Genomic DNA, 72,089 nt, shown 5'->3' on the forward strand with positions numbered 1-72,089 from the left:
TCCACCGCCAAGTGTGAATACATATCCACTTGTTGCTAATGACTCATTAGTATCGGAGATCCAATTTGCATCGCAATATCCTTCTAGTACAGCAGGATTCCCACTGTAACATAGACTATAAGTCATTGTTCCCTTTAGATACCGTAATAATCTATTAATGGCAGTCCAATGCTGTAATCCGGGATTGTGAGTATATTGACTCAACTTCCCAACTGCTAAAGCAATATCCGGTCTAGTACAGTTCATCAAGTACAAAATTGAACCGATAATTTGTGAGTAACGTTTCTGGTTAACCGGATCTCCCAAATTCTTTTTAAGATGACAAGCTGTTTCAAATGGTGTCTTGACTGCTTTCTTATCCCAGTAATTATACTTCTTGAGCAAGTTCTCAACATAGTGTGCTTGAGATAATATTATCTCCTCATTCTTTCGGATAATCTTGATTCCAAGAATAACATCCGCTTCACCCATGTCTTTTGTGTCAAATTTTGACATTAAAAGTTTCTTAGTTTGTTGCACTATGTCCAAGTTTGTTCCCATTATGAGCATGTCATCTACATATACCAAGATAAACACACCTTTACCTTGATGGAACCTATTGTATAAACATCTTTCCACATCGTTTACTAGAAAGCCACTAGCTAGAAGTACCATATCTAACTTTTAATGCCACTATTTGGGCGCTTGTTTCAAACCATATAATGATTTTTTGAGCTTGCATACCTTCTGCTCTTGGCCAGGTACTACACAACCTTCAGGTTGTCTTATATAGATTTCTTCCTCTAAGTCACCATTTAGGAAAGTTGTCTTTACATCCATTTGATGGATAACCAACTTGTAAATGGATGCAAGAGCTATCATTATCCTTACAAGCAGTGATCCTTGCTACTAAAGCAAAAGTGTCAAAGTAATCAATGTTTTGTTTCTGTTTAAAGCCTTTAACTACTAGTGTTGCCTTATACTTATCAAGTGATCCATCCGCCTTTAATTTCTTACGGAATATCCACTTAGTGTCTAAGATTTTAGAACCTCGAGGGAGTTCAACCAACTCCCAAGTGTGATTGGAAATGATTGAGTCCAACTCACTTTTGATGGCTTCTTTCCAGAAAACAGCATCTGTTGATGTCACTACTTCCCTATACGAAAAAGGATCCTTATCTATTAGATAAGCCAGCCATGTTGGATTATCATCTATTGAATAGACTATCCAATCATTTCCAAAGTGTTTAGAAGTCCTTTGTCTTTTACCTCTACGAAGGTTGCTCAAACCTTCACCACTTGATAAGCGATCATCATTTTCTATTTGATCACTAGCAACTTCTATTGCCAATTCCTTTCTTTGACCAAACACAGACTCACCACTAACTCCCTTTTCTTGTATCGAAGGCAACTTAAAAGGTAAGATATTCTCAAAAAATTCTGCATCTCGAGATTCTGTTATGTCCCCTTCTTCACATATGCCATCTAAGGTTTTAAGGACCATAAATCTATATGATGAACTATGTTTTGCATACCCAATAAATACGCAATCGAAAGTCTTTGGTCCTACTTTCCTTTTCTTTGGTTCAGGTATTGCTACCTTAGCCAAACAGCCCCAGATCCTTAAATATTTAAGATTGGGTTTTCTATTAAACCATAGTTCATAGGGAATCATACCAGTACTTTTGTGAGGTATACGATTTAGAATGAAACAAGCTGTTAGCATAGCTTCCCCCCACATATCAAAAGCCAAACCAAAACTAATAAGTAATGAATTCATCATTTCCTTTAAAGTTCTGTTTTTTCTTTCAGCTATTCCATTGGATTCTGGTTGATATGGCGTTGTTGTCTCATGTATTATTCCATTACTCTCAAGAAAACTAGACAGATTAAAATACTCTAAACCTCTGTCGGTTCTAAGTCTTTTAATCCTCTTACCTAGTTGGTTCTCAACTTCTGTTTTGTATGAAATAAAAGCATTAGATGCTTCATCCTTAGAGTGAATTAAATATACCATAGTATACCGTGGAAAATCATCAATGAAAGTCACCATATATATTTTTTTTCCACCTCTAGACTCAGAAGATTTAAAATCACATAGATCACTGTGTATCAAACCAAGTAATTCACTTTGTCTATTTACTGACTTATGAGGCTTCTTTGTAAATTTAGCCTCAACGCATGTCTGACACTTATTTAAAGAAGGTTTAAGATTTCCTTCAATTAAGCCAATCTTACACATTTTCTTAATGTAAGGAGTACTACAATGACCTAATCTAGCATGCCATAAGTCATACAACTCAACAAAGTAAACAAAATCAGCCTTATCATTTATTGAATCATGAATACTGAGTACAAATAGCCCCTCATTCAAATATCCCTTGCCCACAAATACATTATTTTTAGTAATAATTAATTTATCAGAATCAAAAGACAATTTCATACCCGCCTTGTTCAGAAGAGGCCCTGACACCAAATTCCTCCTAATTTATGGCACATGAAGCACGTTGTCCAACACCAAAGTCTTCCCAGATGTAAGCTTCAAAGTCACTTGGGGCCCTTGCCAACTACAAAAGAGGAATCCGAATTTCCCATGAAGACCTTATCTCCAGAAATAACTGGAGTGTACTTTGAGAACATGTTCTGATCATTGCAGATATGTCTCATTGTCCCAGTATCGATGACCCAGTTTCTTGGTTTTTCAACTGAATTAGTTTATGTGATCATCGTTGTAAAGATGTCTTCCTCAATGAGATTAATCTTGGTTTTTTCAACCTTCCTCTTAATGCGACAGTCCTTCTTGTAGTGACCCGGTTTACCACATGTAAAGCAACTCCTATTCTTCTTCTTGAAGTCTTTATCCTTCCTCACTTGAAGACCTCTCTTGAAGTTTGACTGCTTTCCGGTTTCCACAAGATTTTCCTTGACTTTCTGAACTCCACTGCCCTTTTCTTTCTTGTCCCTTGCTCTATTCCTCTCTTGAATTTTTATTCGAACAACAACCTGCTCAAAAGTCCACTCCTTCCTCTTGTGTTTCATATTCAACTTAAAAATATTCCAAGAGTTAGGAAGCTTCTCAATTAGAGAGTGAGTAACAAAAGCATCCGGCAGAATCATCCTTTCCTTGACTAACTTGCCAATCAGAACCTAATATTGGTCAATCTGTGGAGAAATTTTCTCATCATCGTTCATTATGAAATTTAGGAAATTTGCCACCACATATTTACCACTGCCTGCATCCTCCAATGTGTATTTCTTCGAGAGAGCATCCCAAATCATATAGGCATACTCAAACGTACAATACACATTATACAGGTTCAGAGAAAGAGCATTCAGAATCCGGTTCTTACACTGATAATCAGCTTGAACCCATGCCATTCTCTTTGCCTCAAGTTCTAGGTTCTCTGTTTGTGCCGGCTTTGGCTCTGTCAAAGCAAAAACGACCCCTATTTGGGTCAAGGCGAACAGCATCATCTGTTTCCACCTTTTAAAATTCTGACCAACGAATTGGTCTATCTTGTCAAATTCTGACATAATCCGCATGTGGTCTATAGAAGACCTCAATACATGTACTGGTGGGATGACTTTCGTAGGAACAGAATCATTGGTTTGCAGGACTGGGATGACATCTTGTGTGTTTGGAACAACACTATTAGGAGGATTTTTGCCAGAGGCCATTGAATCAACAGCGGGTGTCTCCTTGTCACTGGCCATGTCTTATACTGTTTCAAATACCTTAAGATTGTTAGAACCAGAAGACTAGAGGCACAGTATAGACTGACCAGTAACAGAATCAAGGAGAAACGAATATATCAAATATATCTTATGTCAGAATCACTTACCCGAATGTAGTAGAATGAGCGAAAGGAAAACCAGCAGGAACTTTCACAGGGTGAGTTGAGGTGTACGAACCGTAATTTTCCTTAAGGTATTTGAACGCCCCCTTTATGCTGCTGGGTTTGACCTTGACGTTCTTACCTCCAAGATACAACTCCTAGATCCGAAGGCAGCAGTCCAACAGAGTCTACTTGCAAAGGAGATCCGAAGGTAATACACAGCACAAAATGAAGAAAACAAAAAATGGAATTTTCTAACACTAGATTTTCGAATTTCTGTTTTTCACCAAAAACAGAATGGATCCTTTGTTCAAAGCTTAACCTCTATTTACAAGCTCGTATGGACACCTTCTAACCTCTATTTACAAGCTCGTATGGACACCTTCAAAGAGCTACATATGTACGTAAGGTCACCTGCAGAGAGTTGTAATTGTATGATCAGTCACCTCCCTCTTGCAAAACCCAAAACTGGGTTTTCTAGATCCATAACCCAAGTCCCATCATAGATTATAGTGCCCCATGGCTTGATTAGACTAGGGTCTACGGACCACTACCGCAACCACACCCGACTCGGTCCAGCTCGTTGCATGTGCGTGATCCACACGTAGCTCTCTACTAGCATACACCCCACTTAGGAGCTATATATGTATATATAATCATATAATCATTAGCTCCATCCGATGTGGGACTAAACACATATGGTAATCTAAATCACCTAATATACATCCAGAAGAGTCCTATAGAGTAAGAATAAACAAGAGTCCTAAAACAAAACTAGGGAGATAGAGTTTTAATGATTTTGAAACTTATATAAATAGTATATTATATTATATTATTATTTTCTTTTAAAAACAAAATCCAACAATAAATGGTCTTAATAAACGCCGACAAAAAACAAATTGAGAGCTGGATCATGGATGTATTATATATTTATATCATTCTTATATTGCCGACGTCATTTCTTCTATAAAAAAAATCCATGTTGAAATGAGTAGCTGGAAGTATTATATTTTTATATTATCTTCATATAAAAAAATCCATGTTGTTCCTCTTCCCTACTAAGAATCTCAAATGTTAAAAGGTAATAAAACTGAAACAGAGAAATTGGATCTCCTACATTGTCAATTCATGGCGTTTGCAAAGGAATTGTTGGGTTCTTCTTTGGTGGAGAAGCCATCTTTCGTTTCTGCTTCCGGGTTTTCGTTCAATCATCATCAGTTCAAGAGAAGACAGCTTTCCAGAATTGGCACTTTGCGGCCTATGCCAACCGCAAGATTGGGTTTGGAAATGTTGCCATGTTCGCATTGGTCTTATTCCTCAAATCAAAAGCATTATCTGCAACCGTGTCGTCCACAAGGGCAACAAAAGGGTAACTCATTCACTCACTCTTCACTGTTAATGAGTAATTTTTATGCAATGAACGGCCATTATTAATGGCTATTTTGCAGTCTCGGCTCGCTGAACCACATAATCTTTATGTGCTGTTGTATGATAGTTTGTTGGTGACTTCCATTCACTTTTCTGCATCGTTATAGAGGTTTCATTTTCTACTGGGAAAACATGTCGAGTTGATAGGGAAAAGATGCTTTGCTTCCTTGTCTTCCTTGTCCAGGAAACTGGAAATGTGAAGGGAGCTAGCTCTTGCTGTTGAGGGAGTGTCCTGATGGACCACTGATACATAGGGCTAATTTTTTATTTTATGTTCTTCATATTGTGTTACTCATGCAACGATTTGAAGTACCCAAGTGTTACTGTCATGCTAGAACATTCAACTCTACTTATTGAGTTTTAGCTTAGTTTTCGGATGATGTATGCATTTTCTGCAAGAATTTTTGTGTATCATGATTCTTAACACACTTCATATGGCAAACTAAGCTTTAAGAAAACTGAACAATTTCAAACACAACACCTAACCTACTTTCTAATGGTCAAATCATCAAAGAAGAAAAGACTAGTCTACTGTCTATATAATCAACTAAGCATTTAGTAGTGTAATCCAGTTAGCCAAGATTTAGGGGTTGGTTTCGGTGGCTAGCTATAGTGTTTCTGTATAATGAAGTGGGTTTGGGTAGTTGTTGTAGATGATCACTGTACTGTCGATCTAAGGAATACCAAAATATATTTTCTGTTCTCCAGTTTTGCTGGCTTTGTCATTTCCCAAGACCAAAAGCCCTCAATCAAGTTAATAGCATTAGTCATTGAGCCATACAATTTGTTACATAGTCGAAAAATAATAGCACTTAATATTTTCCCAAACTTGTAATTTAAGTGGTATATAGATAACTTTAGATCAAACTATCTATGGTTTTGCTGCTACCTGGAAATAACCATTTTTTCTTTTTGTAAAACGTTGACTTCACCAAAATTAGGTTCAGTATAGTCTGCGCAAAAACTCATTCAAGTTATTTTCAATAAATTCCATGTCAAGCAAAGCTTTCAACATTATTTTCCAGGACTTTCAGCCTTAGCTGATGATGATCAACAGAGTGTGGAAAAGCTGCACATTGAAGATGGTAATACTTACCAGAACGGCCTTTCGAAGTTGTTGGATACATTTATACAGTTCAGTCGTCCTTATGCTTCTATTGGTAGCGTAAGTTTTTTATAACATGCACTCTAAATATGACAAAGTTGACATTTTTTTAAAAAGTGATTATTCTCAGAGCATCAAATGTGTTTTTTCGTGTTTTTTACTGATCAGCTTGTGGGGACAATAACCGCGTCGCTTTTTCCAGTAGAAGCTATTGCTGATCTTTCTCCCAAATTCTTTATGGGAATTTTCCAGGTAAGCATTAAGGTTGGAAATGGTCAATAAATTCTAACTTTTTTCCAAAATTTTCTGGGAGAGTAACATTCAAGGTTGAGAAATTTTGACATATATATATCTTTTATATTCGCATTTTACTGATATATTTTTTCTTAGTTCAGGCTGTAGTTGCAGGTTTGTTGATGAAGACATATGTTAGTGGCATAAACCACTTGTATGATGTTGAAATTGACAAGGTATATCTGAGTCTGGTTTTTTGGTTACATGCTGAGTAAATTTAATGATAGAATCTTTTTTTTTTTTCCTTTTCAGTTTAAGGACATTATAGTTATGATTAACATGATTAATTGCTTTAATCTCTATTTTCAGTGCTTGCTTCTTAGTATTTTTTGTATGTGCTCAGATTAACAAGAAACATTTTCCACTGGCTTCTGGAGCTTATTCAATTGAAACTGGGTGGGCCGTCACTATCACATCTGCCTTGCTGGTATAAATATTATATCCTGTCACTTGTTTCAAATACATGCATAAAGCTTTGACTCAGTATTGAAGGTAAAATGCGTACTGCATAAGTAGAGTCTTGGGGCATAATTATCCTACGCAACCTTACTTCAGCAATTTTTGCTGAGAGGCTGTTTCAATGCCTTGACCTCAGGCTACAATTGTGGTCCACCAACCATCGCAACAGCCTACCCCTAAAAGAAAAATACTTCCATATGTAATGAAAAAAGTGATTTGCTAATCTCCTTCTTAAAAGATGATTAATGGAAATTCTAAAGAGAGGGACAAAATAATATTATAAAGCTTTGTTCACCCAAAAGCTTGAATTGCTTTATAGATCATTGTATGTTTCTTTCTTTCTAATTGTTTTTCTTTTTTTGAGTATGACTAAAGCTTTCCATTTACCACTAAAAGTTGTCATTGTTTTTCTTTTAAATATTTGTTTTGCAGAGCTTTTGTATCGGATCATTGGCTCACTCTCCACCACTTTTGTATGGGTTACTCATAACTTTCGTATTTGGAACTGTAAATTCCGTTAATGTAAGTTCTTTGAAACCATATTCTTTCTTTTTCCAATTTCTGTATTATAGTAAAGAGAAAAAGGCCTAAACATTTCCAAAAAGAAAAAGAAAATGCAGTAAGAAACTAAAGAAAGAAGGAAACAGATGTTTCCCCCCATAAAAGAAGGAAATAGATAGAAAGGTTTTGTTTAGATGAAAAGATTTCAATTGAGGGAGAAAATACCATGGGAAAGTAGTTTTTTTAAATTAATATTCTAAAAAGAACTGAAATGATCCAATGATGCAATATCTGTTTTGGAAATATATTGGTTTCTTTGTGGGCTGGGGAGTGCAAATAATTAGATCCAAGGCATGCATGTGGAGAACCACACCTCAAAACATGAATAAATGACATGTATCTAAAAATTTTCATGGAAGTTCTAGTGCATTGAATAAATGTTTGGGATATACCTATGAAAAAAATATGTCATCATTTCCCCCCAAATTTAACAATCCCAGACATTCCAAATAGTATATTCCATTAGATATGATGAAGTCACATATATAAGTGAAAGCTCCTACTAGTATGAAACATGGTTCTTTGACATGCTTTACTCAAATCCCACTCTTTGCCTTGGACAAATAGGACTCAGGAAATCAAAATTTTTGGACATTTATTGAAATAGAGAAGGATCTATTTCTAACATTCCTCTCTAACAAAGTTATTGGTTTAGTTTTATTAACATGTAAGAGTATAGTCTATTTTTTTATTAGTATGTCATATAGTTTCAGATTAATTCTTGTGAAGCATACAACATTTGCATTGAATTAGAGGGACTTTGAATTTTTTGAGGGTTTTTATCTGCATACATTAGGACTAATATGAGATTAGAAGTGCCTCGTATAAATACAAAGTAAGGTTTTCTTTTGATTATTTCTTGGGTCTAGAGTGAGGGAAGGGTATTACTATGATAAAGTGTCCCCCTATTGATGTAAATATTTCCAGGTGTTTTCCAGGGCCTAGGGTTGATCCCTCAAACCTTAGGCACCTAATTTGATCCAGGGGTATTTTAGTTTTTTCGCCCAAATTTGTGACAATTAGGTCTTGGTCCCGTTGAGTCTAGGGTATTGTTTGGACCTTAGATGTATTTTCACTTTATTTTTTTATTAGTAATTTGCAAGTTATTTAAAAGTCCTAGGTGAGATTCCAAGTTATGTTGGGATCCTCTAATTTGAGTCCCCATTTTTTTGGATGAATACTTTGAGTTTTTTTAATTCTCCTTATTTTTAAGATTCCATATCTACTCTTAGAATTTAGATTGGTGTCCACTAGAGTTTGTTATGGAGTTTTCTTGTTTGAGTCAAGTCTCAATTAGTAGTTGAGTTAGAATTGGTTAATCTAATTGGTTTTCCAACTTAGAGTACTTTTTTATTTATTAACTCAAGGCTGTAAATGTTTACCACCCCCCCCCCCCCCCAAAAAAAAAAAAAATGAAGTTATAAATAAAGCCTTCAAACCATGTAACCACAAGTTGAATTGAATACAAATATGAGTTTGAAGAAAATCTAAGTTGTGGTCTTCATGGGAGGGCCGTGGCTGAATTAGTGTGCTATTTTCTTCAATTTCAGCAAGTGTTCTTCCATTCCAGTGATCATGCAACAATACCAACAATCCTTTTTCTCATACAATTAAGTATTGCACCCCCAGCCCCATCCTTAGCTTGCACTCTTCTTCTCCTTTTTCATACCCTTCTTTTCTATTTTCTTGAATTTTCAGATTCCTCTAGAGACCCAAATTTCAAGGTCAGATCTACACCAATCTAACCATTAGATCTGCCCCTAACTTTAGGAGCCTCATCCCCCCAACCCTGGTAACCTTAGATCCGAATTTAACCTAGTTCTAACCATCTGATTTCAAGATAAATAATTAATTTATCGAATTTTCATAGTTCCTAAGACTTTGAAAACAAGAACCTTAATATCTTTCAATTTAGCCATCCAAGCGTCACCAAACTTGGGGAATCGTCTTCCTATATTTAACCTAGATTCCCTCGATGTTTTGGCCTAGCACCCATCTCAAGAAATTTATCCTATATTTCCCATGGGCTGGGTTTTCATATCTTTTGACGATCAACATTAACCTAATATTTCCCTTAGGAAATATTTTATTCACAACCCTTTTCACAAAGGAACCCCATACCCCTAAATTCCAAATATCCCAACCAAACCTAACCCTAGAACTCTAGAACCAACCCATTCCCTTCAACTGTAGGGTATTCTAAAGCCCTAATTGATTGCTAATTCTTTTGAAGAGGATCGTGAAGTAAACTTACATCTAGGGCAGCATCCTTACAAGGTAAGCCCTATAATTTCAGTTTACATCAATTATTATCAAAACTAGAGGAATCAATAGTAGTCGGAGTTAGTATGAATCAACAATAGTCTACACCATGGATAGTTCAGCAGTCAACTATGTAAACAATTCCAAGATCTGTAACAATTAGCTAGAGAGAAGAAGCAGAGAACTTGAGTGAGAAGAAGAGAATGATTGGAGAAAAGGCTGGGCAATAGAAATAATATCTTCTACCGAACCAGCAAACATATATTTATAATAAACTGAAATAAGACTAGAGAAGAAAACTCAAACTCAAATATAATTCTCAATGCTTCCCTAAATAAACTTAAAGAGTAGTAAATTCACTTAGACTAGGACCCTAATATCCATAGTCCAATAAGGAAACCACTAACATCACTGACCCAACCCAAACCAATAAGGAAATCATGATAGGGGGACTTCCCCTATCATGCTAGATCATATTATCTCACTCTTACATATTGTCTCATTATCCTTAACACTCCCCTTAAAGTCGTAGATAGTAACTGAAGAAATCTCACCGACTCTTTTCTCTTCTTCTTCTTCTAAAATCTCAAGATCTACCAACTCTTTTATCTTATTCTTCTGCTAAAATTTTTCATGATCCACCGATTTCTCTCCTTCTGCTAAAATATTTCTTTTTCTTCTTCAAAATTTTTAATCAAGAAAACACCAACCAAGAAGATGACCAAGAACAACCGTCAAAGCAAATTCAAATCTTATAACAAGATCACTACAAAAAAATCTCTGATTTAAACGGTTGAACAGAGAAAAGGAGTGAGATCAAGCAAAGAACATCTCAAAAACTAGAGATCTTCCAATTTTGCTCCAAAATCTTGCAGCGAACTAACCTACAAAAGCGTGCTCGATTGGGTTGGTAGAGTAACGCCTCTGATGTCAAGTTAGTGAAGCACACAGCTTTGGATGAAAAAAGCAAGTTGTAGTTCTCAATGCTAGAGGGAATAACTTAAGAATGCATACCTGATAATGATGATGATGTGAGTATTTACAGCTTAAGAAGTTACCTCAACCATATGGTTATAGAGTCCGACTTGAAACTTTAGAAGTGCTCCACACTTTTCAGAGATTCACTAAGTATCTCTTGCACTTAGGTCGTTGAGTCCAAACAGGACTCTTCCGAACTCATCAGAGTCCTTAACAATGAGGTCTAAGTATTTCCTATTCTACTATGAATCTCTCTGAAGGCTTAGGAAGTAAGTTGAACCCTACAGGGGTTCCTTGCTTAACAAGTAAGTCAAGTCTTGGTTCGTCAGTGATTCGACTAGGACTTGGTTGGTGCCGATTTGGACCTAGTCAATATTTACTCACCCAGTTCCATGAAACTTATCCACATTACCCAACAAGCCCAAATCAGAGACACAAATCACATAAGAACTCCTCAAAAATCTCAAAAGAAGCACAATGAAGCATATATTGCTTAGTGCCACTGCAAATCTCCAAATCATATATTATAGGATTTTTTTCTCTTCTTCCCCCTCTCTCTCTCTCTCTCTCTCTCTCTCTCTCTCTCTCTCTCTCTCTCTCTCTCTCTCTCCTCCCCCTCCCCCCCCCCCCAAATAGAGAGGTCGACTTCCTTCTTATTCTTTTTTCCCCACTCGCTACTACTTCTATTCTGTGTCCTTGTGATAGCTAAAACCAAAACCTCTAAATGAAACTCAGAAATTTGAAAACAAACTACTGAAAGTTCTTATGTTAAATCTTTATGGGAACCCTAGTTCAACGAATAGTTTATCATCTTCATTAAACTAGGGTTTTGTTCTTCAAACTAGAAACTTAAGCGACTCTCAAACCGGCAATATGGCTCTAATAGCTCTAATACCATGTAAACAATCCCTAGATCTGTAACAATTAGTAGGTAGAGAGAGGAAGAAGTATAGAACTTGAGCGAGAAGAAGAGAATTATTGGAGAAAAGGATGGGTGGTAGAAATTGTATCTTCTACCGAACTAGTAAGCACATATCTATAATAAATTGAAATAAGATTACAAAAGGAAACTCAAACTCAAATATAACTCTTTACACTTTCCTAAATAAACCTAAAGAATAGGAAACTCACTTAGACTAGGACACTAATAACCATAGTCAAATAAGGAAACCACTAGCATTATAGACCCAACCAAACCAATAAGGAAACCACAATAGGGGGACTCCCCCTATCGTACTACATCATATTATCTCACTCTTACATATTATCTCATTATCTCTAACAAACTACAAAGAAGGATTAGGAGCTGAGAATTACTATGAGAAAGACTATTTTGATTCCAGACTCTACTTCAATGTTATATCAAAGCTCCTTGTAGAAGAAACCAAAGAAAAGGACTTGAGGAGAAATTGCATCTTCTACACCAGAGTCAAATTAAGTGAACATACAACTTTGGTAATTGTTGATAGTGGTAGTAGTATCAATCTAGTGTTTGATGAGGCATCCCCAACCTTATAAAGTGTCCCTTCTCAATAGTGACAGACTAAAAGTATCTCAAAGGTGTCTAGCTCCTTTTAGTCTACATGGTTATTCTGAGGAGTTTGGTATGATGCAGGCTAATGTTCATGGTGGATTTTCCCATCCGATACAACCATAGCAGGGCTCATGGCAGGGATTGTTGTTGTTGTGTGATTGCAGCACCCGAGAAGCACCCACGGTCTGACATTTCACCACAAGGACCGATCTTTTCTCACTCATATGATAATGAAGGGACTAAAGGCTAGAGATCTCAACCTGGACTAGAAAAGCTATTGATCTTACTTTTTTATTTTTGTAAACTCAATTTATCTCTAGGCAGAATCCACGTGATTTTTTAATCATGAGGTTGTTTGAAATTAGGGAGACCCTGGTTGTACGACAATGATGTATCTATCACAGGGAGAGAAAATACATGTAAGTTCATACACAAAGGGAGAAAATTTGTACTCTTTCCCTTGAAGATACAAGGTGAAATTAGGAAGAAATGTCTTTAGTAGAAAGATCCTAGTAGTGAAACACAACACTTGGTGGTTTAAGAATCTGAAGGACCTAGTCAAGAAAGCAACCAAGGCCTAACTCCACCAAAGGAATTTGAAGGACCCAATTAGGAAAACCAAAGCCCCACCACAATCACCAAGGCAAAAATTCCACCACTAGAAGTTGAATCCTCTCCACTAATCCATAAGTTCCTACCAAAGATAGTGCCAAAGGGGATTGGTGTCACATCCACCCAGCCGGTATCCAACCACCCGAGGGAGTGATCCACAACCCAACAAATCAGGTTTCAAATAATCACAAACCATTCCACACAATAAACCAATCATGAGCAATTAATCAATGTTATATATATATATATATATATATAAAAAAATATATATATATATATATATATATATATATATATATATATATATATATATATATATATATATATATATATATATATAATTAAGAAATAAATCAAGTAACAAGGATCTCAAAAGGATCTCGAAACCAAATCAGAGTACAGAAGTGATGTCAAAACTAAACTAAACAATCTGGAAAGAGAAGTATAATAAAAAAAACTCCTAAGTCCTCTAATGTTTCGCCTTCTTCTGCAATCATTTGCACACCTACAACTTAGGGTCGTAATCCAGCTAGTCCCAATGGCGAACAGGGTGTATCCTATCATTGTTGATCGAAGCTGTGATAGTACTCCATACTGGCATTGAGATCGTGCCATGAGTCGCTGCCAGCTCCCATTGCTTCATCAACTGTATAATCAACAGGAAATATCTTTGAACTGGAGCTTAGGATCTCTTCTTCACCTTTATAGACATCTAAAACAAGAAATTTCCCCGGAGGGTGAGCTCAAAAGAACTCAACAAGTAGTTCACATGTATATAACCAATATCACAGTTAAAATCAATGTATCATATGGTGTGCAACATGATATGAAGTAAAACAATGCTACTATACTCTAATGGATGCTAGTCTCTATATGGTAGACACGCATTAAGATAGGACACCAACTTCCTCTAGGTAGGTCTCCTCACTCTAATTTCTCATGGGTTGGTTATCGGTCTTGAGATCCAGGGTAAGGGGTCAAGGCATCCCTCTCAGACTATCACCATGGCAAGGGTTTAGGTCACCACTCTCTCACCACACCATTGGCATGAGAACTGGCGCATGTCAAGTTTATAAGCAAGTCAACTACTCAGTCACTATACCTCACCTCATGCATCTTGGTTCAATAACCTCCCCTACTAGAGTCATTGTATCCTATGGCTCCAACCAACTAGGACTACGCCTCCTCTTAACCCTAATATTCATCCACATATAATGGGCGGGAAGCTCTCATGTCCTCTCACGGGTTGGTTACCGATCTTGAGCGCCCATGAGCCTAAGCTTATTATATGCAACCCTACCAATAAATGACCCCCACAATATGGTTGTGTCCTATCACAGATTGGTTACTGGTCTTGAGCGCCCACCACCCCACATTGCTGCCACGGGTCACTCGGCATCAATACCCACGCCGATAGGGTGTGATATGATAGGGTACCTAACCAAACTCCTTTAGACTTCCTAGTAATGGCAAACAGTAACTGTGAAAAGTGTTGGGGGAATCAAAGGACAATGTCTCATACCCCCTCCACTAATGTCCTAAGCCAGAAGCACCCAAATAGGCATTCCCCAATTTACAATCACAAAACACAACTTTTCACAAAAAGAAAAAGGTTCAAAGCAACGTTCATAATTTGAAAATTCAATTCAAGTCCACAAAGCTTCAAGTTTAATCCATTCATCAATATCCTATATAATAAATTTATATTCGGTAATTTTAGTATATGAACATCATTCCTAAACCTTAGAACAACAACATGTATATCAATATGCAAGTTCCACATAAAATAAAAAAAAAGCGACAATGATTATGTGCAAGTGAACATCCTCACCTTGCTATTGATTTGTAACTTGAAAAAGTAGGTCAAAGAGTATGTTCACGCTTCCTAAAAAGTCCTATTAACGTGTTGGTTCAAGGTCAGAAATAACCCTAGAGGTCTGATATCGAAAAAAGAAACAAAAGACCGACACTGCAGGGAGTGGTTAGTCAAAGTGGGCAGTCAACTAGGGCAATCAACCACCCTATGAGTATGGACATAATTAACTCGGATCGATAGAAGGTTTCCATGTTGGGTTCTAAACTACTCCGAAATTACTTAGAAAATTCTGAAATAATACTACAACATGTTTAAACGTGATTTAAGCATCAATCGATGCAGAAGAAACGAAAACCTAATGAATCCTAGATTAGTTCTTCTTTGAAATCGATCCGGAAAATTCACAGATAAGCTTGAGGTAATGAGGATTCACTCTAGAATAAAGAAGATAGAAGAATTAGGTTGATAGAGCAACTAGAAGCCTTCAACTAGGTCTGTGCAGTAGGAGCAATCAAACATAGAAGAGAATTAGAAAAAAGAATATGAGTATTAACCTTTAAGAAAATAAATCGTTGTTTGGAAACTTTTTCGGAAGACTTCTACACAGTCCTTCACCTTTGCAAAGAGTTCTCTAACAAGCTTTGACATTCTTTGACGACTTTAGATCATAGTGACACGTTTTATTACAAACACACCTTAAATAGGGCTTCAAAAACTAAAATTTCAAAACTGCCCTTCTTTCACGAAACCAGGCTGGTCGCCCAGCCAACCACTGGAACTTTTGTTCCGGAAGCATAATCAAGGCCCAAAAGACCATGGCTCTACCTTAACTCCTACTTTATACTCCAAGAGGGTCTTACCTGATTTTCGGGGCCTTCTACACGTGTCATCAAGGAATACTTGATCCATCTAACAACTCTATCAACGTCAAGTTAGATCTCCTTCCAAACTCTAACAGAACTCCGAACTCAGTATCATCTCCATCCACTTCCATTGGTTCGGACTCCAATCCAATGGTCTCTACCTGAATGGCCCATAGTTGCCTTTTCTACCTACACTTCAGGGTTCGGGAACTATAATATGGATTTTCAAGTTAAGATCATGGGGGATTTCACAATTGGTAAGAATACCAAGCTAAGATAGAGGAAGATTGAAAGTTGACTCAAGTCTTTGATGAAAAGGTTATAACAGGTGAAGAATGTGCTTTAACGGATTACAGGGATGAGGGTAAAGCAATAACACCAGTTGGAGATGTGCCCGAATCTGTACCTCCCATATTAGAAGTTCACCTTCCTCAAAATTTTGAAGTGGCACCCATCTAGGAGTAGGACAATGGTCAAGGAAGGGGTGCAATCCTACTAGTTTGAAGGAGGGGCTATATGTGAGGGTTGATGAAGTTTCAAGGGGAGGTGGGTGGGTTGTTATAGCAGGGATGTCAGGGGAGGCCTCCAGATCGGCTAAGGAAGGGAGGGGAGGGCTGGAATGGGGAAAGAGGGGTCGTACTTGTTTGGAGATGGTTAATGCTGCTGAAGGTTGAAGAATTAATGCTTGAATTGAAGAAGAAAAGCACACACAACCGTTGTGGCCTTGCCATGAAGCCTTGACTTGACTTGCCTTTGGACTCACATTTTATTCATCAATTTCAATTGAATGATTACAGAGCTTAAAGGCTTTATTTATATCCTTAAATAAAGAAAGAAAAAAGGACTCTAAGTTGGAAAACCAATTAGAACTCTAACTAACTCAATTGCTACTTGACTAAGACTTTAACTCAAATAAGAAAACTCCATAACTAACTTTAAAGACTACAATCCGAATCCTAAACTCTCACCTAGACAAGGACTCTTAAATATCTCGCAAATCTAATTAGAAAAATAAGATAAAAATAGATCTAGGGTCCAGACAACAAATTGGACTCAATGGGACCCAGACCTAAGACACTTGAATTTTGCCAGAATGACCAAAATACCCCTGGTTTGAATATAGGCATCCTAGGGTTTGAGGAAGCAACCCTTGGCCGAAGCTATAGATTTGGAAGGACTAGCATTTAGAATATTAAGAGAAGCAGGAAACCGAAGAGGAAAATCAAGACTTCATTGACTGCCATACCTATTTACTGGAACTAGGAAAAACTGAATATCGATAATAGAGAAGAAGAAAACTGAAAGGTGAGCACAAGATTGGGTTGCACTTGATGGAGAGGAGGAAAGAAAAGAAACAAAATAAAACTGAATTATAGTACAGATTGCTCAGTTCCAGTCGGAATAATAGAACATCAAGAATTATCACAGTTCTTTTCATTCGTCATATCCGAGGAATTTCTTTGATGGTCATGTTTTCGTATATAAGAGAGAAGTAGTGTTTTACAAGCAAACTTCAGATTGATTTTAAACTTTTGACAGTGTCTGAAATAGATTTAGTTTATAGATTCTACGTACCTTGCTGCTACTAACATGTCTGGCTTCAACGGGATAAGATAATTAAATGTATAAATTAAAATTAATATACATAAATATCCCTGTAAACATTGCACATAATTGCATCAGGATTTTTCGAGTTGATTAGAAAATAAACTCTTTCCTTCTTATTTATCTAACTTATTGTTTTCTTTCTTTTTCTTTAAGTAGCTTCCTTTTCTCAGATGGAAAAAACATCCCTTACTTTCAGCAGTCAGCCTTATGTTTTTGAGCATGCCGACCATTTATATCCCAATCTTCATACATTCTCAGGTACATTTTTAGCCACTGTCAATTATTTCTTAAATTTTGATCATGTCCATGGTGGCCGGAGTAACTAATTAAAATGATAATTATTAACAAATCCACAGAGATACTTGCTTGGAAGGCCAGTTGTAATTACAACGCCAGTGCTACTTGCAACTGTCATAGCATGTATACACTCTATTGCTTTCTTTATTTTCAAGGTAAGTTGCTATCATACTATGAATGAATATGGGAGAAATTTATTTGATTATATTGTGCCTTGTCATTTTAACTTTTCATACATAAAAATTAAACCATAGCATATGGTTGAATCCATTTTATTGATTAATGAAAAGAAAGAAAGCCTATATATGCAGCCATGCAGGTTTAGATCTTCTCCTTTGTTCAGTTTACTACATACATAAATGTCCTCCCTCTTAAGAAATCCAAGACAAATTCCAGGACTTAACATCATTGCTCTCTGGTCCTTCCAGGGTCAAAACCAGTCTTTCCTTTCATATAGAAATTGCCTTATTCCAATATTCACTGCATTATTATTATAAAGATTTTTTATTCTTTATTCATTGTCATTTTGTGGCATTTGACAGGATATACCAGATACAGAAGGGGATAAAGTAAATGGCATACGAACTTTCAGCACTGAGTATGGAAGAGAAAAAGTAAGTGGAAAATCCTGCTTGCTTTCCAAGGATACTCATTTGGCCGGAGAACCTTTTGCATAATTAATGTCCATATGGTTATGTTGCACATTAAGAGATTATTGCTCTGAGAAAGTTGCTTTATCCGTAGCCCCAGTGGGGAAGTTACAGTTACAAACTTAGGTATAAACCAACTCAGACTAGGAAGAGAACACAAATCTGAATGGAAAATAAAATTGGAAAGATAAGAAAACAAAACCATAATTAAAATAGGAGTTTTAAGAGTAGTAGTCCTATTAGAAAAACCTATTGATCTAGCACTAGATTGGGAGGGATATTTCCCTCTCACAACACTCCCCTTCACGTTGGAGTATTGATATCACATGACTTTGAAGGTTGGAGGCTTTATTTATAGCCTCAAAAACAAACAAAATAAGACTTAGACTGGGAGTCCTAATTGACTTCAAGTTGACTCTCTAATTCTAATTGTGACTCTGACTTGACGAATTAACATAACAACTTCTCACATAAACGAGGACTCTATCATACCTTATTCTAGAGAGATCCAATTTGGATTCTAAGAGTAGATTTGAAACTAGGAGATTCCAACACAATTTAGGAATCTCACCTAGACAAGGACTCTTCAATAAAACACAAAATGATGATCCAATTAAGAAAATAAAAATCCTTGATGGACCTAGAGATCGAAGATCCTGACAACTAACTAGACTTGACTTGATGGACCTTGAATTAGGAAACCACGAAATTTGCAAATTGACCAAAATACCTTTGAATCAAATTAGGGGCCGTGGGATTTGGGGAAGTAACTCTAGGCCCTATGGAACCCGGCCCTGAAAACAATTTACATCAGGGGGACTTATGGATATCAGAATTCAATGAACCTTGGATCGAGTTTAGGTTGTGTCGGGGGAAGATGTTCTCAAATTAGGGATGGATTTGGCTGCTTGGCTAACAAGTTAGAGATAGATTTCTTGAATTTTAAGTCAAGACCTAATGGATTATAGGGGTGGGATGGTTGGAATTTAGGGATGTATCCTCCAAGTTTGGATTGATTAGAGGTTAAATTGGAAGGTATGGAGTTTCTTGTTTTGGGGGTTTTAGGGGTCCAAAATATTCAAGAAAATGAAAATAAAAGCGGAAAGGGGGATGGGGGATGGGTTGTAGGTCTGAAGAGTACCATGGAGGGGCCTTGTGGATGCTTGTAGAGGATCTGGAATGGCTTCTTGAAGGCTGAATCTATGCTGCAATATGATTTGGCTTGACTTTTCCAAGAAAGATTTGTTTAATTACCAAGGTTGACACTAACTAACCCATGTTTTAGGTCCATTAAGTTGGCATATTACATTGGTAAACATTGGACTGAAGGCCTAATACCTATATAAGCCAACCCAGGCCTATTCCTCTCAATGAGCCCTAAACCATCTCCATCTATAGCCATGACCCCATTCTCCAAGATTCACCTTCAACTTTAGATGGCAAAGTTACGTTTGTGCACCCTCAGACAGGCTTATGAACAACAGTATAGGATCCTGTGGAATCTGACTCTTTTCTCCCATATATAAACTTTCTGAATTAACACTATTAATGAAGGCAAATGGATACTGCATGCACTCTTTACATCCTACAGTTACTTGACAACGTTTGAAGTGGGGGGCAATAGTAATTTTGGTAAATATAGGGCTCCATGTGTAAGTTAGCTACAGTAAAGGGGACAACAGCAATTTTTCATTATATTTAGTATTATTATCATTTTTATTGTTAAATATATATATGCATTTAGTATACCTTTATCTACTTTAAGAAAAAATCCATTATTACTGCCTCAAATTTCAATTAGCCTACACCATCTCATCCTCATCCTCAGTGGTGTTTAAATTCGTGCCAAGTCTTTGCCTTATTAAAAATGGATAAACACTAATTTTCAAAAATTATAGATATAAAAAGTACAAAAGAAAAGAACAACATGGTGGAGAGAAAACATAACTAGATACAATATCAACTTTACACAACTGTATTTATCAAAGATTTTTTTTAATTATCTATTTTATTATTTTGTATTTTTTTTTCATATTATTTTTCTCATGTTTGTTCTGGGGAAGTAACTTTTCCCCTTGTAGTGAATATGACAATAAAATATCAACCTAACTTGTTTGCCATTTGTTTGAACAGGCATTTTCGGTTGGCATCAATGTTCTTCTAGTAGAATATGCGATTGGTATTATAGTAGGAGCTTTTTCTGCTTCTAATTTATTCAGCAAGTTTGTCATGGTAAGTAACTTTCTCCTATGTAACACAATATGTTTGTGATCTGTTTTATAATGTAACATGTGTGTTTAAAAGAAGCATTCATTCATTCAAATTATTTTGTAATCCAATGTGACATTTTGTTGTATATAGGTAGCGGGACATTGTTTCCTTGCTTTAGCTCTATGGTTTCATTCTAGATCTGTTGATATAACAAACAACTCAGCAGCATTCTCTCTTTACATATTCGTTTGGCAGGTAAGTCGCATTGATCCCTTGAGACCATTCTTGATTGTTTAAACTTGCATAGTAGTACACCACTAGAGTTGTATCAACATCAAATTGATTCGAAAGTAATCTTTTAGAATATTAATAGGCATATTAACCTACGAAACAACATAATAAATAGTGGATAAACAAATTATGCTCCAAATAGAAGAAAAAAAATTAGTGCTTAGTTATTCTATGATGCAATAATATTTACTCATGTTCAGATGATCACTGAAGCTTTCTATTTTGCAGTTATTTTATCTTGAGAATGTCGTCTTGTTACTTTATCGTTGAGAAAAATATCATATACAATGAGGTACGTCAAGTTCAATGGAGAAGTTTGGATGCCCTAGTTTGGAGTTATTTGATTCAAATTGAAGGAATTAAAAGAGCCAGGGAATGGATGCAGCACAAGGATCTATTTAGTTGGCTCATTTATTTATGATAAGATTAGGTTTTGTTTTATTATTTTAGTGTATTTAACTTTTCTAATGCAATAATAAAAGTACTTCTGTGAACTCTTTATAAACGGATTTCACCCGCTCATGCTCTGACAACAATTTTCTTGCACAGCCTTGTCACTTCAACAGTTTTTGTTGAGAGGCTGTTATGATGGTTTGACGTCGACCTAAAACTGTGGGAAAAGAAAATTTCTTGCCAAGCACAACTGATGCTATCAAATAGGATAATAAGTAGATCAAGGCGAAATACACTAAAGAATCCATATTTATAAATCATTACATATTGATAAATTTCAAAGAGAATTTTAAGGTCTAGGATTTTTAGCCAAGTAAGACTAATTTCTTGAACTTCTTGAAGTCTAGTTTTGTAAGTGATAATTGAAGAAAGAATCCTACTTGGGTGCATACGGTGCCCAATGTTTTTGTGTGCAGATATGAAGGCATGTGATATGACCATTATTCTCTACAAGGTGAAATATATTGACTCCGGATATATGGGTAGAAAATTGTGCTTCCTTCACATTCCTCCACCGCACATTTACGAGGAAAGTCTATCTATGAATAGGTAGACTAGAGGTAGACCCCTCTCATAAACAAATGGTGAAGGGATGTGAGGAGAATATAATCTTCTACTCTCGTGGATAAAGTATTTCAATTCAAATATGTCAAGATACGAGGAAAGCATGACAATGGGCTGTTTGGGCACACGTATTTTGCACTTTACACGTTTGCTTGTTTCAAGCGAGATTTGAATTAGTCATGAATTTACTGAATAAGTAACTTTTTTATCAATGGCTACCCCGATTCGATTTCAACTTTCTGTTGGACTTTCTTGAATCCTGATTGCACAAAGTGGTGGGGGTGAATATAATTTTAACAAAAGGTGACAATGTAACGCTCCTAATAGTGCCAATACCTAATTTTCTGTGCTATTTCATATACCTATTTTCTAACATTGATGTCCTTGTATCTTATGCATTGGTGATCTCCTATTAAAAGCAAATGGCTACTACTATTATTCCAAATGAGTGACATCTCTCTATTATTGGTCCTTTATATAATCCAAATCACAGTAGAAACATGTAGGGTAGGACTTCCAAATGCTTCTCCTTTCCATTTGATAGGTAATTGCAGTTCATAATGGCAGGTTAGCTGAGGACAATACTAGGACTTATCAAAGATTCAGGTTTCATGACTGGCGTGAATTATGTATATAATGCCATTATCTACTTAATAAAAATAAATAAAAGAGTGATTTTAGATATGGGAGCTATACTTGATTATGCTTGATTTTGTCTATACAGAACTTCAGCATCAGAGCTTACTATTAAAAGTTTTCTTTTAGTAGAATGGTTAATAACTTGACTTATCAGTGGAATGGTCGTGGGTTCGATCCTTACCTGCGGCATATGTAATACCTCCATTCCCAATTTTCCTATATATAAAGGGCGTCGTTGTACCCGAGGAAGAAGAAGAAGAAGAAGAAAAAAAAAAGGGCTTTATTTGCCTCAATGTGGCCATGGTAGTGGTGGGAGGTACTTAGACTTGGGACTTAAGTGATACTCACTTGGGCTGGAAGTTGGAAGCCAAGTAGAAAAAATGAGATTGTGGTTAGTTTTTCATTGTTAGGATCGGAGGCATCAAAATAGCAACTCGGCAAAAATAATTGGGGTACCGTTGCTTAGGAAAAAAATTTCCCCTTCTTTGGCACTTTTGCCTAAAGACGGTAAAAACTTGTATACGTGATGCGTTCAAAATCGGCTCAACCCTTAGATCTCCTCGTGATGACCTACAAAACGAAAGCATCAGATGTGGCCCGACCGCGGGGGTCGGGAGTCCACCTCCGAAGGCCAAGTCAGTTGATGAACTTAATCACAAATGGCTCTGGCTAGAAGCACGAGCTAAGGAATGAAGAACTGGGAAAGGTGATCTAGATCGTAAACCGCTGATAGTTTAAGTCTATCAGTATGTATCTAAACCTGAGTCTCAAATTGTGTGTTTTCGATCCCCCTCACCTCGTATGGTAGTGAGGTTTATATAGAGTGTACCTTCGAATCTCCTTCGTTGGATGCACTTGAGCCTTCTTCGGGTAGTCGTTTGGATCTTAACAAATAGATCCGTTGAGCAACAAACTTCTACTAGTTTGGACTAGTAGAGGACTCCTGAGATAACTCTTTAGGTTATGCGATGATTATCCCTTCGATAATGATTAGCCGCAGCCGTCAATTCGAGTCTGCCATCATTAGGGTAATTACCCTAATCCATAAGTAGGATTAGGGCGTGCTTGTAGCTGAATCAGTTTTCTTCTTCAGCAAGCCATCTTCTGGATCCGGTTCGCTCGAGAGCTAGTCGGTTCCCTCTGCCTAGACTGGGGTCGAGGGTCGAACCAGGTATGAACCCGGTTTGATCATAATTTCTCTGTATCACAACGAAAATCTCAAAACAAATGAGATTTTTATTTTATTTTATTTCTATATCGCGCACCCCCTCCAAAATTAAAACCTTACAAAGACCCCAACACCATTAGTAATTGTACACACGAGACTGTAAAAATTAAAATTGAATTTTCAATATGATTATATTACTACCACCCCCCCCCCAAAAAAAAAAAAAAACTGAGAATGGTAAAATGACCATGATGCTCACTGCTATAATTTTTATTTTCAAAGTTGAAACACACCAATACCCACCCTCTATCCCTCGGATCTTGCTTTGGTGCTACTATTGACGTGGTGCAGCCTATGCTACCCACAGTTGAATGGATAACATGTAGGACAAGTTAAATACTCAGTGCCCAATATAACCTTGTGTAAGACTTAAATGACTTTAATTTGCTTTTGTTTGCCAAACCAGCCGGACCGTCGGTTTGTCGTTGGCTTGATGAATCAAACAAACCAAATAAAACCCTAAATTTGAAAATAAAAAACCCCTCATCTCCATTTCATCTTCATTCGTGAGTGGGAAGAGAGACCTCCGAGATAAATGAAGATGAAATGGAGATGAGGGTTTTCAATTTTCAAATAAAAGGTTTTATTTGCTTTGCTTGGTTCAAAAAAAAAAACTTACAATCTTGTGGGTTTGGCAGAGAAAACCGAATAAAAGTCATTTAAGTGACTTTACTTGAACATGGTTATATTGTGCGGTGAGGATTTAACTTGTCCTATGTGGTGGTGCCCATGCAACCATGGATAGCACAGGTTGCACCATGTCAGCTGCGGCAACCAAGCAAGATCCTCATCCCTCAATGCACTTGCAGTCACTCTTGCCAAAACACTCGACAGCACCTGCTATAAGAGTGATGGTGATGGCCAATTGCTAACAGTGAAGGAACACAAATATTGACATGATCATCTGTTAGGGTTCTGATTTTTTCTGCAATTGCTCAATGAAAAGTAAGATGCTTCAGTGTTTTCCGTCAACTGAAGGTGGAGAGGACCTATACCAATACAACTAGGAGTGTAGAAATCCTCTGGGGAAGAGTCCTTATCCTCCCTTGTACTAAAAACAGTTGCAACGAATGAATTAGATTTGCGATTGGATTTCAATTACTAGCATACTGTGATTTCTTTTTCATTCAACTACAGCCTTTTTTAAAAATCCTATTAGTGTGATGTATCTGGCTTCATTATGGCATTCAGCTAATATCCTGAATGGGTAGATTCCCAAATTTAAATTCTCTTGAACCATAAGCATTTAGATATTCTTGTCCAAAACCCAACTAGCTCTGTTGCTGCAGGTTCTTTCAAATTTCTTTTCCAGTAGTTCTTCATACGAATCAACAAGATTTTGAAGCCTCGAAACAAATTCAATCTAAGAGTGAAGCAAAAGTTGCCAAAGACAAAGGCAATTGCACTTACAAACGATTTTTTATTTTCTCCAATAACACCATTATTAGGATTAACTGAGAAACGTGAAGGCAATGATTTGAACATACCATCTGCAGGACCTGGCGGTAGACTGGTAGGGAGTTTACAATTGGTTAACCGGTCATTCAAAGTGTTAAATGTGAATGGTTCATTGCAAGGTTTTGATTTTGAAGGCCCCATGTTTTCAATGGAAAAGAGGGGTGTAAAAGAAAACGGAAAAAGAATCACAGTATTTGAGCTGGAACTTCTAGGCGCGTTACAACGTCGCTTTCCCTAAGACGTAATTCGCCCTCACATCAAGGTGCTATGAGGTACTGCGAATCGTCTCCCAGGATACAAAGAAGCCCAACTTCGAGTTGAATCTCTCAAGTTTTGCTAAGCACTCGCAAAACTTAAGAATAGAGAAGACTTAGGGATTTTCTCTTTTATTCTGCTGTTGTAAAGCTAGAAGGATTTATAGGCATTGAGGTGTCTCTACTGAATAGTTCATGACTCTGTTCGTATGGGTACACCTCTTTGTAGGGATACCAATGTTGACGTTCAGATATGAGCCGTCGGATCGTTCGGCCGCACGATCTAACGGTCCATATTGAACCATCAAAACTATATTTATGGATATAATTCCATCGCCCTAGATCTACCGTTGATCAAAACACACGGTTCAGATCTGATCTCGCTCGAAGCGTGCTAAGTGCGTGCGCCACAAACGCCCACAGCCCACACTGCGCATGCGGGCTCGGACGGTATATCGTCCTCACTCATTCACTGCACACACACTGGCGTGTCTCATTATTAGAAATTAAAGTTAATAGGTGGTACCTATTAATTAATCTGAATTCCGACACCTCGGTTTCCAATGTAGGACTATATAATAATACACTTTCCTAAAATAAATTAAGGAAAGTTTTCCACACTTACAAATCCAATAAAATGAAACATATATTATTATATTAAAAATAATACAACAAGGGGTCATGTAAAAAGTTCTTTTATTTTTGTTTTTAAAGACAAATAAAAGAAATTCTAAGTATGCATATAATACCTAGAGTCTATAGACTAGTGAAAGATTAGGACAGTCTTTCAATTTTTTTTTACATTATTTTAAGATTTTGAGCAAATTGGCCTGGTACTCCAAAACTGAGGCTTTAAAGCACTGATACCTCATTTTTTGTTTGAAAAACACATAAGTCCTATTTTGTTAGAATTGTTAGTTATATTGTCGCAAAGACTATTATATCCTTCCAAGAAATCTTATTCTCATTTACCTCCAAAAAAAAAAAAAGGGACATTCTTCCGCCTATGAAGATTATTTGATGAATGCATTGTTGTTGGATTTTTTTTTATTTTTTATTTTCCTTCAAATTTTGGTAAGGACATATTTGGAATTAAAGAAAAATAAATAGTGGGTTAACTGTTTTACTAACATAATGAACTTATGTGTTAATGAATTGGGTGTGTGTGTTTTTCAAACAAAAAGTGGGATGTTAGTGCCTTAAAGCCTCCATTTTGGAGTGCCAGTTAAATTTCCTCTAAGATTTTATGAAATCTTTTATTTTATTAGAATTATATATTTTTCCATTCTTTTCCATCGTCTCCCTTCCCACTTTCCATATTTATTATTTATTTTTATATTTATGTTAGAAAACAAGCTTTAAATAATCAAAACAGTAATTGAACTTGAACAGAGAAAAGAGAGAAGAAGAAGAAGAAAAAGAAGAGAAAAGACATGAAGAACCAGTAGAAGAAGCCTATGATTCTTGTTTCAGCCTAGAACCACAAAGCCCTTTTATTTATAGTTTCTAATGAATCTAATACAACTTGAGAGACAAGTAATTGTCTTCTAGAAAGAAAAAAACAAAAAATTACAGTTTTAATAACTTCCTAGTTCCTAAAACAGAAATTCTGAAAATAAAAACTACCACCAAAATAAAAACTATGAGTTCTAAAACTATCACCAACAGACTCAAAGAGTTCATGCTAAGTTGGGTTGCCCCTAATCAGGTTAGTTTTGTTCCAGGGAGACACATCCAGGAGAATATAATTATTGCTCAAGAGTTGTTTCACACCATGAGAAAGAAGTGTAGTAAGCAAGGCTTCATGGCCATTAAGAGAGACCTGGAGAAAGCCTATGATAGATTGAGGTGGGATTTTATTCGAGAATCTCTTTGTGGAGCTGGGATACCTAACAACCTTGTTGAGGTGATTATGTTGTGCATCTCGATGGCAAGCATGAGGGTTTTGTGGAGCGGGGAGGCGACAAATTTGTTCAAGCCTGCTCGTGATCTTCGGCAAGGTGACCCTCTTTCACCTTATATTTTTGTTCTTTGCATGGAGAGATTGACGCATTGCATTCAAGATGTTGTTACTGAGGGAAAGTGGAAGCCTATTAAAATTGGGCGTAAAGGTGTGGGAGTCTCCCACCTTATGTTTGCGGACGATGTGGTTTTGTTTGCAGAGGCTTCTCTAACCCAAGTGGAAGTGATTATGGAGTGCCTTAATAAGTTTTGTTGTGCTTCAGGGAGTAAAGTTAGTGTTGAGAAGACCAGCATTCATTGCTCTAGGAATGTTGATGATCATTTAGCCAAGGCCATCTCTAAGAAGAGTGGCTTCATTTTGACTAATGATATTGGGCGTTATTTGGGTGTTCCCATTTGCAGTGGTATACCAAAGAAGGGAGATTATAATTATATTGTCTCTAAGGTGAAAGACCAATTAGCAGGGTGGAAGGTGAGTTCTCTGTCACTTGCAGGGAGAGTTACTTTGGCTAGATCTATACTCATGACAATCCCCTACTACACTATGCAATCTACTCCTATCCCTAAGGGTGTTTTGTCAGAGATTGAGAAGTCGATACGTGCTTTTGTTTGGGGTGACACAGAGAATACAAAATGAATGCATCTAGTCAAGTGGGAGAGTTTATGTCGGCCTCAAGCACAAGGAGGTTTGGGTTTTCGTTCCCTTTCTCTAGTCAATGATGCTTTCTTAATGAAATTAGTGTGGGGTGTTCTTCAACAAAATTCCTTTTGGGCAGCGCTTCTTAAGGAGAAATATGGCTCTAGTCGGCGAAAGGCTAATTTCTCGGCTTCGTGCATTGATTCCCCTCTTTGGAAGGCATTATGCAGGGTTGCTCCCAGAGTGTTAGAGAACTGTCGCATTATTTTGGGTGATGGTCAGACCATTCAATTTTGGCAGGATGCTTGGTTGATTCCAGGGGTTACCTTGGGTTCCCTTGTAAATGGTAACCTTAACCCAAGCATGAGGAAAGAGACGGTGAGTCAATATGTTGATGGAAATGGCGAGTGGAGAAGAGATCGCATCATGAATCTCCTCCCAAGAGATGTTTTGGAAAAATTTGATGATTGTAGACCTCCCTTTTTTGGGGGAGGTAGAGATGTCTTTCTATGGAGCCAGACGAATGTGGGAATCTTCTCTGTTAGCTCGGCGTATGACATCTTGGTGGATGGTGGTAGGGTGAATCAAGGCCTTTTCCTTGATGAGAATTTTTGGAAGACGGCATGGGGCTTGAGGGTTCCCTATCGTATTCGCTCCTTCATTTGGTTGGCAGTAAATAATAGATTATTGAATAACCATCGCAAGATGAGAATGAAACTAATGAAGCATGACTATTTTAGCTTTTGTATGAGCAGACCTGAAGATTGTCTTCATGTTTTGCGAGATTGCACCTTTGCTAAAGGGGTATGGATGTGTTTGGTGGCTAAGGAAAAGCATACTATGTTCTTTGAGTGTGGGCTGGAAGAATGGTTCTCCATTCATCTTTGTAGTTCCATGTCCAAATCAATGGGTAGGTTCGCTTGTGCTACCTATTCTCTTTGGAATTGGAGAAATAGTGATATACATGAAGAGGAGTTCGTTCGACCAAGTGCTGGGTTGAAGTTGATCGAGGACTACGTGAGAACGGTGGTTGCTGCTTGGTCAATGTGCTCATCAATGCTGCCAAACAAGAAGAATTCAAAAGTTTTGGATATGTGAAAAGCCCCTATAGGTGACCGGATAAAGTGCAATGTGGATGCTTCTCTTAATAGAAAGAAGAATTATATGCAGGTGGGGGGTGTTTTACGGGATCAAGAGGGGCTGTTCAAGGGAGGTTTTGCAAGGAAGTTTCCTTTGTGTTTAGTCCTTGAAGCAGAATTAATAGCGATCATCGAAGGCCTTAGATTGGCTTGGAGTTTGGGGTTTTGTTAGATTCAGATCGAATCTGATTCTAAGGAAGCTGTTGCTCTCCTCGACCCTTGTAGGCATGCACAAGGGAGTATTGTTCACCTCATTGAGGAAATAAAACCCTTTCAGGCGTTAATGGAAGGGTGAGGTTTGTTCATCTTGGTAGAGAAGCAAACAAAGCTGCTGATTGGATGTCTAGGGTGCAACTTTGTCCCTTAGACCCATGGGCTTTCTTCCCAGATCCTCCAGCTGGGTTAGAAGGAATTCTTATGGTGGATAGAGAGTCTTGTTTAAGTTAAGTTTTCTGTTTGTTCCTTTGGATTGTTTAACCCCGTCTTTGTACCGAAAAAAAAAAAAAAAAAAAAAAAAAAAAAAACATATTTTATGAACAGTAAAATAATTCAACATTTTTTTCTCTAAAAAAGGATGATAATAGGATTCGGAAACTAGTAATCGGTAACTGGATAAAATTCCAAAAACTGGTAATCGGTAATCGAAAATTGGAAATAAAAAAATGGCAATCACCAATCAATAATCGGGTAGTTTATCGGATTTGATTTATTATCGAATATCCAATAAAGTTCTGGATTTGAATTCAGATGCATTCACTAAATTTATGCCAGATTCGGATTTATATTCGGATAACAATTTTACTAATGGGATTTGGACTGTATCTAAGCCGAATCTCATCGATTTACGGGTGTACTTAAATGTGCAGATGGTACTTAAATAGGCACTACAATATATAAATACTACCACATCAAATGCACCACTGAGGCACGAAACCCAGCAACACATGTCCGGTTCGACCAATTAACAAGTTTATAAATTCTTGAAAAGTGTCGATGCACATGGATTCCAAAGAATTAAATTCTAAGTTCAAACAAAGAAACATAAAAAATTGAAATATAAGACAAAAATAAAGCCCATGAAGATCTCTCTCCGGTCCCCTTTCATGGTGAGATGTCAAACTCAGACAAACCCTTCCGTTGTTATTTTATTCCCCCTCAAATTTTCTTCTCCATTCCCGCTTCTTCTCTCTTTTCTTTTTGTTTCTCTTTATTTCTTTACATGCTCTCTCTTCTTCTCCATTAGCTCTGTTTCCATTGGAAGAAGTACAAGAAAACACAGAATCAAACCACATCTTACCTCAATGTTGACAAATAGGATAAGTAGATCAAGGTGAAAAACAATAAAGAATCCATACTTATAAATCATTACGTATTGATAAATTTCAAAGAGAATTTTCAGGTCTAGGATTTTTAGCCAAGTAAGACTAATTTCTTGAACTTGGAGTCTAGTTTTGTAAGTGATAATGAAGAAAGAATCCTACTTGGGTGCATGTGGTGCCCAATGTTTTTGTGTGCTGATATGAAGGCATGTGATATGACCATTATTCTCTACAAGGTGAAAATATATTGACTCCGAATATATGGGTAGAAAATTGTGCTCCCTTCACATTCCTCCGGCCACCACACATTTACGAGGAAAGTCTATTTATGAATAGGTAGACTAGAGGTAGACCCCTCTGACCACTCAACTAACCCTGCATTGGCAATATGCAGACTATGCTTGATTATGCTTGAGTTTGTCTTACAGATCTTCTACATCTAGGGCTTATAGTTAGAGGTTTTCTTTGCCTCATGAGCAACCAACAGCGTGGCCATGGTAGTGGTGGAAGGTACTTAGAGTTGGGACTTAAGTGATACTCACTTGGGCTGGAAGCCAAGTAGAAAAATGAGATTCATGGTCAATTTTTCGTTCCTAGGATTGGAGGCATCAAAATAGCAACTCGGCAAAAATAATTGGGGTACCGTTGCTTAAGAAAAAATTTCTCCTTCTTTGGCACTTCTGCCTAAAGACCGTAAAAACTTGTATAAGAATATCTCAAAACAAATGAATTTATTTTTTTTTAATTTCTACATTGCGCACCCCCTCCAAAATTAAAACCTTACAAAGACCCCCCCCTTCATGCTTAACACCATTAGTAATTGTACACATGAGACTGTAAAAATTAAAATTGAACTTTCAATATGATTAACTACCTGGCCCCCCCTCCCAAAAAAAAAGAACAGTAAAATGACTTTGATGCTCACTGCTATAATTTTTATTTTCAAAGTTGAAGCACACCAATACCCACCCTCCATCCCTCGGATCTTGCTTGGGTGCTACTACTGACATGGTGCAGCCTATGCTACCCACAGTTGGATGGACAACACACCCAATATAACCTTGTGTAAGTAAAGTCACTTAAATGACTAATTTGCTTTTGTTTGCCAGACCAGCCGGACCGTCGGTTTGATGAACCAAACAAACCAAATGAAACCCTAAATTTGAAAATTAAAAACCCCTCATCTTCATTACATCTTCATTCGTGAATGGGAAGAGAGACCTTCGAGACGAATGAAGATGAAATGGAGATGAGGGTTTTCAATTTTCAAATGTAGGTTTTTATTTGGTTTGCTTGGTTCAAAATAAACCAAAAATCTTGTGGGTTTAGCAGAGAAAACCGAATTAAAGTAATTTAAGTGACTTTACTTGCACATTGTTATATTGTGCGGTGAGGATTTAAGTTGACCTATGTGGCACCCATCCAACCATGGGTAGCACAGGTTGCACCATGTCAGCTGCGGCAACCAAGCAAGATCCTCGTCCTGTCATCTCTCAATGCACTCTGCAGCCACTCTTGCCAAAACACTCGACAGCACCTTCTATAAGAGCGATGGCCGGTGATGGCCAATTGCTAACAGTGAAGGAATATAAATATTGACATGATCATCTTTTAGGGTTCTGGGTTTTCCTGCAATTGCTCAATGAAAAGTAGAAGCTTTAGTGTTTTCCATCAACTGAAGGTGGAGAGGACCTATGCCAATACAACTAGGAGTGTAGAACTGCTCTGGGGAAGAGCCCTTATCCTCCCTTGCACTAAAAACAGTTGGATTTCAATTACCAACCAACTGTGATTTCTTTTTCATACAACTACAGCCCTTTTAAAAAATCCTATAAGTGTGATATATCTGGGTTTCATTATGGCATTTAGCTAATATCTTGAATGCGGAGATGCCCAAATTTAAATTCTCTTGAACCATAAGCATTTAGATATTCTTGTCCAAAACCCAACTAGCTCTGTTGCTGCAGGTTCCTTCAAATTTCTTTTCCAATAGTTCTTCATACGGATCAACAAGATTTTGAAGCCTCGAAACAAATTCGATCTAAGAGTGAAGCAAAAGTTGCCAAAGACAAAGGCAATTGCACTTACAAACGATTTTTTATTTTCTCCAATAACACCATTATTAGGATTAACTGAGAAACGTGAAGGCAATGATTTGAACATACCATCTGCAGGACTTGGTGGTAGACTGGTAGGGAGTTTACAATTGGTTAACCGGTCATTCAAAGTGTTAAATGTGAATGGTTCATTGCAAGGTTTTGATTTTGAAGGCCCCATGTTTTCAATGGAAAAGAGGGGTTTATGTAAAAAGTTCTTTTTATTTTTGTTTTTAAAGACAAATAAAAGAAATTCTAGGTATACATATAATTCCTAGAGTCTATAGACTAGTGAAAGATTAGGATAGTCTTTCAATTTTTTTTTTTTACATTATTTTAAGATTTTGAGCAAATTGCACTGGCACTCCAAAATTAAGGCTTTAAAGCACTGATACCTCATTTTTTGTTTGAAAACACATAAGTCCTATTTTGTTAGAATTGTTAGTTATATTGTCGCAAAGACTATTATATCCTTCCAAGATATCTTATTCCCATTAACCTCCAAAAAAAAAAAAGGGACATTCTTCCGCCTAAGAAGATTATTTGATGAATACATTGTTGTTGGATTTTTTTTATTTTTTATTTTCCTTCAAATTTTGGTAAGGACATATTTGGAATTAAAGAAAAATAAATAGTGGATTAACTATTTTACTAACAGAATGAACTTATGTGTTAATGAATTGGGGTGTGTGTGTTTTTCAAACAAAAAGTGGGATGTTAGTGCCTTAAAGCCTCCATTTTGGAGTCAGTTAAATTTCCTCTAAGATTTTATGAAACCTTTTATTTTATTAGAATTATATATCTTTCTATTCTTTTCCATCTCTCCCTTCCCACTTTCCATATTTATTATTTATTTTTATATTTATGTTAGAAAACAAGCTTTAAATAATCAAAACAGTAGTTGAACTTAAACAAAGAAAAGAGAGAAGAAGAAGAAGAGGAGAAATAAAGAACCAGTAGAAGAAGCCTATGATTCTTGCTTCAGCCTAGAACCACAAAGCCCTTTTATTTATAGTTTCTAATGAATCTAATACAACTTGAGAGACAAGTAATTATCCTCTAGAAAAATGAAACAAAAAATTACAGGTTTAAGGCGCGTTTGATAACATTCTGAAAGAACGTTTCTGGCGTTCTTTTAGTCTTTAAGAACAGAAGAACGGATTAAAGTGTTTGATAAAACGATTCGTTCTTCTGTTCTTAAAGAACGAACCGGCATTAAAATTGGTCTTAAGAACACTCTACAGAACATGTAAAACTTGTTTTTCTAAAAGAACAAAAACAAAACTCAGCAAGCGTTCCCGATAAAACCCCAACTGTGTTCACGTAGGGTTCAAAATACAGCTTCTCTATAGCTCTCGAAGAGGTTCAAAGGTCTACAAACCGGCGTCGCCTCCACGGTAGCTTTAGTCTCCTCTAGTTTTTCCTCTCCTCTAGTTCTTTTTCTCCTTAATGCTTGCTATGGATTTGGTTGTAGGTAGAGTCGATATAGGGTTTTAACGAAACCCTGGAAGGCTTGGACGCGGAGAACACCACTCGTACTTTGTCTCTATTCCAGTAAGCGATTACTTCCCTTGAGAAGTTGATTTCACTGTAAAAAAAAATTCTCTATGATTCCTACTCGTGTTAATGAGAAACATCTGCTAGCTGTCAATTTATATGATTATGCATCTGAATATGAGGTTGAATGCTGTAAATTTGTCTACATTTTATGGAGTTTGATTGGGTTTTGAAAAAAATATGATTCTCCTTATATTTGACAATTCTTGTAGTGTAATTGATTTTGCACTTCATTCAGACAATTCTTATAAGTATTATACTTCCTTAGATCTCCTCTTCTCTCTCCTCCTCTTCTCGGCAGCTTTCTTGCTGCCTTTATTTTAACTTTTTAAAACTTTTTCTTCCCTATCTTTAGGTTGGCAATGAGGCGAGGACGCTGCTTCCTTTCCTCTTTCATTCCCCTCAGTTTTCTTTGTTTTATTATTATTTTCTTCCTCTAGTACTCCCCTCCCTTGCTGTGCAATTTCTAGTTTCTTTTTTCTTTCTGTTGACAACTTAGATTCAAAGCGGTGTTTGATGACCCAAAATGAAAAAAACTGAAATATGATCAATTGCATCGTCTTCGTCATTTGATTCAAGATGTTGATTTAGTTCTCTGAGGGGCGCCCCCCCCCCCCACCCAATTGTAAAGGTAAAATAATGGGTATAAATGTCATCCCTAGTTAAAAAATAACTCCTCAATCCCTATTTATGCTCCCCTCTCTTATCTCTCACATCTTCAAAGCGGTGTTTGATGACCCAAAATGAAAAAAACTGAAATATGATCAATTGCATCGTCTTCGTCATTTGATTCAAGATGTTGATTTAGTTCTCTGTAGGGGCGCCCCCCCCCCCCCACCCAATTGTAAAGGTAAAATAATGGGTATAAATGTCATCCCTAGTTAAAAAATAACTCCTCAATCCCTATTTATGCTCCCCTCTCTTATCTCTCACATCTTTTCTTCCTATTTATTCTCCTTCTATAAATGTGGGTTAGGTGAAATTTTTGAAAAATTGTGTTATTAAATATTCAAAATGTCATTTCTAATGCAAACTAACTCCTCAATCCCTATTTATTCTCCTCTTTCTTCTCTCTCACATCTTTTCTTCTTATTTATTCTCCTTCAATAAACGTGGGTTAAGGGAAATTTTTTAAAAAATATATATTATTAAATATTCAAAATGTCATTTCTAATGGAAACTAACTCCTCAATCCCTATTTATTCTCTCATATCTTTCCTCTCTCCTCTATTCTTTCTAATTATTCTCTTCCGTTTCTTTCTTTATATTTATTCTATAAGCGTGGATTAAGGAAAATTTATGAAAAAAAATATTTTCTACAATTAGGTTCTCTTTCTCTTTTTCAATTTATTTATTTTTTCTCTTTTACTCATTTATTTTTTATTTGATTTTATATTCTTTATTTCTTGTGCAATTTTTGTTATTTGATTTTATATTATAAATAAAATATCTATAGTTAGTAAGGTAAGTAACTACCATTGGTTTGCATCTCTTTCTTTAAAAAAAAATTGGTTTGTTCGGATTGAAGTCATGTGTATTTTTTTAAACTGTGCTTTAATTTACCTATATCTTGTTAAAAAAAGAATATCATTACCAATAATTTACCTATTTTTGTCAAATATATGTCGGCCCCACAAAATATATGTAGGCGTATTCCTTAATATAATAAAATAATTCATAGGTGGGACCCTAATGGGACCCACACAATATGTATGGCGAAAAAGCATTGGTGCTTCCCTAATCTGGACTTCCATTATTCGGCCCCCCCAACTATTGAATCCTGGTTCCGCCCCTTGTTCTCTGTTTCCAAATATTATATTAGGTCATAAATAATTCAATTAAAACTACGAAAATTGTATCAAATTTGAAAAAGTAAAGGATAAACCTGATCAATCAAATTACCCAGTTGCAAACCTTAACTAATGCAGAATATAGCAGAATTCAGTAGCTACAGGTGCTGTAGAAGGATTAATTTGATCGGAATGGAACTTACTGGTTGGTGAAGTAGGGTCGTTCAGTTTCAAGTTAATTTACTTCATTAGAACCAACCAAGTTGAAGGTGTATATAAGACAGAACAGTGGCACATAGGCTTGAGGTGGATTTGTTGAAATTTGACTTATAAACACTGTATGAAGGTTCACCTCTAACCTACCATTCTATCAAACTCTCAACATGACCTCACTGAGGCTTCCTTAAAGGATCAGTTTCAGAAAAAGATGTTTCAAACCCAGAGGGATAGACAAATAATTTAGCTCTCCACGTGGCTGGACTGTCAAGACAGAGCTTCAATATTTTAAAAAAAAAAAAACCCTAAGAACTCTTACAAGTGACACTGGGAATTGCCAAAACAAAAGACAAATACATGCATGGCTGAAATGATAATGTTCATAATGCCCTCCATGTGAAATCTGATCTTTTACCACAAGAAGACAACCTCTTAAATTATTTTATTTTTTTTGGGTAGAACAAACATTCATTCAAACAAAACAAAAGTACCTACAGTGAAAACTAACATGTAAACTTTAAATGGCAGAAACATAAAAACCAAATACACTGGTATGCTAAAGGGTGGTTTGACAATTTATTTTTCAAATGGTCATGTCAAAACTCAATTAGCAGGATCAAACAGTTTTTTTTTTTTCTTTTTTCCATCAATCCCCAAACCTCAACAGGAAACCTTATACATTTAATTACTTGGTGGAAAGGAATTAAAAGAGCACCTGTTCTCTCTACTACAACTTCAGATGCACACATTATTGAAGAATTAGAAGAAAAAAGATTCTTTCAAGACTCCAAGTAATTCTGAATTTTCATTGTGGGCTAAATGGGGCTAACTGGCTAAGTCATCCTTGGTCATAGTTTTATATTATGTATGTTATACCAATAAGAGGACCACTACATATGTACAACTTAGGCAGAAGAGATGCTGGGACTCTGTTTTGTATGTGTTTTCAAGAAGAACTGGGTATCGTGAGAGACTTCTAGGCTGCAACTTGAGACTGGGGGAGGAAGGTTTAATGGTATATATAGAGTGAAGAGGAGGTGCTTGGATATGTTAGAAAGGCTAATCCAGTTGAATTTTGAAGTAAAGATTCGTATTTTGCTGAAAACTGTTGAAAAGGCCCATGTGATTTCTTTCAAATAAGTGACCTTTTTGCTAGTTTATTCGGACAACTTAGCATTTTATTCAGTTTCTATATTTTTACAGTTGGTGTGTTTTGCTTAGCAAATTTCAATTTTTTTTTTTTTTTTCAGTTGGTGTTGGATAAGATTTGTTTTCCTTCTTCTTTCTTTGTTTTTTTTTTTTTAATCTAAATGGTATTGCATACATGTTATAGATTGTGAGTATAATTCTAATTTTTATATTTTGAACAGCTATAATGGCACAACCTACTAAGCCAAAGAAAGAGACTGCAAATTGGTCTGATAAAGAGGTCAAAGTATTTATTGAATTGATGCTTGAGCATGTCAACCTTGGGAACAAGACAACTACAACATTCCAAAAGCATGCATGGAATGATATCCACCAAAGGTTGGAGGTTGCCTTGGGTCGTCCATTTATGAGAGAGCAACTTCGGAACAAAATGAATAAGTTGAGGTTAGAGTATAGTGCATTTAAGTCAATTCTAGATACTACAGGAATTGGCTGGAACTCAGAGACAAAAACAGTCACTGTGGATGATGAAGAAGTGTGGGACAATGCTATTAAGGTATATGATGGTAGTTCCGGTAAATGTTGATATCAAAGTAGTTTTTACTACCAAATTATCGATACGTTAGGTTATTATACAAATCAAAGCTAATTTATATTTTGTATTTAATATTCAGGAACACCCAGAATGGAGTAAATTTAGGAAGAATGGTTTATCATACTAGGAAGAGTTGCAACAAATATTTGGAGAACATTATGCTCGAGGGGACAGAAGGAAGAGTCAAGCATCTTAACCTATAGCAATAGAAGATACTAGAGATTATGACTCTCTAGATGAATTGAACACAGTTACACCTCCAAATCCCACACAGAAACGCACTACTCAGGTGGAGGTTGATGAACCTATTGATGTTGAAGTACCACAGAATAAGAGCCATCCAAATAGGACACCGACAGCTAAAAGGAGGAGTATTGGGACAGAAGCTAGTAGGTCATTGGCAACAGTTAGTAAATATTATTCTTGGAAGATGGAGAAGGAATCTCATGCAAAGGTTGAAAATGTTGCTCCTACTACTACATCAATTGACTCTAACGTTGAGGCATGTCAGGTTATCCTAGACAGCATTGAAGGAATATCCAAAGAAACTTACCAGAAGGTACTACAACGGATGTGGGATGATGCAGGGTGGAGGAAATCATTCGTGACTATTGTTCCAGAGAGGAGGAGTTGGATGATTGACATGTTGCAATAGGATGTAGTTTAGGTTTTTTTGATGATTGATTTAGGAGTATTTTGATAGTTAGGCATTAGCCATTCCTTTTGGAGTTGGATACCCATTTTTTGTATGGTATTCATAGTATGGTAGTCATAATGATGTAGAATTAGAGAATGACTGCAGGTACAACACATGACAAAAAGTAGATATTCCACATGATTAAGATAGGCGGAAGGGCACAATGCTAACAAAATGTCCATTCTTTTTGTGATGTAGATGGGCACAGTGTTGACAGGATGACCATTCTTTTTGTATATATAATGTATCATGTTGACGTAGTAAGGTTTCCTTTTGTATGTACTTAGAGTGGGGAGGGTATGTATGTATTTTTTTGTATGTATGCTCCACTTATTGATGCAAATGAAACTTGTTTTCTATAAATGTATATAATGTGTTACTTTCGATGTTGTTGCATGTTGCACACATTTGAACATGTTAGTGATAATATTACAATTATATATGGTTATTCATGTTGCGCTAATGATTACATATTTAACAATGACACTTTTCTAATATTAAGTCCATTAACTTATCATTATTTCAAATAACTTATCATTATTTCTATGTTTGACGCTATCATCTTCATATGTATTTTATCTCTTGATGTTTGAATTGCAGTCATGTCAAGTGATTCAGATAGAAATTCTCTATCATCTGATGAAAATGATAGTACAGTCCTTTTGTGGCTGGTACCCGTCATTAGTTATTTGATTCCTAGAAGGGAACCGTGTAGAGATGGCCGGCATCCAGGACCATTATTTGTACATGAAATTCTTACAAGCCATGCAGATAGATGCTATCAAGAATTTAGAGTTGAACGACATGTTTTTCAGAACCTTTGCACATTAGTGATACATCGAGGATGGTTGAAAGACAGTCGATATCTCAAGGTTGATGAACAAATTGCAATGTTTATATTAACCAAGGGCATTAGTAATAGGGATGTTCAAGAAATTTTTCAGCATTCTGGGGAGACTGTCAGTCGATTCTTCCAGATTGTATTGAAGGCTATGAGGCAGTTAGCAAAAGAAAAAATTCAACCACCAGCATTCATCAAATTCCAGAAAAAATACGTACAAATCCAAAGTGGTATCCCTACTTTAAGATAACAAATAAACAACTTGAAGCTTACATGTATTTATTTTATTTAATCATTATAGTCATAATTACACATTCATCTAATGTAGGATTGTGTTGGTGCAATTGATGGGAGTCATATTAGTGCTGTAGTACCTAGAGAAGAAGAAGGAAGATATAGGAATAGAAAATGTATTATCACACAAAATGTGATGTGTGGGTGCACCTTCGACATGAAATTTACATTTGTGTATGCTGGATGGGAAGGTAGTGCAAATGATAGTCGAATCCTTGAACAAGCACGTAAAAATGCAAGTTTGGAGTTTCTACATCCGCCACCTGGTAATGATGGGCTTCATGTTATATTTGATTATTTTTTATGTTTTCATGCATTTGATTTTATGTAATTATGTAAGTATTTCACTTTGTAGGTAAGTACTATCTTGTTGATTCTGGAAATGCCAATCAGTTGGGGTTCCATGCTCCATTTAGAGGTGAGAGATATCATCTACCAGATTACAAAGGCTACAGACGAAGGCCCAGAACAGCTTATGAGATGTTCAACTATCGACATTCTTCTCTTAGAAATGTTATTGAGCGTAGCTTTGGCGTGTTAAAAAATAGATTTAAAATCTTGAGAACAATGCCTAATTTCCCGATTGACATCCAAAGTGATATTGTAATTGCTTGTTGTGGACTATACAATTTCATTCGTGATGAACAAATTGCAGATGACGAATTTGCTGACCTATGGGAAGATGATAAGGTAGTTACAAATGAATTGAATCCATATCATCAAGAATACATTGAGGGAAATGAAAACACGAGTCAAAGAGCTAGTATCAATGCAATGAGTATAGTTAGAGTTAACATTGCTAATCAACTAGCCAGAACGCATGGAATGAATGAGATACAAATGTAGCTCTACATGGTATTCTCTTTATATGAACTTGATTTAAGAAATGTTGTTTATTATGTACTTGGTTAAAACATTATAAATGAAAACTAAGCTTATGTACTTCTGTAATGAAGGATAATATTATGTATTTATTTGTTTTGACCTTCATATTTCTTAGAGCTTTTTACGTGTAGGTCCCAACTATATTAACACCTTTAAAATTTAAAGAGGTTCCAATATATTTAGTGAAATGGTATGGTGCCGTTTCAAACACCTGCAAAATGGCACCATCCCGTTTTAAAGTTTGAAGGGGTAGTGAAATGGCATAGTGTCGTTTTGCAAGACTTTGAAATGGCATAGTGTCGTTTTGCAAGACTTTGAAATGGCACCATGTCGTTTCAAATTTTAAAGGGCACCAATTAGCTACAGGTGCATGGTATCATTTCACAATTACACAGAACAGCACCATGCCATTTTAATTTTTTTTTTTTTTTTTCCCTTTCCTCTAGTATGTGTCGGTTTAAAAAAATAGTCATCGGATTCGTCTGCACTAAGGTACCTCCATCGAAGGCTTTACTAAGTTGTTTCAAATTCATGTAAATTGAAAGTGTATTTCAAACGCAGCTAAACTAATTGGTAAACGTAAATGCGTAAATAACATGTACATAAAGGCTTTGCTTCAAAATTTGGCTTTCGAAAAAAACTACAAAAAATACATACCAAATCTTCATTAAGAGGATCCAACATTAGTTTGCATTAAGGGGACCTGACATTTAGTTCATGGCCTACTAAGGGGACCCACACGTAAAAAACTCTAGTTCTTATTTGTTAATCCAAGTTTTTAATTGGTTTCATGCACATTTGAATCTGGTATCCATATTAAATGCGGGGTGTGAATTTAGTCATATTTATTGTTTTAACTATAAATTTTTGTAATAAGAACATATTTCATGTAACAGTTTTATCAAACATCCATATGTTCTATAAACGTTCTTTTTCCATTCCTGGAACAAGTTTATCAAACGCCTATTTTCAAACAAAAAAATGTTCTTTAAGCATAGAAACATGTAAAAATGGTTTTACATAAGAACTGGTCCCCTGGAACGGAAACGTTACCAAACGGATACTTAGTAACTTCCTAGCTCCTAAAACAAAAATTCTGAAAATAAAAATTACCACCAAAATAGAAACTATGAGTTTAAAAACTCCCAAACTTTTATAGCAAGACTCTTATATTAGAAATAAAAAGTACAAGTAGCATCACTAGTATTATACATTTACGTGAATGATAACATGAACAATATAAACCGATTTTACAGTAGAAACCATATTTTAGGAGAACGGTAAAATGAACAGTAAAAACCATATTTTGTGAACAGTAAAATAATTCAACATTTTTTTCTCTAAAAAAGGATGATAATAGGATTCGGAAACTAGTAATCGGTAACTGGATAATCAGTAATCGGATAATAAAAATTGGAAATTTTTTTGTTAAGAGTAAAATATTAAACACATTTCTCTAAAATAGGGCTCATAATCGAATTCCAAAAACTGATAATCGGAAACCGAAAAATTAGAAATAAAAAAATGACAATCACCAATCAATAATCGAGTAGTTTATCGGATTGAATTATTATCGAATATCCAATAAAGTTCTGGATTTGAATTCAGATGCATTCACTAAATTTATGCCAAATTCGGATTTATATTCGGATAACAATTTTACTAATGGAATTTGGACTGTATCTAAGCCGAATCTCATCAATTTACAGGTGTACTTAAATGTGCAAATGGTACTTAAATAGGCACTACAATCTATAAATACTACCACCTCAAATGCACCACTGAGGCACGAAACCCAGCAGCACATGTCCGGTTCGACCAATTAACAAGTTTATAAATTCTTGAAAAGTGTCGATGCACATGGATTCCAAAGAATTAAATTCTAAGTTCAAACAAAGAAACATAAAAAATTGAAATATAAGACAAAAATAAAGCCCATCAAGATCTCTCTCCGGTTCCCTTTCATGGTGAGATGTCAAACTCAGACAAACCCTTCCCTTGTTATTTTATTCCCCCTCAAAATTTTCTTCTCCATTCCCGCTTCTTCTCTCTTTTTTTTTTGTTTCTGTTTATTTCTTTACATGCTCTCTCTTCTTCTCCATTAGCTCTGTTTCCATTGGAAGAAGTACAAGAAAACACAGAATCAAACCACATCTTACCTCAATGTTGACAAATAGGATAAGTAGATCAGGGTGAAAAACAATAAAGAATCTATACTTATAAATCATTACGTATTGATAAATTTCAAAGAGAATTTTAAGGTCTAGGATGTTTAGCCAAGTAAGACTAATTTCTTGAACTTGGAGTCTAGTTTTGTAAGTGATAATTGAAGAAAGAATCCTACTTGGGTGCATGTGGTGCCCAATGTTTTTGTGTGCTGATATGAAGGCATGTGATATGACCATTATTCTCTACAAGGTGAAAATATATTGACTCCGGATATATGGGTAGAAAATTGTGCTCCCTTCACATTCCTCCGGCCACCACACATTTATGAGGAAAGTCTATCTATGAATAGGTAGACTAGAGGTAGACCCCTCTCATAAACAAACGGTGAAGGGATGTGAGGAGAATATAATCTTCTACTCTCGTGGATAAAGTATTTCAATTCAAATATGTCAAGATACGAGGAAAGCATGACAATGGGCGGTTTGGGCACACGTATTTTGCACTTTACATGTTTGCTTTTTTCAAGCAAGATTTGAATTAGTCATGAATTTACTGAATAAGTAACTTTCTTATCAATGGCTACCCCGATACGAGTTTAACTTTCTATTGGACTTTCTTGAATCCTGAGAGATTAATCGTTGTAACCTGATTGCACAAAGTGGTGGGGATGAATATAATTTTAACGAAAGGTGACAATGTAATGCTCCTAAAAGTGCCAATACCTAATTTTCTGTGCTATTTCATATACCTATTTTCTAACATTGATGTCTTCGTATCTTATGCATTGGTGATCTCCTATTAAAAGCAAATGGCTACTACTATTATTCCAAAAGAGTGACATCTCTATTATTGGTCCTTATATAATCCAAATCACACTAGAAACATGTAGGTAGGACCTCCAAATGCTTCTCCTTTCCATTTGATAGGTAACTGCAGTTCATAATGGCAGGTTAGCTGAGGGCAATACTAGGTCTTAACAAAGATTCAGGTTTAATGAGTGGAGTGAATTATGTATATAATGCCATTATCTACATAAATAAATAAAAATAAAGAGTGATTTTAGATATGGGGCTATACTTGATTATGCTTGATTTTGTCTATACAGAACTTCAGCATCAGAGCTTACTATAAAAAGTTTTCTTTTAGTAGAATGGTTAATAACTTGACTTCTCAGTGGAATGGTTGTGGGTTCAATCCTTGCCGGCGGCATATATAATATTTACATCCCCAATTTCCCTATATATAGAGGGCGTCCTTATACCCAAGAAAAAAGAGGGGAAAAAAAGGCTTTCTCTGCCTCATGAGCAACCAATAGTGTGGCCATGGTAGTGGTGAAAGGTACTTAGACTTGGGAGTTAAGTGATACTCACTTGGGAAAAAATAATTGGGGTACTGTTGCATAGGGGAAAAAATACTCTTTCTTTGCCACTTTTGCCTAAGACTGTAAAAACTTGTATAAGAAAATCGAAAACAAATGAGAGTTTTTTATTTTTTTTAATTTCTATATCGCGCACCCCCTCCAAAATTAAAACCTTACCAAGACCCCCATGTTTAACACCATTAGTAATAATTTTACACATGAGCCTGTAAAAATTAAAATTGAATTTTCAATATGATTATATTACTACCAGCCCCCCCCCCCCCCCCCCAAGAAAAAAAGAAAAAAAAAACCTGAGAACGGTAAAATGACCATGATGCTCAGTGCTATAATTTTTATTTTCAAAGTTGAAACACACCAATACCCACCCTCCATCCCTTGGATCTTGCTTGGGTGCTACTATTGACGTGGTGCAGCCTATGCTACCCACAGTTGAATGGATAACATGTACGACAAGTTAAATCCTCAGCGCCCAATATAACCTTATGTAAGACTTAAATGACTTTAATTTGCTTTTGTTTGCCAAACCAGCCGGACCGTTGGTTTGTCATTGGCTGGATGAATCAAACAAACCAAATAAAACCCTAAATTTGAAAATAAAAAACCCCTCATCTCCATTTCATCTTCATTCGTGAGTGGGAAGAGAGACCTCCGAGATAAATGAAGATGAAATGGAGATGAGGGTTTTCAATTTTCAAATATAAGGTTTTATTTGCTTTGCTTGGTTCAAAAAAAAAACTTAAAATCTTGTGGGTTTGGCAGAGAAAACCGAATAAAAGTCATTTAAGTGACTTTACTTGAACATGGTTATATTGTGCGGTGAGGATTTAACTTGTCCTACGTGGTGGCGTCCATGCAACCATGGATAGCACAGGTTGCACCATGCAACCAAGCAAGATCCTCATCCCTCAATGCACTTGCAGTCACTCTTGCCAAAACACTCGACAGCACCTGCTATAAGAGTGATGGTGATGCGTGGCCAATTGCTAACAGTGAAGGAACACAAATATTGACATGATCATCTGTTAGGGTTCTGATTTTTTCTGCAATTGCTCAATGAAAAGTAAGATGCTTCAGTGTTTTCCGTCAATTGAAGGTGGAGAGGACCAATACCAATACAACTAGGAGTGTAGAAATCCTCTGGGGAAGAGTCCTTATCCTCCCTTGTACTAAAAACAGTTGCAACGAATGAATTAGATTTGCGATTGGATTTCAATTACTAACATACTGTGATTTCTTTTTCATTCAACTACAGCCTTTTTTTTAAATCCTATTAGTGTGATGTATCTGGCTTCATTATGGCATTCAGCTAATATCCACAATGGGTAGATTCCCAAATTTAAATTCTCTTGAACCATAAGCATTTAGATATTCTTGTCCAAAACCCAACTAGCTCTGTTGCTGCAGGTTCTTTCAAATTTCTTTTCCAGTAGTTCTTCATACGAATCAACAAGATTTTGAAGCCTCGAAACAAATTCGATCTAAGAGTGAAGCAAAAGTTGCCAAAGACAAAGGCAATTGCACTTACAAACGATTTTTTATTTTCTCCAATAACACCATTATTAGGATTAACTGAGAAACGTGAAGGCAATGATTTGAACATACCATCTGCAGGACCTGGCGGTAGACTGGTAGGGAGTTTACAATTGGTTAACCGGTCATTCAAAGTGTTAAATGTGAATGGTTCATTGCAAGGTTTTGATTTTGAAGGCCCCATGTTTACAATGGAAAAGAGGGGTGTAAAAGAAAACGGAAAAAGAATCACAGTATTTGAGCTGGAACTTCTAGGCGCGTTACAACGTCGCTTTCCCTAAGACGTAATTCGCCCTCACATCAAGGTGCTATGAGGTACTGCGAATCGTCTCCCAGGATACAAAGAAGCCCAACTTCGAGTTGAATCTCTCAAGTTTTGCTAAGCACTCGCAAAACTCAAGAACAGAGAAGACTTAGGGATTTTCTCTTTTATTCTGCTGTTGTAAAGCTAGAAGGATTTATAGGCATTGAGGTGTCTCTACTGAATAGTTCATGACTCTGTTCGTATGGGTACACCTCTTTGTAGGGATACCAATGTTGACGTTCAGATATGAGCCGTCGGATCGTTCGGCCGCACGATCTAACGGTCCATATTGAACCATCAAAACTATATTTATGGATCTAATTCCATCGCCCTAGATCTACCGTTGATCAAAACACACGGTTCAGATCTGATCTCGCTCGAAGCGTGCTAAGTGCGTGCGCCACAAACGCCCACAGCCCACACTGCGCATGCGGGCTCGGACGGTATATCGTCCTCACTCATTCACTGCACACACACTGGCGTGTCTCATTATTATAAATTAAAGTTAATAGGTGGTACCTATTAATTAATCTGAATTCCGACACCTCGGTTTCCAATGTGGGACTATATAATAATACACTTTCCTCAAATAAATTAAGGAAAGTTTTCCACACTTACAAATCCAATAAAATGAAACATATATTATTATATTAAAAATAATACAACAAGGGGTCATGTAAAAAGTTCTTTTATTTTTGTTTTTAAAGACAAATAAAAGAAATTCTAAGTATGCATATAATACCTAGAGTCTATAGACTAGTGAAAGATTAGGACAGTCTTTCAATTTTTTTTTACATTATTTTAAGATTTTGAGCAAATTGCACTGGTACTCCAAAATTGAGGCTTTAAAGCACTGATACCTCATTTTTTGTTTGAAAAACACATAAGTCCTATTTTGTTAGAATTGTTAGTTATATTGTCGCAAAGACTATTATATCCTTCCAAGAAATCTTATTCTCATTTACCTCCAAAAAAAAAAAAAAGGGACATCCTTCCGCCTATGAAGATTATTTGATGAATGCATTGTTGTTGGATTTTTTTTATTTTTTATTTTCCTTCAAATTTTGGTAAGGACATATTTGGAATTAAAGAAAAATAAATAGTGGGTTAACTGTTTTACTAACATAATGAACTTATGTGTTAATGAATTGGGTGTGTGTGTTTTTCAAACAAAAAGTGGGATGTTAGTGCCTTAAAGCCTCCATTTTGGAGTGCCAGTTAAATTTCCTCTAAGATTTTATGAAATCTTTTATTTTATTAGAATTATATATTTTTCCATTCTTTTCCATCGTCTCCCTTCCCACTTTCCATATTTATTATTTATTTTTATATTTATGTTAGAAAACAAGCTTTAAATAATCAAAACAGTAATTGAACTTGAACAGAGAAAAGAGAGAAGAAGAAGAAGAAAAAGAAGAGAAAAGAAATGAAGAACCAGTAGAAGAAGCCTATGATTCTTGCTTCAGCCTAGAACCACAAAGCCCTTTTATTTATAGTTTCTAATGAATCTAATACAACTTGAGAGACAAGTAATTGTCTTCTAGAAAGAAAAAAACAAAAAATTACAGTTTTAGTAACTTCCTAGTTCCTAAAACAGAAATTCTGAAAATAAAAACTACCACCAAAATAAAAACTATGAGTTCTAAAACTATCACCAATGAGACTCAAAGAGTTCATGCTAAGTTGGGTTGCCCCTAATCAGGTTAGTTTTGTTCCAGGGAGACACATCCAGGAGAATATAATTATTGCTCAAGAGTTGTTTCACACCATGAGAAAGAAGTGTAGTAAGCGAGGCTTCATGGCCATTAAGAGAGACCTGGAGAAAGCCTATGATAGATTGAGGTGGGATTTTATTCGAGAATCTCTTTGTGGAGCTGGGATACCTAACAACCTTGTTGAGGTGATTATGTTGTGCATCTCGATGGCAAGCATGAGGGTTTTGTGGAGCGGGGAGGCGACAGATTTTTTCAAGCCTGCTCGTGATCTTCGGCAAGGTGACCCTCTTTCACCTTATATTTTTGTTCTTTGCATGGAGAGATTGACGCATTACATTCAAGATGCTGTTCTTGAGGGAAAGTGGAAGCCTATTAAAATTGGGCGTAAAGGTGTGGGAGTCTCCCACCTTATGTTTGCGGACGATGTGGTTTTGTTTGCAGAGGCTTCTCTAACCCAAGTGGAAGTGATTATGGAGTGCCTTAATAAGTTTTGTTGTGCTTCAGGGAGTAAAGTTAGTGTTGAGAAGACCAGCGTTCATTGCTCTAGGAATGTTGATGATCATTTAGCCAAGGCCATCTCTAAGAAGAGTGGCTTCATTTTGACTAATGATATTGGGCATTATTTGGGTGTTCCCATTTGCAGTGGTATACCAAAGAAGGGAGATTATAATTATATTGTCTCTAAGGTGAAAGACCAATTAGCAGGGTGGAAGGTGAGTTCTCTGTCACTTGCAGGGAGAGTTACTTTGGCTAGATCTATACTCATGACAATCCCCTACTACACTATGCAATCTACTCCTATCCCTAAGGGTGTTTTGTCAGAGATTGAGAAGTCGATACGTGCTTTTGTTTGGGGTGACACAGAGAATAAAAAATGAATGCATCTAGTCAAGTGGGAGAGTTTATGTCGGCCTCAAGCACAAGGAGGTTTGGGTTTTCGTTCCCTTTCTCTAGTCAATGATGCTTTCTTAATGAAATTGGTGTGGGGTGTTCTTCAGCAAAATTCCTTTTGGGCAGCGCTTCTTAAGGAGAAATATGGCTCTAGTCGGCGAAAGGCTAATTTCTCGGCTTCGTGCATTGATTCCCCTCTTTGGAAGGCATTATGCAGGGTTGCTCCCAGAGTGTTAGAGAACTGTCGCATTATTTTGGGTGATGGTCAGACCATTCAATTTTGGCAGGATGCTTGGTTGATTCCAGGGGTTACCTTGGGTTCCCTTGTAAATGGTAACCTTAACCCAAGCATGAGGAAAGAGACGGTGAGTCAATATGTTGATGGAAATGGCGAGTGGAGAAGAGATCGCATCATGAATCTCCTCCCAAGAGATGTTTTGGAAAAATTTGATGATTGTAGACCTCCCTTTTTTGGGGGAGGTAGAGATGTCTTTCTATGGAGCCAGACGAATGTGGAATCTTCTCTGTTAGCTCGGCGTATAACATCTTGGTGGATGGTGGTAGGGTGAATCAAGGCCTTTTCCTTGATGAGAATTTTTGGAAGACGGCATGGGGCTTGAGGGTTCCCTATCGTATTCGCTCCTTCATTTGGTTGGCAGTAAATAACAGATTATTGAATAACCATCGCAAGATGAGAATGAAACTAATGAAGCATGACTATTTTAGCTTTTGTATGAGCAGACCTGAAGATTGTCTTCATGTTTTGCGAGATTGCACCTTTGCTAAAGGGGTATGGATGTGTTTGGTGGCTAAGGAAAAGCATACTATGCTCTTTGAGTGTGGGCTGGAAGAATGGTTCTCCATTCATCTTTGTAGTTCCATGTCCAAATCAATGGGTAGGTTCGCTTGTGCTACCTATTCTCTTTGGAATTGGAGAAATAGTGATATACATGAAGAGGAGTTCGTTCGACCAAGTGCTGGGTTGAAGTTGATCGAGGACTACGTGAGAACGGTGGTTGCTGCTTGGTCAATGTGCTCATCAATGCTGCCAAACTAGAAGAATTCAAAAGTTTTGGATATGTGAAAAGCCCCTATAGGTGACCGGATAAAGTGCAATGTGGATGCTTCTCTTAATAGAAAGAAGAATTATATGCAGGTGGGGGGTGTTTTGCGGGATCAACAGGGGCTGTTCAAGGGAGGTTTTGCAAGGAAGTTTCCTTTGTGTTTAGTCCTTGAAGCAGAATTAATAGCGATCATCGAAGGCCTTAGATTGGCTTGGAGTTTGGGGTTTTGTTAGATTCAGATCGACTCTGATTCTAAGGAAACTGTTGCTCTCCTCGACCCTTGTAGGCATGCACAAGGGAGTATTGTTCACCTCATTGAGGAAATAAAACCCTTTCAGGCGTTAATGGAAGGGTGAGGTTTGTTCATCTTGGTAGAGAAGCAAACAAAGCTGCTGATTGGATGTCTAGGGTGCAACTTTGTCCCTTAGACCCATGGGCTTTCTTCCCAGATCCTCCAGCTGGGTTAGAAAGAATTCTTATGGTGGATAGAGAGTCTTGTTTAAGTTAAGTTTTCTGTTTGTTCCTTTGGATTGTTTAACCCCGTCTTTGTACCGGAAAAAAAAAAAAAAAAAAAAAACATATTTTATGAACAGTAAAATAATTCAACATTTTTTTCTCTAAAAAAGGATGATAATAGGATTCGGAAACTAGTAATCGGTACTGGATAATCAGTAATCGGATAATAAAAAATCGAAAAATAAAAAAATCGGAAATTTTTTTGTTAAGAGTAAAATATTAAACACATTTCTCTAAAATAAGGCTCATAATCAAATTCCAAAAACTGGTAATCGGTAATCGAAAATTGAAAATAAAAAAATGGCAATCACCAATCAATAATCGGGTAGTTTATCGGATTGAACTATTATCGAATATCCAATAAAGTTCTGGATTTGAATTCAGATGCATTCACTAAATTTATGCCAAATTCGGATTTATATTCGGATAACAATTTTACTAATGGAATTTGGACTGTATCTAAGCCGAATCTCATCAATTTACAGGTGTACTTAAATGTGCAGATGGTACTTAAATAGGCACTACAATCTATAAATACTACCACCTCAAATGCACCACTGAGGCACGAAACCCAGCAGCACATGTCCGGTTCGACCAATTAACAAGTTTATAAATTCTTGAAAAGTGTCGATGCACATGGATTCCAAAGAATTAAATTCTAAGTTCAAACAAAGAAACATAAAAAATTGAAATATAAGACAAAAATAAAGCCCATCAAGATCTCTCTCCGGTTCCCTTTCATGGTGAGATGTCAAACTCAGACAAACCCTTCCCTTGTTATTTTATTCCCCCTCAAAATTTTCTTCTCCATTCCCGCTTCTTCTCTCTTTTTTTTTTGTTTCTGTTTATTTCTTTACATGCTCTCTCTTCTTCTCCATTAGCTCTGTTTCCATTGGAAGAAGTACAAGAAAACACAGAATCAAACCACATCTTACCTCAATGTTGACAAATAGGATAAGTAGATCAGGGTGAAAAACAATAAAGAATCTATACTTATAAATCATTACGTATTGATAAATTTCAAAGAGAATTTTAAGGTCTAGGATGTTTAGCCAAGTAAGACTAATTTCTTGAACTTGGAGTCTAGTTTTGTAAGTGATAATTGAAGAAAGAATCCTACTTGGGTGCATGTGGTGCCCAATGTTTTTGTGTGCTGATATGAAGGCATGTGATATGACCATTATTCTCTACAAGGTGAAAATATATTGACTCCGGATATATGGGTAGAAAATTGTGCTCCCTTCACATTCCTCCGGCCACCACACATTTACGAGGAAAGTCTATCTATGAATAGGTAAACTAGAGGTAGACCCCTCTAACCACTCAACTAACCCTACATCGGCAATATGCAGACTATACTTGATTATGCTTGAGTTTGTCTTACAGATCTTCTACATCTAGGGCTTATAGTTAAAGGTTTTCTTTGCCTCATGAGCAACCAACAGCGTGGCCATGGTAGTGGTGGAAGGTACTTAGACTTGGGACTTAAGTGATACTCACTTGGGCTGGAAGCCAAGTAGAAAAATGAGATTCATGGTCAATTTTTCGTTCTTAGGATTGGAGGCATCAAAATAGCAACTCGGAAAAAATAATTGGGGTACCGTTGCTTAGGGAAAATTTTCTCCTTCTTTGGCACTTCTGCCTAAAGACTGTAAAAACTTGTATAAGAATATCTCAAAACAAATGAAATTTTTTTTTTTTAATTTCTACATTACGCACCCCCTCCAAAATTAAAACCTTACAAAGACCCCCCCCCCTCTTCATGCTTAACACCATTAGTAATTGTACACATGAGACTGTAAAAATTAAAATTGAACTTTCAATATGATTAACTACCTGGCCCCCCCTCCCAAAAAAAAAAGAACGGTAAAATGAACTTGATGCTCACTGCTATAATTTTTATTTTCAAAGTTGAAACACACCAATACCCACCCTCCATCCCTCGAATCTTGCTTGGGTGCTACTACTGACATGGTGCAGCCTATGCTACCCACAGTTGGATGGACAACACGCCCAATATAACCTTGTGTAAGTAAAGTCACTTAAATGACTAATTTGCTTTTGTTTGCCAGACCAGCCGGACCGTCGGTTTGATGAACCAAACAAACCAAATGAAACCCTAAATTTGAAAATTAAAAACTCCTCATCTACATTACATCTTCATTCGTGAGTGGGAAGAGAGACCTTCGAGACGAATGAAGATGAAACGGAGATGAGGGTTTTCAATTTTCAAATGTAGGGTTTTATTTGGTTTGCTTGGTTCAAAATAAACCAACAATCTTGTGGGTTTAGCACAGAAAACCGAATTAAAGTCATTTAAGTGACTTTACTTGCACATTGTTATATTGTGCGGTGAGGATTTAAGTTGACCTACGTGGCACCCATCCAACCATGGGTAGCACAGGTTGCACCATGTCAGCTGCAGCAACCAAGCAAGATCCTCATCCTGTCATCTCTCAATGCACTCTGCAGCCACTCTTGCCAAAACACTCGACAGCACCTTCTATAAGAGCGATGGCCGGTGATGGCCAATTGCTAACAGTGAAGGAATATAAATATTGACATGATCATCTTTTAGGGTTCTGGGTTTTCCTGCAATTGCTCAATGAAAAGTAGAAGCTTTAGTGTTTTCCATCAACTGAAGGTGGAGAGGACCTATGCCAATACAACTAGGAGTGTAGAACTGCTCTGGGGAAGAGCCCTTATCCTCCCTTGCACTAAAAACAGTTGGATTTCAATTACCAACCAACTGTGATTTCTTTTTCATACAACTACAGCCCTTTTAAAAAATCCTATAAGTGTGATATATCTGAGTTTCATTATGGCATTTAGCTAATATCTTGAATGCGGAGATGCCCAAATTTAAATTCTCTTGAACCATAAGCATTTAGATATTCTTGTCCAAAACCCAACTAGCTCTGTTGCTGCAGGTTCCTTCAAATTTCTTTTCCAATAGTTCTTCATACGAATCAACAAGATTTTGAAGCCTCGAAACAAATTCGATCTAAGAGTGAAGCAAAAGTTGCCAAAGACAAAGGCAATTGCACTTACAAACGTTTTTTATTTTCTCCAATAACACCATTATTAGGATTAACTGAGAAACGTGAAGGCAATGATTTGAACATACCATCTGCAGGACTTGGTGGTAGACTGGTAGGGAGTTTACAATTGGTTAACCGGTCATTCAAAGTGTTAAATGTGAATGGTTCATTGCAAGGTTTTGATTTTGAAGGCCCATGTTTTCAATGGAAAAGAGGGGTTTATGTAAAAAGTTCTTTTTATTTTTGTTTTCAAAGACAAATAAAAGAAATTCTAAGTATACATATAATACCTAGAGTCTATAGACTAGTGAAAGATTAGGACAGTCTTTCAATTTTTTTTTACATTATTTTAAGATTTTGAGCAAATAGCACTGACACTCCAAAATTGAGGCTTTAAAGCACTGATACCTCATTTTTTGTTTGAAAAACACATAAGTCCTATTTTGTTAGAATTGTTAGTTATATTGTCGCAAAGACTATTATATCCTTCCAAAAAATCTTATTCTCATTTACCTCAAAAAAAAAAAAAGGGACATTCTTCCGCCTATGAAGATTATTTGATGAATACATTGTTGTTGGATTTTTATTTTTATTTTTTTTTCCTTCAAATTTTTGGTAAGGACAAATTTGGAATTAAAGAAAAATAAATAGTGGGTTAACTGTTTTACTATCATAATGAACTTATGTGTTAATGAATTGGTGTGTGTGTTTTTCAAACAAAAAGTGGGATGTTAGTGCCTTAAAGCCTCCATTTTGGAGTGCCAGTTAAATTTCCTCTAAGATTTTATGAAACCTTTTATTTTATTAGAATTATATATTTTTCCATTCTTTTCCATTGTCTTCCTTCCCACTTTTCATATTTATTATTTATTTTTATATTTATGTTAGAAAACAAGCTTTAAATAATCAAAACAGTAATTGAACTTGAACAAAGAAAAGAGAGAAGAAGAAGAAGAAGAAAAAGAGAAGAGAAATGAAGAACCAGTAGAAGAAGCCTATGATTCTTGCTTCAGCCTAGAACCACAAAGCCCTTTTATGTATAGTTTCTAATGAATCTAATACAACTTGAGAGACAAGTAATTGTCTTCTAGAAAAAAGAAACAAAAAATTACAGTTTTAGTAACTTCCTAGTTCCTAAAACAGAAAATTCTGAAAAATATAAACTACCACCAAAATAAAAACTTTGAGTTCTAAAACTATCACCAACTGACTCAGAGTTCATGCCAAGTTGGGTTGCCCCTAATCAGGTTAGTTTTGTTCCAGTGAGACACATCTAGGAGAATATAATTATTGCTCAAGAGTTGTTTCACACCATGAGAAAGAAGTGTAGTAAGCAGGGCTTCATGGTCATTAAGATAGACCTGGAGAAGGCCTATGATAGATTGAGGTGGGATTTTATTCGAGAATCTCTTTGTGGAGCTGGGATACCTAACAGCCTTGTTGAGGTGATTATGTTGTGCATCTCGACGGCAAGCATGAGGGTTTTGTGGAACGGGGAGGCGACAGATTTGTTCAAGCCTGCTCGTGGTCTTCGGCAAGGTGACCCTCTTTCACCTTATATTTTTGTTCTTTGCATGGAGAGATTGACGCATTGCATTCAAGATGTTGTTACTGAGGGAAAGTGGAAACCTATTAAAATTGGGCGTAAAGGTGTGGGAGTCTCCCACCTTATGTTTGCGGACGATGTGGTTTTGTTTGCAGAGGCTTTTCTAACCCAAGTGGAAGTGATTATGGAGTGCCTTAATAAGTTTTGTTGTGCTTCAGGGAGTAAAGTTAGTGTTGAGAAGACCAGCGTTCATTGCTCTAGGAATGTTGATGATCATTTAGCCAAGGCCATCTCTAAGAAGAGTGGCTTCATTTTGACTAATGATATTGGGCGTTATTTGGGTGTTCCCATTTGGAGTGGTAGACCAAAGAAGGAAGATTATAATTATATTGTCTCTAAGGTGAAAGACCAGTTAGCAAGGTGGAAGGTGAGTTCTCTGTCACTTGCAGGGAGAGTTACTTTGGCTAGATCTGTACTCATGACAATCCCCTACTACACTATGCAATCTACTCCTATCCCTAAGGGTGTTTTGTCAGAGATTGAGAAGTCGATACGTGCTTTTGTTTGGGGTGACACAGAGAATAAAAAGCGAATGCATCTAGTCAAGTGGGAGAGTTTATGTCAGCCTCAAGCACAAGGAGGTTTGGGTTTTCGTTCCCTTTCTCTAGTCAATGATGCTTTCTTAATGAAATTGGTGTGGGTGTTCTTCAGCAAAATTCCTTTTGGGCAGTGCTTCTTAAGGAGAAATATGGCTCTAGTCGGCGAAAGGCTAATTTCTCGGCTTCGTGCATTGATTCCCCTCTTTGGAAGGCATTATGCAGGGTTGCTTCTAGAGTGTTAGAGAACTGTCGCATTATTTTGGGTGATGGTCAGACCATTCAGTTTTGGCAGGATGCTTGGTTGATTCCAGGGGTTACGTTGGGTTCCCTTGTAAATTGTAACCTTAACCCAAGCACGAGGAAAGAGACGGTGAGTCAATATGTTGATGGAAATGGCGAGTGGAGAAGAAATCACATCATGAATCTCCTCCCATGAGATGTTTTGGAAAAATTTGAGGATTGTAGACCTCCCTTTTTTGGGGGAGGTAGAGATGTCTTTCTATGGAGCCAGACGAATGTGGGAATCTTCTCTGTTAGCTCGGCGTATGACATCTTGGTGGATGGTGGTAGGGTGAATCAAGGCTTTTTCCTTGATGAGAATTTTTGGAAGATGGTATGGGGCTTGAGGGTTCCCTATCGTATTCGCTCCTTCATTTGGTTGGCAGTGAATAACAGATTATTGAATAACCATCGCAAGATGAGAATGAAAGTAATGGAGCATGACTATTGTAGTTTTTGTATGAGCAGACCTGAAGATTGTCTTCATGTTTTGCGAGATTACACCTTTGCTAAAGGGGTATGGATGCGTTTGGTGGCTAAGGAAAAGCATACTATGTTCTTTGAGTGTGGGCTGGAAGAATGGTTATCCATTAATCTTTGTGGTTCCATGTCCAAATCGATGGGGAGTTGGACAGCTTGGTTCGCTTATGCTACCTATTCTCTTTGGAATTGGAAAAATAGTGATATACGTGAAGAGGAGTTTGTTCGACTAAGTGCTGGGTTGAAATTGATCGAGGACTACGTGAGAACGGTGGTTGCTGCTTGGTCAATGTGCTCATCAATGCTGCCAAACAAGAAGAATTCAAAAGTTTTGGATGTGTGGAGAGCCCCTATAAGTGACCGGATAAAGTGCAATGTGGATGCTTCTCTTAATAGAAAGAAGAATTATATGCAGGTGGGGGGTGTTTTACGGGATCAAGAGGGGCTGTTCAAGGGAGGTTTTGCAAGGAAGTTTCCTTTGTGTTCAGTCCTTGAAGCAAAATTAATAGCGATCATCGAAGGCCTTAGGTTGGCTTGGAATTTGGGGTTTTGTCAGATTCAGGTTGAATCTGATTCTAAGGAAGTTGTTGCTCTCCTCGACCCTTGTAGGCATGCACAAGGGAGTATTGTTCATCTCATTGAGGAAATAAAAACCCTTTCAGGCGTTAATGGAAGGGTGAGGTTTGTTCATCTTGGTAGAGAATCAAACAAAGCTGCTGATTGGATGTCTAGGGTGCAACTTCATCCCTTAGACCCATGGGCTTTCTTCCCAGATCCTCCAGCTGGGTTAGAAGGAATTCTCATGGTGGATAGAGAGTCTTGTTTAAGTTAAGTTTTCTGTTTGTTACTTTGGGTTGTTTAACCCCGTCTTTGTATCCAAAAAAAAAAAAACCATATTTTATGAACAGTAAAATAATTCAACATTTTTTCTCTAATAAAGGATGATAATAGGATTTGGAAACTAGTAATCGGTAACTGGATAATCAGTAATCGGATAATAAAAAATCGGAAATTTTTTTGTTAAGAGTAAAATATTAAACACATTTCTCTAAAATAGGGCTCATAATTGAATTCCAAAAACTGGTATTCGATAACCGAAAATTTGAAATAAAAAAATGACAATCACCAATCAATAATCGGGTAGTTTATCGGATTGAATTATTATCGAATATCCAATAAAATTCTGGATTTGAATTCGAAAGCATTCACTAAATTTATGCCAGATTCGGATTTAGATTCGGATAACAATTTTACTTATGGGATTTGGAGAATCTCATCGATTTATAGGTGTACTTAAATGTGCAGATGGTACTTAAATAGGCACTACAACCTATAAATACTACCACCTCAAATGCACCACTGAGGCACGAAATCCAGCAGCACATGTCCGCATCGGCCAATTAACAAGTTTATAAATCTTGAAAAGTGTCCATGCACATGGATTCCAAAGAAATAAATTCTAAGTTCAAACAAAGAAACATAAAAAATTGAAATATAAGACAAAAATAAAGCCCATCAAGATCTCTCTCCGGTCCCCTTTCATGGTGAGATGTCAAACTCAGACAAACCCTTCCCTTGTTATTTTATTCCCCCTCAAATTTTCTTCTCCATTCCCGCTTCCTCTCTCTTTTCTTTTTGTTTCTCTTCATTTCTTTACATGCTCTCTTTTCTTCTCCATTACCTCTGCTTCCATTGGAAGAAGTACAACAAAACAGAGAATCAAACCACATCTTACCTCAATGTTGACAAATAGGATAAGTAGATCAAGGTGAAATACAATAAAGAATCCATACTTATAAATCATTACGTATTGTTAAATTTCAAATAGAATTTTAAGGTTTAGGATTTTTAGCCAAGTAAGACTAATTTCTTGAACTTGGAGTCTAGTTTTGTAAGTGATAATTGAAGAAAGAATCCTACTTGGGTGCATGCAGTGCCCAATGTTTTTGTGTGCAGATATGAAGGCATGTGATATGACCATTATTCTCTACAAGGTGAAAATATATTGACTCCGGATATATGGGTAGAAAATTGTGCTCCCTTCACATTCCTCCGGCCACCGCACATTTACGAGGAAAGTCTATCTATGAATAGGTAGACTAGAGGTAGACCCCTCTCATAAACAAATGGTGAAGGGATGTGAGGAGAATATAATCTTCTACTCTCGTGGATAAAGTATTTCAATTCAAATATGTCAAGATACGAGGAAAGCATGACAATGGGCTGTTTGGGCACACATATTTTGCACTTTACACGTTTGCTTGTTTCAAGCAAGATTTGAATTAGTCATGAATTTACTGAATAAGTAACTTTCTTATCAATGGCTACCCCGATTCGATTTCAACTTTCTATTGGACTTTCTTGAATCCTGGGAGACTAATCGCTGTAACCTGATTGCACAAAGTGGTGGGGGTGAATATAATTTTAACAAAAGGTGACAATGTAACGCTCCTAAAAGTGCCAATACCTAATGTTCTGTGCTATTTCATATACCTATTTTCTAACATTGATGTCCTCGTATCTTATGCATTGGTGATCTCCTATTAAAAGCAAATGGCTACTACTATTATTCCAAAAGAGTGACATCTCTCTATTATTGGTCATTATATAATCCAACTCACACTAGAAACATGTAGTGTAGGACCTCCAAATGCTTCTCCTTTCCATTTGATAGGTAATTGCAGTTTATAATGACAGGTTACCTGAGGGCAATACTAAGACTTAACAAAGATTAAGGTTTAATGACTGGAGTGAATTATGTAAATAATGCCATTATAAAAGATTGATTTTAGATATGCGGGCTATACCTTTTTCTTTTCCCAACTAGTGCTCTCTTTTAATACTAGAAATGCCGTTCGCAAGGGTCGAACCCACAACCTCTCCATTAGAAGTATGGATCTTAGTCATCTTACCACTCAACTAACCCTGCATTGGCAATATGCAGACTATACTTGATTATGCTTGAGTTTGTCTTACAGATCTTCAACATCTAGGGCTTATAGTTAGAGGTTTTCTTTGCCTCATGAGCAACCAACAGCGTGGCCATGGTAGTGGTGGAAGGTACTTAGACTTGGGACTTAAGTGATACTCACTTAGACTGGAAGCCAAGTAGAAAAATGAGAATTTTCGTTGTTAGGATTGGAGGCATCAAAATAGCAACTCGGCAAAAATAATTGGGGTATGGTTGCTTAGGAAAAAAATTCCCCTTCTTTGGCACTTCTGCCTAAAGACTGTAAAAACTTGTATAAGAATATCTCAAAACAAATGAATTTTTTTTTTTATTATTTTTACATTGCGCACCCCTCCAAAATTAAAACCTTACAAAGAACCCCCCCCCCTTCATGCTTAACACCATTAGTAATTGTACACATGAGACTGTAAAAATTAAAATTGAACTTTCAATGTGATTAACTACCTGCCCCGCCCCCCCCAATAAAAAAAAAAAAAAAGGAGAACGGTAAAATGAACTTGATGCTCACTTCTATAATTTTTATTTTCAAAGTTGAAACACACCAATACCCACCCTCCATCCCTCAGATCTTGCTTGGGTGCTAATACTAACATGGTGCAGCCTATGCCACCCACAGTTGGATGGACAACACGCCCAATATAACCTTGTGTAAGTAAAGTCACTTAAATGACTAATTTGCTTTTGTTTGCCAGACCAGCCGGACCGTTGGTTTGATGAACCAAACAAACCAAATGAAACCCTAAATTTGAAAATTAAAAACCCCTCATCTCCATTACATCTTCATTCGTGAGTGGGAAGAGAGACCTTCGAGACGAATGAAGATGAAATGGAGATGAGGGTTTTCAATTTTCAAATGTAGGGTTTTATTTGGTTTGCTTGGTTCAAAATAAACCAACAATCTTGTGGGTTTAGCACAGAAAACCGAATTAAAGTCATTTAAGTGACTTTACTTGCACATGGTTATATTGTGCGGTGAGAATTTAACTTGTCCTACGTGGCACCCATCCAACCATGGGTAGCACAGGTTGCACCATGTCAGCTGCGGCAACCAAGCAAGATCCTCATCCTGTCATCTCTCAATGCACTCTGCAGCCACTCTTGCCAAAACACTCGACAGCACCTTCTATAAGAGCGATGGCCGGTGATGGCCAATTGCTAACAGTGAAGGAATATAAATATTGACATGATCATCTTTTAGGGTTCTGAGTTTTTCTGCAATTGCTCAATGAAAAGTAGAAGCTTCAGTGTTTTCCATCAACTGAAGGTGGAGAGGACCTATATCAATACAACTAGGAGTGTAGAACTGCTCTGGGGAAGAGCCCTTATCCTCCCTTGCACTAAAAACAGTTGGATTTCAATTACCAACCAACTGTGATTTCTTTTTCATACAACTACAGCCCTTTTTAAAAATCCTATAAGTGTGATATATCTGGGTTTCATTATGGCATTCAGCTAATATCCTGAATGGGGAGATGCCCAAATTTAAATTCTCTTGAACCATAAGCATTTAGATATTCTTGTCCAAAACCCAACTAGCTCTGTTGCTGCAGGTTCCTTCAAATTTCTTTTCCAATAGTTCTTCATGCGAATCAACAAGATTTTGAAGCCTCGAAACAAATTCGATCTAAGAGTGAAGCAAAAGTTGCCAAAGACAAAGGCAATTGCACTTACAAACGTTTTTTATTTTCTCCAATAACACCATTATTAGGATTAACTGAGAAACGTGAAGGCAATGATTTGAACATACCATCTGCAGGACTTGGCGGTAGACTGGTAGGGAGTTTACAATTGGTTAACCGGTCATTCAAAGTGTTAAATGTTCATTGCAAGGTTTTGATTTTGAAGGCCCCATGTTTTCAATGGAAAAGAGGGGTTTATGTAAAAAGTTCTTTTTATTTTTGTTTTCAAAGACAAATAAAAGAAATTCTAAGTATACATATAATACCTAGAGTCTATAGACTAGTGAAAGATTAGGATAGTCTTTCAATTTTTTTTTACATTATTTTAATATTTTGAGCAAATTGCACTGGTACTCCAAAATTGAGGCTTTAAAGCACTGATACCTCATTTTTTGTTTGAAATCACATAAGTCCTATTTTGTTAGAATTGTTAGTTATATTGTCACAAAGACTATTATATCCTTCCAAGATATCTTATTCTCATTTACCTCAAAAAAAAAAAAAAAAAAAAGGGGACATTCTTCCGCCTAAGAAGATTATTTGATGAATACATTGTTGTTGGATTTTTTTATTTTCCTTCAAATTTTGGTAAGGACATATTTGGAATTAAAGAAAAATAAATAGTGGGTTAATTGTTTTACTAACAGAATGAACTTATGTGTTAATGAATTGGGGTGTGTGTGTTTTTCAAACAAAAAGTGGGATGTTAGTGCCTTAAAGCCTCCATTTTGGAGTGTCAGTTAAATTTCCTCTAAGATTTTATGAAACCTTTTATTTTATTAGAATTATATATCTTTCTATTCTTTTCCATCTCTCCCTTCCCACTTTCCATATTTATTATTTATTTTTTATATTTATGTTAGAAAACAAGCTTTAAATAATCAAAACAGTAGTTGAACTTAAACAGAGAAAAGAGAGAAGAAGAAGAAGAGAAGAGAAATAAAGCCTATGATTCTTGCTTCAGCCTAGAACCACAAAGCCCTTTTATTTATAGTTTCTAATGAATCTAATACAATTTGAGAGACAAGTAATTATCCTCTAGAAAAATAAAACAAAAAATTACAGGTTTAAGGCGCATTTGATAACATTCTGAAAGAACGTTTCTGGCGTTTTTTTAGTCTTTATAAACAGAAGAACGGATTAAAGTGTTTGATAAAACGATTCGTTCTTCTGTTCTTAAAGAACGAACCGGCATTAAAATTGGTCTTAAGAACACTCTCTACAGAACATCTAAAACTTGTTTTTCTAAAAGAACAAAAACAAAACTCAGCAAGCGTTCCCGATAAAACCCCAACTGTGTTCACGTAGGGTTCAAAATACAGCTTCTCTATAGCTCTCGAAGAGGTTCAAAGGTCTGCAAGCCGGCGTCGCCTCCACGGTAGCTTTAGTCTCCTCTAGTTTCTCCTCTCCTCTAGTTCTTCCTCTCCTTAATGCTTGCTATGGATTTGGTTGTAGGTAGAGTCGATATAGGGTTTTAACGAAACCCTGGAAGGCTTGGACGCCGGAGAACACCACTCGTACTCTGTCTCTATTCCAATAAGCGATTTCTTCCCTTGAGAAGTTGATTTCACTGTAAAAAAAAAATTCTCTATGATTCCTACTCGTGTTAATGAGAAACATCTGCTAGCTGTCAATTTATATGATTATGCATCTGAATATGAGGTTGAATGCTGTAAATTTGTCTACATTTTATGGAATTTGATTGGGTTTTGAAAAAAATATGATTCTGCTGTTCTTCGCCTTATATTTGACAATTCTTGTAGTGTAATTGATTTTGCACTTCATTCAGACAATTCTTATAAGTATTATACTTCCTTAGATCTCCTCTTCTCTCTCCTCCTCTTCTCGGCAGCTTTCTTGCTGCCTTTATTTTAACTTTTTAAAACATTTTCTTCCCTATCTTTAGGTTGGCAATGAGGCGAGGACGCTGCTTCCTTTCCTCTTTCATTCCCCTCAATTTTCTTTGTTTTATTATTATTTTCTTCCTCTAGTTCTCCCCTCCCCCCTTGTGCAATTTCTAGTTTCTTTTTTCTTTCTGTTGACAACTTAGATTCAAAGCGGTGTTTGATGACCCAAAATGAAAAAACTGAAATATGATCATTTGCATCGTCTTCGTCATTTGATTCAAGATGTTGATTTAGTTCTCTGGCGCCCCCCCAAATTGTAAAGGTAAAATAATGGGTATAAATGTCATCCCTAGTTAAAAAATAACTCCTCAATCCCTATTTATGCTCCCCTCTCTTATCTCTCACATCTTTTCTTCCTATTTATTCTCCTTCTATAAATGTGGGTTGGGGAAAATTTTTGAAAAATTGTGTTATTAAATATTCAAAATGTCATTTCTAATGCAAACTAACTCCTCAATCCCTATTTATTCTCCTATTTCTTCTCTCTCACATCTTTTCTTCTTATTTATTCTCCTTCTATAAACGTGGGTTAAGGGAAATTTTTAAAAAAATATATATTATTAAATATTCAAAATGTCATTTCTAATGGAAACTAACTCCTCAATCCCTATTTATTCTCTCATATCTTTCCTCTCTCCTCTATTCTTTCTAATTATTCTCTTCCGTTTCTTTCTTTATATTTATTCTATAAGCGTGGATTAAGGAAAATTTATGAAAAAAAATATTTTCTACAATTAGGTTCTCTTTCTCTTTTTCAATTTATTTATTTTTTCTCTTTTACTCATTTATTTTTTGTTATTTTTTATTTGATTTTATATTCTTTATTTCTTGTGCAATTTTTGTTATTTGATTTTATATTATAAATAAAATATCTATAGTTAGTAATGTAAGTAACTACCATTTGTTTGCATCTCTTTCTTTAAAAAAAAATTGGTTTGTTCGGATTGAAGTCATGTGTATTTTTTTAAACTGTGCTTTAATTTACCTATATCTTGTTGAAAAAAAATATCATTACCAATAATTTACCTATTTTTGTCAAATATATGTCGGCCCCACAAAATATATGTAGGCGTATTCCTTAATATAATAAAATAATTCATAGGTGGGACCCTAATGGGACCCACACAATATGTATAGCGAAAAAGCATTGGTGCTTCCCTAATCTGGACTTCCATTATTCGGCCCCCCCAACTATTGAATCCTGGTTCCGCCCCTTGTTCTCTGTTTCCAAATATTATATTAGGTCATAAATAGTTCAATTAAAACTACGAAAATTGAATCAAATTTGAAAAAGTAAAGGATAAACCTGATCAATCAAATTACCCAGTAGCAAACCTTAACTAATGCGGAATATAGCAGAATTCAGTAGCTACAGGTGCTGTAGAAGGATTAATTTGATCGGAATGGAACTTACTGGTTGGTGAAGTAGGGTCGTTCAGTTTCAAGTTAATTTACTTCATTAGAACCAACCAAGTTCAAGGTGTATATAAGACAGAACAGTGGCACATAGGCTTGAGGTGGATTTGTTGAAATTTGACTTATAAACACTGTATGAAGGTTCACCTCTAACCTACCATTCTATCAAACTCTCAACATGACCTCACTGAGGCTTCCTTAAAGGATCAGTTTCAGAAAAAGATGTTTCAAACCCAGAGGGATAGACAAATAATTTAGCTCTCCACATGGCTGGACTGTCAAGACAGAGCTTCAATATTTAAAAAAAAAAAAAACCCTAAGAACTCTTACAAGTGACACTGGGAATTGCCAAAACAAAAGACAAATACATGCATGGCTGAAATGATAATGTTCATAATGCCCTGCATGTGAAATCTAATCTTTTACCACAAGAAGACAACCTCTTAAATTATTTTTTTTTTTTTGGGTAGAACAAACATTCATTCAAACAAAACAAAATACCTACAGTGAAAACTAACATGTAAACTTTAAATGGCAGAAACATAAAAACCAAATACACTGACAAAGTATGCTAAAGGGTGGTTTGACAATTTATTTTTCAAATGGTCATGTCAAAACTCAATTAGCAGGATCAAACAGTTTTTTTTTCTTTTTTCCATCAATCCCCAAACCTCAACAGGAAACCTTATACATTTAATTACTTGGTGGAAAGGAATTAAAAGAGCACCTGTTCTCTCTACTACAACTTCAGATGCACACATTATTGAAGAATTAGAAGAAAAAAGATTCTTTCAAGACTCCAAGTAATTCTGAATTTTCATTGTGGGCTAAATGGGGCTAACTGGCTAAGTCATCCTTGGTCATAGTTTTACATTATGTATGTTATACCAATAAGAGGACCACAACATATGTACAACTTAGGCAGAAGAGATGCTGGGAGACTCTGTTTTGTATGTGTTTTCAAGAAGAACTGGGTATCGTGAGAGACTTCTAGGCTACAACTTGAGACTGGGGGAGGAAGGTTTAATGGTATATATAGAGTGAAGAGGAGGTGCTTGGATATGTTAGAAAGGCTAATCCAGTTGAATTTTGAAGTAAAGATTCGTATTTTGCTGAAAACTGTTGAAAAGGCCCATGTGATTTCTTTCAAATAAGTGACCTTTTTGCTAGTTTATTCGGACAACTTAGCATTTTATTCAGTTTCTATATTTTTGGACAGTTGGTGTGTTTTGCTTAGCAAATTTCAATTTTTTTTTTTTTTTTTCCAGTTGGTGTTGGATAAGATTTGTTTTCCTTCTTCTTTCTTTCTTTTTTTTTTTTTTAATCTAAATGGTATTGCATACATGTTATAGATTGTGAGTATAATTCTAATTTTTATATTTTGAACAGCTATAATGGCACAACCTACTAAGCCAAAGAAAGAGACTGCAAATTGGTCTAATAAAGAGGTCAAAGTATTTATTGAATTGATGCTTGAGCATGTCAACCTTGGGAACAAGACAACTACAACATTCCAAAAGCATGCATGGAATGATATCCACCAAAGGTTGGAGGTTGCCTTGGGTCGTCCATTTATGAGAGAGCAACTTCGGAACAAAATGAATAAGTTGAGGTTAGAGTATAGTGCATTTAAGTCAATTCTAGATACTACAGGAATTGGCTGGAACTCAAAGACAAAAACAATCACTGTGGATGATGAAGAAGTGTGGGACAATGCTATTAAGGTATATGATGGTAGTTCCGGTAAATGTTGATATCAAAGTAGTTTTTACTACCAAATTATCGATACGTTATGTTATTATACAAATCAAAGCTAATTTATATTTTGTATTTAATATTCAGGAACACCCAGAATGGAGTAAATTTAGGAAGAATGGTTTACCATACTGGGAATAGTTGCAAAAAATATTTGGAGAACATTATGCTCGAGGGGACAGAAGGAAGAGTCAAGCATCTTAACCTATAGCAATAGAAGATACTAGAGATTCTGACTCTCTAGATGAATTGAACACAGTTACACCTCCAAATCCCACACAGAAACGCACTACTCAGGTGGAGGTTGATGAACCTATTGATGTTGAAGCACCACAGAATAAGAGCCATCCAAATAGGACACCGACAGCTAAAAGGAGGAGGAGTATTGGGACAGAAGCTAGTAGGTCATTGGCAACAGTTAGTAAATATTATTCTTGGAAGATGGAGAAGGAATCTCATGCAAAGGCTGAAAATGTTGCTCCTACTACTACATCAATTGACTCTAACATTGAGGCATGTCAGGTTATCTTAGACAGCATTGAAGGAATATCCAAAGAAACTTACCAGAAGGTACTACAACGGATGTGGGATGATGCAGGGTGGAGGAAATCATTCGTGACTATTGTTCTAGAGAGGAGGAGTTGGATGATTGACATGTTGCAATAGGATGTAGTTTAGGTTTTTTTGATGATTGATTTAGGAGTATTTTGATAGTTAGGCATTAGCCATTCCTTTTGGAGTTGGATATCCATTTTTTGTATGGTATTCATAGTATGGTAGTCATAATGATGTAGAATTAGAGAATGACTGCAGGTACAACACATGACAAAAAGTAGATATTCCACATGATTAAGATAGGCGGAAGGGCACAATGCTAACAAAATGTCCATTCTTTTTGTGATGTAGATGGGCACAGTGTTGACAGGATGACCATTTTTTTTGTATATATAATGTATCATGTTGACGTAGTAAGGTTTCCTTTTGTATGTACTTAGAGTGGGGGAGGGTATGTATGTATTTTTTTGTATGTATGCTCCACTTATTGATGCAAATGAAACTTGTTTTTTATAAATGTATGTAATGTGTTACTTTCGATGTTGTTGCATGTTGCACACATTTGAACATGTTAGTGATAATATTACAATTATATATGGTTATTCATGTTGCGCTAATGATTACATATTTAACAATGACACTTTTCTAATATTAAGTCCATTAACTTATCATTATTTCAAATAACTTATCATTATTTCTATGTTTGACGCTATCATCTTCATATGTATTTTGTCTCTTGATGTTTGAATTGCAGTCATGTCAAGTGATTCAGATAGAAATTCTCTATCATCTGATGAAGATGATAGTACAGTCCTTTTGTGGCTGGTACCCGTCATTAGTTATTTGATTCCTAAAAGGGAACCGTGTAGAGATGGCCGGCATCCAGGACCATTATTTGTACATGAAATTCTTACAAGCCATGCAGATAGATGCTATCAAGAATTTAGAGTTGAACGACATGTTTTTCAGAACCTTTGCACATTAGTGATACATCGAGGATGGTTGAAAGACAGTCGATATCTCAAGGTTGATGAACAAATTGCAATGTTTATATTAACCAAGGGCATTAGTAATAGGGATGTTCAAGAAATTTTTCAGCATTCTGGGGAGACTGTTAGTCGATTCTTCCAGATTGTATTGAAGGCTATGAGGCAGTTAGCAAAAGAAAAAATTCAACCACCAGCATTTCATCAAATTCCAGAAAAAATACGTACAAATCCAAAGTGGTATCCCTACTTTAAGATAACAAATAAACAACTTGAAGCTTACATGTATTTATTTTATTTAATCATTATAGTCATAATTACACATTCATCTAATGTAGGATTGTGTTGGAGCAATTGATGGGAGTCATATTAGTGCTGTAGTACCTAGAGAAGAAGAAGGAAGATATAGGAATAGAAAATGTATTATCACACAAAATGTGATGTGTGCGTGCACCTTCGACATGAAATTTACATTTGTGTATGCTGGATGGGAAGGTAGTGCAAATGATAGTCGAATCCTTGAACAAGCACGTAGAAATGCAAGTTTGGAGTTTCTACATCCGCCACCTGGTAATGACGGGCTTCATGTTATATTTGATTATTTTTTATGTTTTCATGCATTTGATTTTATGTAATTATGTAAGTATTTCACTTTTAGGTAAGTACTATCTTGTTGATTCTGGATATGCCAATCAGTTGGGGTTCCATGCTCCATTTAGAGTTGAGAGATATCATCTACCAGATTACAAAGGCTACAGACGAAGGCCCAGAACAGCATATGAGATGTTCAACTATCGACATTCTTCTCTTAGAAATGTTATTGAGAGTAGCTTTGGCGTGTTAAAAAATAGATTTAAAATCTTGAGAACAATGCCTAATTTCCCGATTGACATCCAAAGTGATATTGTAATTGCTTGTTGTGGACTATACAATTTCATCCGTGATGAACAAATTGCAGATGACGAATTTGCTGACCTATGGGAAGATGATAAGGTAGTTACAAATGAATTGAATCCAGATCATCAAGAATACATTGAGGGAAATGAAAACACGAGTCAAAGAGCTAGTATCAATGCAATGAGTATAGTTAGAGTTAACATTGCTAATCAACTAGCCAGAACGCATGGAATGAATGAGATACAAATGTAGCTCTACATGGTATTCTCTTTATATGAACTTGATTTAAGAAATGTTGTTTATTATGTACTTGGTTAAAACATTATAAATGAAAACTAAGCTTATGTACTTCGGTAATGAAGGATAATATTATGTATTTATTTGTTTTGACCTTCGTATTTCTTAGAGCTTTTTACGTGTAGGTCCCAACTATATTAACACCTTTAAAATTTAAAGAGGTTCCAGTATATTTAGTGAAATGGTATGGTGTCGTTTCAAACACCTGCAAAATGGCACCATCCCGTTTTAAAGTTTGAAGGGGTAGTGAAATGGCATAGTGTCGTTTTGCAAGACTTTAAAATGGCACCATGTCGTTTCAAATTTTAAAGGGCACCAATTAGCTACAGGTGCATGGTGTCATTTCACAATTACACAGAACAGCACCATGCCATTTTAATTTTTTTTTTTTTTTCCCTTTCCTCTAGTATGTGTCGGTTTAAAAAAATAGTCATCGGATTCGTCTGCACTAAGGTACCTCCATCGAAGGCTTTACTAAGTTGTTTCAAATTCATGTAAATTGAAAGTGTATTTCAAACGCAGCTAAACTAATTGGTAAACGTAAATGCGTAAATAACATGTACATAAAGGCTTTGCTTCAAAATTTGGCTTTCGAAAAACACTACAAAAAATACATACCAAAACTTCATTAAGAGGATCCAACATTAGTTTGCATTAAGGGGACCTGACATTAGTTCATGGCCTACTAAGGGGACCCACACGTAAAAAACTCTAGTTCTTATTTGTTAATCCAAGTTTTTAATTGGTTTCATGCACATTTGAATCTGGTATCCATATTAAATGTGGGGTGTGAATTTAGTCATATTTATTGTTTTAACTATAAATTTTTGTAATAAGAACATATTTCATGTAACAGTTTTATCAAACATCCATATGTTCTATAAACGTTCTTTTTCCATTCCTGGAACAAGTTTATCAAACGCCTATTTTCAAACAAAAAAATGTTCTTTAAGCATAGAAACATGTAAAAATGGTTTTACATAAGAACTGGTCCCTTGGAACGGAAACGTTACCAAACGGATACTTAGTAACTTCCTAGCTCCTAAAACAAAAATTCTGAAAATAAAAATTACCACCAAAATAGAAACTATGAGTTTAAAAACTCCCAAACTTTTATAGCAAGACTCTTATATTAGAAATAAAAAGTACAGTAGCATCACTAGTATTATACTGTTTACGTGAACAGTAACATGAACAATATAAACCGATTTTAGAGTAGAAACCATATTTTAGGAGAACGGTAAAATGAACAGTAAAATCATATTTTATGAACAGTAAAATAATTCAACATTTTTTTCTCTAAAAAAGGATGATGATAGGATTCAGAAACTAGTAATCGGTAACTGGATAATCAGTAATAGTATAATAAAAAATCGGAAATTCTTTTGTTAAGAGTAAAATATTAAACACATTTCTCTAAAATATGGCTCATAATCGAATTCCAAAAACTGGTAATCGGTAACCGAAAATTAGAAATAAAAAAATGACAATCACCAATCAATAATCGGGTAGTTTATCGGATTAAATTATTATCGAATATCCAATAAAGTTATGAATTTGAATTCGAATGCATTCACTAAATTTATGCCAAATTCGGATTTAGATTCGGATAACAATTTTACCAATGGGATTTGGACTGTATCCAAGCCTAATCTCATCGATTTACAGGTGTACTTAAATGTGCAGATGGTACTTAAATAGGCACTACAATCTATAAATTTGAGGTACCTCAAATGCACCACTGAGGCACGAAACCCAGCAGCACATGTCCGCATCGGCCAATTAACAAGTTTATAAATTCTTGAAAAGTGTCGATGCACATGGATACCAAAGAATTAAATTCTAAGTTCAAACAAAGAAACATAAAAAATTGAAATATAAGACAAAAATAAAGCCCATCAAGATCTCTCTCCGGTCCCCTTTCATGGTGAGATGTCAAACTCAGACAAACCCTCCCCTTGTTATTTTATTCCCCCTCAAATTTTCTTCTCCATTCCCGGTTCCTCTCTCTTTTCTTTTTGTTGCTCTTTATTTCTTTACATGCTCTCTTCTTCTCCATTAGCTCTGCTTCCATTGGAAGAAGTACAAGAAAACAAAGAATCAAACCACATCTTACCTCAATGTTGACAAATAGGATAAGTAGATCAAGGAGAAATACAATAAAGAATCCATACTTATAAATCATTACGTATTGATAAATTTCAAAGAGAATTTTAAGGTTTAGGATTTTTAGCCAAGTAAGACTAATTTCTTGAACTTGGAGTTTAGTTTTGTAAGTGATAATTGAAGAAGAATCCTACTTGGGTGCATGCGGTGTCCAATGTTTTTGTGTGCAGATATGAAGGCATGTGATATGACCATTATTCTCTACAAGGTGAAAATATATTGACTCTGGATATATGGGTAGAAAATTGTGCTCCCTTCACATTCCTCTGGCCACCGCACATTTACGAGGAAAGTCTATCTATGAATAGGTAGACTAGAGGTAGACCCCTCTCATAAACAAATGGTGAAGGGATGTGAGGAGAATATAATCTTCTACTCTCGTGGATAAAGTATTTCAATTCAAATATGTCAAGATACGAGGAAAGCATGACAATGGACTGTTTGGGCACACGTATTTTGCACTTTACATGTTTGCTTGTTTCAAGCAAGATTTGAATTAGTCATGAATTTACTGAATAAGTAACTTTCTTATCAATGGCTACCCCGATTCGAGTTCAACTTTCTGTTGGACTTTCTTGAATCCTGAGAGATTAATCGATGTAACCTGATTGCACAAAGTGGTGGGGGTGAATATAACTTTAACTAAAGGTGACAATGTAACGCTCCTAAAAGTGCCAATACCTAATTTTCTGTGCTATTTCATATACCTATTTTTCTAACATTGATGTCCTTGTATCTTATGCATTGGTGATCTCCTATTAAAAGCAAATGGCTACTACTATTATTCCAAAAGAGTGACATCTCTATTATTGGTCCTTATATAATCCAAATCACACTAGAAACATGTAGGTAGGACCTCCAAATGCTTCTCCTTTCCATTTGATAGGTAACTGCAGTTCATAATGGCAGGTTAGCTGAGGGCAATACTAGGTCTTAACAAAGATTCAGGTTTAATGACTGGAGTGAATTATGTATATAATGCCATTATCTACATAAATAAATAAAAATAAAGAGTGATTTTAGGTATGGGGCTATACTTGATTATGCTTGATTTTGTCTATACAGAACTTCAGCATCAGAGCTTACTATAAAAAGTTTTCTTTTAGTAGAATGGTTAATAACTTGACTTCTCAGTGGAATGGTTGTGGGTTCGATCCTTGCCGGCGGCATATATAATATTTTCATCCCCAATTTCCCTATATATAAAGGGCGTCCTTGTACCCAAGAAAAAGAAGGGAAAAAAAAGGCTTTCTCTGCCTCATGAGCACCCAATAGTGTGGCCATGGTAGTGGTGGAAGGTACTTAGACTTGGGAGTTAAGTGATACTCACTTGGGAAAAAATAATTGGGGTACTGTTGCTTAGGGGAAAAAAATCCTCTTTCTTTGGC

The 72,089-nt window shown here is 36.2% G+C and overlaps 1 protein-coding gene across 1 annotated transcript; it reads left to right on the forward strand.

The window, feature by feature from the left end:
- Positions 1 to 4,890: 4,890 nt before the first annotated feature.
- LOC149018909 (homogentisate phytyltransferase 1, chloroplastic-like) lies at positions 4,891 to 21,264 on the forward strand. Its single transcript, XM_089153024.1, has 12 exons — positions 4,891 to 5,184; positions 6,269 to 6,408; positions 6,517 to 6,600; positions 6,744 to 6,818; positions 6,986 to 7,069; positions 7,534 to 7,623; positions 17,492 to 17,593; positions 17,692 to 17,787; positions 18,175 to 18,246; positions 20,416 to 20,514; positions 20,644 to 20,748; positions 21,013 to 21,264. The coding sequence occupies exons 1-12, from the start codon at positions 4,944 to 4,946 to the stop codon at positions 21,052 to 21,054; spliced, it is 1,230 nt and encodes a 409-aa protein (XP_089009150.1). The 5' UTR covers positions 4,891 to 4,943; the 3' UTR covers positions 21,055 to 21,264.
- The last annotated feature ends 50,825 nt before the right edge of the window (positions 21,265 to 72,089 follow it).

Source organism: Hakea prostrata, chromosome 4 (genome assembly GCF_041222555.1).
Source record: "Hakea prostrata isolate BN-2017 chromosome 4, UWA_Hpros_2, whole genome shotgun sequence".
In the NCBI taxonomy this organism is placed as follows: domain Eukaryota; kingdom Viridiplantae; phylum Streptophyta; class Magnoliopsida; order Proteales; family Proteaceae; genus Hakea; species Hakea prostrata.

Excerpts from the sequence above, each read along its gene's own strand:
- LOC149018909 (XM_089153024.1), top strand. The coding sequence starts at position 4,944 with ATGGCGTTTGCAAAGGAATTGTTGGGTTCTTCTTTGGTGGAGAAGCCA. Across the intron at positions 6,819-6,985 it reads ATGATGTTGAAATTGACAAG|ATTAACAAGAAACATTTTCC; the intron begins GTATATCTGAGT and ends GTATGTGCTCAG. Across the intron at positions 18,247-20,415 it reads CTGAGTATGGAAGAGAAAAA|GCATTTTCGGTTGGCATCAA; the intron begins GTAAGTGGAAAA and ends TTGTTTGAACAG.